General features: G+C 39.0%; 2 pseudogenes; both read right to left on the bottom strand.

Annotated features, from left to right (window-relative positions):
* Positions 1-15580, bottom strand: part of LOC119234467 (cytochrome P450 2C19-like) — a 21232-nt pseudogene extending 5652 nt beyond the window's left edge.
* Positions 15581-25341: 9761 nt separating this feature from the next.
* On the bottom strand, positions 25342-49545 carry LOC119234216 (cytochrome P450 2C42-like; annotated as a pseudogene).
* Between the last annotated feature and the right edge of the window lie 22544 nt (positions 49546-72089).

The raw sequence follows: 72089 nt of genomic DNA, 5'->3' as shown, positions 1-72089 counted from the left end.
AAGTCACCATCACTGATCAAAATGCTATTTGTGTTTTAGAAACTGTATTTGGTAACTGTTTCCTGAGTTAGTCTGTCCAGATTTCAAGGACAAATTCTCATTTTTCATTGGCTATAGTCATTTCAGCAGGTTCCTCACAGGATAATATAATGCAAGTTTCTATCCATAATGCATACTGCAACGTATTAAATGTAAAACATAAAAGTCTTTGTAAAAGACAGAAAAGCACGGGTCCGCAAAATTCATTTTGGCAAATATCACTTTACTGGAAACAGACTTCTGAATTCAAAACCTTCATGCACATCTTAAGACTGAGTAGTAGAGCATAGGCGGAGCAACATGGCGGCAAGGAGACGCTGCAAGTAAAATCTCCCATTAAAAAAAAAAAGTTAATAGGGAGGATTAGCACAGGTCTCAGTGAGAACTGGGACACGGAAGATAAATGGATGACTCCAGCAAACTACCCAAAGAAGAAAGTTGCCATAAAAGAGGACTAGAAGGGAGGAAAGCGCAGAACCCTGCTCCCCTCCCCACCCACAGAGTCGGCACTCTCCGACCAACAGAGATGAGGAAAAAAACAGACTAAAACGACCAACAAGAACAAACTACGCATCAAGAGGGACTGGGAGTGGAAAGGAACTATTTCAGCCACCACACCCCGTGAACTGGAGCTGTGGAGAACCCTGCAGGATTTGCCGCAGCGGTGAGCGAACCGCTCCGGGCGCCATTAGAGAACAAAGAGACTCTGGAGACGTGCACACAGCCGCGGGCCAGCAGGTAAGCTTGCGCGGAAAAGCGGTGTGCCTGAAAAGCAAACGCGGATCGGGATCGCGGCTGCCCAGGTCCCTGCGCCTGCGACCTAGGCTTGTGGGAGATGTGCGGGGGCCCTCACTGAGGTGAAAGTCCCTCACTGAGTAATCAGGAAACAGGCACCCGGACACGGGAGCGGGGTGCAAAAGGCGCCATTCTGGATGCCAATGAACTGGGCTACAGCCCATGTCCTGGAACTGAGGGCTTTGGAACGGAGACCCAGGGCACGAAATTTGGGGCGGGGTCCTCTATGTCGGTGGAGCACAAGGCAGACACTGCACCCCAAAGCCGTTGAGGTTTTCCCTACCATTCCAACTCTGTTCCCTGTCCCAAGGGGTGAAAAAGGCAGCTCCCCAACAATAATAGGAGAGATCTCTGGCGCCACCTAGTGACCAGAAAAAAAGTCACTAACACCTTTCTTCAGAAAAGACTGCTTGAAAGCAGCAGAAGGCTCCTGGAGGAGCCCGTGGCCAGCTGAGAAGTTAGCCCACCCTAGGCTCCTTCAGATCAGCAGTCTGAGCCCACAGGGGTGTGGGCACCCACGGCCGGGGCAGACCGGGCGCGCTAAAGATTGTGCCTGAGACCGGACGCACAGGGAGTGCGTCCCGCATCGCCACTTTAGAACAGGGACTTTCTTCAGTAAAGACTGCCTGCAGAAGGCTCCCACCACATTGGTCATACCTGTGACCTCTGGGTGCTTCAGCAGCAGGAGGAGAGCATATCTCAGGGTGGTGCTCGTAGTCTCTGTCCCAGCTCCAAGCAGATCAAACGCAGTAACTGCCAAGGATTCTAGAGTGAATTCCGAGTCTTGATTGTGTTTTTCCTAGTAATGATGAAATGACTTGACAAATTATTTTGCCAGAATTATAGTTAGTCCAAAAATACTCAGACTGTTACGAATTTTTCACCAAAAGTAAACTGCATGTTCAGTTCTAGAAAAATTCCCATATGGTATTCAAAACACTGGAGGTCAGAAGACTCAAGTATCATTTTCTACTGCCTCACATGTAAGGCAAGCAAGGTGTATCAAACTCTTCACTGGCTTCTTTACAGAAATTACACTATGCTAAATTCATAATGAAATACAAGGGAACCAGAACATCCAAAACAACACTGAAATTGGTATCTAGAAACAAGATCAATGTATTCCACTTAATTAGCTGTTTAATTTTATGACTTCCATAATACTTAGTGTACTGGCACATACAATGTAGGTACAAAATAGCTTGGAAGGCTTAGCCACTGACCATTGAAACATCCCTAATAAATACAGAACAATTCCATGAACCATAATATACACAAGCAATTAAGTAGAAAAATAACTGTCATTAATTTTTACCTTTCCATTTTGATAAGGAAACAATCAATAAAGTCCCGAGGATTACTAATATCAAGAGAGGCTTTGTGTTCCAATGTTTTCTCCAAAACATAACTTTTTATATATGCAACGTTTTTAAATATGTTTTTATGACTCCCAGGAAAGAAGTCAAGGAGAATAGGGAACATATTACAGATCTAGAAGAGAAAATTAGAGTTTACTCAATAAAAAAAATTACTGAAAACTTATATGACATAGACAAGTGTTGGGTAGAGACTACATTATAAATACTCATAAAATGTGGTCTCTATCTTGAGGAAAATTTTTATCTTACACATGTATAATTTTATAGACAGCTAAGAGTGTTGGAGAGAGACATTTCTGATCAGGGTATCATTTTCCATTCTCAAACATCACACTTATACTACATGCTAATTTTATATAAATTCCCTTTTTGCTTATGTCAATACTGGAAATATGGATGGCATAAATTACTATGACTAAGACAATAGAGATGAAGGAAGGTTGGGGAACCTTATATAAAACTCAGCATAGTCACTCTCAGATATCTCTATATATGTTTAGTAGCCTCAAACACAGAATCAGTACTTGAGAACAGGGAGAGTACTGAAGATACCAGGAAACACACCTCAACATTTTATGTGTAATGAAACTGCACAATTGTAGTGAAGTGACATTTTCTAGACATATCATTATGTATCAGGCAGACAGCAAAACACATTGGAACAGCACAGGGGAAATTGTGAGATTTGTTATGGGCTATGTATCAAAAAATCAATCAATTCATCATCCGCAAAACAAGTACCTTCACAGTTAGGATCCCATTTGATGCATCAAACACCCCAACCCTAATATGTGTTCCTTGCAGCTTCTACTGTCTCGACTATTCGTCCTCCTTGAAAGAGATACTCTTTTTCTTCCTAAATTTGCCTATTTCTGCCAACAATGTGAATTAGACTTCTTGAGAGTTAACAGGATGACAGAGTTCTGGGGGATGGAAGTCTTTCAACAAGGACCTGGGGTCTATTTCATTCTTTGGACATGGTTTGAGGAAGTTACCAAAGAACATGGAATCTGGGTTTTGAAGTGTAGTAGAAACACACGAAATAGTTTCAATAGGACTGGATCCAGGTCTGTGTTCTGAGAATATGATTTCTTCTGTATCTTTAATTGTCTAGGCCATCGTTCCCAGATGACCACTCTCTGAGGCTGAATCTATCTTGGCAGGACTGTGGTGCTCACGCATTCACTTCACAGCTTGGTACATGAGGAGATTTGGACTTCTTAGACAAAAGAACATACACAATTCCTCTGAAAAAAGGATCAGGACCTCACCTGCGTCCATGGAGAGCTCAAAATCAATATATTTTCATTGAATCTTTCCATTATGTTTAAAAGCATTGGATCTTTATAATCAAAATGATTCTGGAAAATTATTGAGCAGATTATATTGCAGGGTGCACAGGTCAAGATAAAAGTGGGATCACAGGGTGAAGCTAAAAAATCAGAAACAATTTGAAAACACTATTAAGCAAAATACATACACACACACACATATATACAGATAGGAAAACACTTTGTTTTAGATAACAGGAAAAAATATTTAAGGAAGTTCATTGCCTTATATATAAATTCCTTTAATTGCAAGAGACATGATTTATAAAAGGAACATATCAGTGAATGTAGACATGTGCAGGCTCTGTGGAAAACCGCATGGAGATTTCTCCAAATATTGAATAGTAGATCTAGCATATGATCCAGCAATCTCTTTCCTAAGTATCACCAAAGAATACAAAAACACTAATTTGAAGGGGTATATGCACTCTACGTTTACTGTAGCACGATTTACAATAGTCACGTTTGGATATAACCTAAGTATCTATCACCAGATCATGGAAATGAAAATGGGATATGTATACACGAGGGAATACTACTCACTAGTATTCCGGTCTGAAATCTTGCCACGTGAAACAACATAGGTGGAAAGGAGAGGATTATGCTAAAAAAAGAAGTCACAATAAAAGATCCCTGGATGATTTCATACATATGAGAATATAAAGAAACAAAGCAAAGGAACAGACCCAAACAAACCCTTGAAATCTAATTGCAGAACTGAGGCTACCAGAAAGTAAGGTAAAAGATGGGAGGAAACTACGAAATAAGCCAAAAGAAAAAGAAAAATACCAGATGGTCTCGCTCATAGCAGGAATCTAAAAACTTAAATAAGGGACCAGGAAAATGAATAACTATAAGAAAGTGAAAATCAGAATCAACAAAAAGCTATGAAACAGAGACACTTTTGGGGGGGTGGGGGGCGGGAGGGGAGGGATTGGGATCAGAATGGGGGGGTTGCAATTGTATGGGGAATACAAAAATAAATTTTATTATGAAAAAAAAAGAAAAAAAAAGAAAAGCTAAAAAAGAAAAAAAAAAGGATGGGAGGAAAGGAGGAAGGAGCTCATGGTGAAGGATTAAGGGAGCTTGGGTGGGAAGCATGGTGTGGCAACATATGATGGCAGCACTGTGAAGCTATAGCCCTAAAACATACACAGTGTTTTAAATCATGGTCTCCATAGTAATGATCATAAAAATTGAAATCAACCTATCACTTTTTCATTAACCTGGGACATATGGTTCAACCTAGCTACTTAAATAGTGGTTATTTTTGAATATTCTATTTACTTCCATTGTCTTTGTTCATACACTTTCCAATCAGGTTGACTTAATAATAGGCAAAAAGAAAGAAAATAACAAAAAAAAATATTTTTAAGATTTATTTTATTTCTTTATGCATACAAGAGCAGAGGTGTAGCCCAGAGGTGTGGAGAGTAAGAGGGTCTACCAGAGACAGAGTGGGGAGCAGAACTAGCAGACTGACTGGAATACACTGCTAAGGGGAGCAGTGGGCACGACAGGAGAGGTCGTGCCATGTGGGTAATTCCCTGACTGGGAATGGCTTCAGTGTAGTGCTGACACTTAACCCCTTGAGCCACCAGTGAGGCCTTAAAACCATTTTTATATAACTGTTAATAAAGTTATCAGTGCTGAGCCTCACTTGTACACAAAGTCTACAGAGAGTTAAGCTTCCATACAGATAGAGGGAATAGTTAAGGACTTGAAAGCTTTTTGTTTAATAAATAAATACATGAAATACACAATATCAGCAGAGGGCAAAGAAAAGAGAGGGAAAGATTTACCCAAAGTTTACCCAAAGATGGGTAAACTCATGTACTTGAAAGAATAAATACAAAAGAGTCGGACACATCAATTTGACCTACAAGAAACTAAACAAGTGAATAGAAATTATAAAACACTGGACCTCCCTGGTGGCGCAAGCAGTTGAGCACCGCAATATGAAGCTGTCCACACTCTGCAGTGCTGGTTCAATCCTGGCCAGAATCCCACATGACGAAGCAGACCTCTCCTGTCCTGCCTGCTACTGCCCTCAGGAGTGTATTTCGACAGTCTTCCTGTTCTGTTCCCCACTCTGTCCCGGTGAATCCTCTCACCCTCCCACGCATATGGCCTGTACCCAGACTCTTGTATAAAAAATAAATAAATCTTTAAAAAAAAAAAGGAAGAAATTATAGGACACTTTGTTCAAAGCAGAAATCAAAAGAGAAATTTGCATTTCCAATATAAATCCCAGAAACTGAAACCAAAAATGAAAATTGTTAGTTTTCATTTTTTCACATCACTGGAAATAAACTACCGTCCCTAGAAATCAAATATCCATCATTTCTACTCACCAGCAACAATTATTTATTTGGGAAAAGTTATGCTACATAAACTTGTAAGATTATGTCCAGTAAGAAGAAAAACAGTAGTATTTTCATTTATTTTTTAAATTTTTCCGGATCTAGGTTAGGTCAATTCTATACTCAGTAAAGAAATTATACAGGGAAAACGGGTTTATTTCCTTGGTAAGAGATCTGCAAACCCCATTGTGGCAACTTAATCACCACTGAAAGATTGTTTAAGGTAAAGGTCTAAAATTCACCCCTGTAGATGTCATTACGAAAGATTTGAATCAATGTGTTGCATAACAGTGACATCAAGAAATTGGCAGAATAGAAAGTGCCAGCCATTATTCTCGCATGAAAACACTGATTTAGCAATGATAGAGAGTCTGAAAATCTCCTAGCACATTTTGTGAAGCCAGCTAGAGTTGCAGTACTACAGGGGAGCACAAATTTCAAGCACCCATTACAACGAAACCCATAGCTTCACTAACTGTGAAGGTGTACACAGTGTCAACACAGAAACTTCATCTATAAATAAAGAAAATTCAGACTCTCCTGGAAAATCTAACTAGGAATACTTGGTAGGACTTTGCCTTACAAAAAGGCAATCCATAAAGACAGGGAAATTATACATTTACTTAAATGTTGGATCCCCACAAAATTAAAAAAAAAAAAACAACGCAAGAATTCAGGAAACATCTCTCAGAACAGGTCTGAAAGAAATATCAGAAAGTGATCCCTTAGAGAGATAGTAGCAATTACCTGCATAAGGAATTTTGAAAAGTGAGAAAGTATTTCCTAACGAAATGAAATGAGAAACCATAATTGCTGAGATTAGCAAAAGGACATGCCTACCTGATTAAAATCTATCAACAGACGGCATTATTACTGGCCAAAACTACAGACCTGGTCTGCGGCAGTGACTGTCATATGGGTGTGAGTTCTGTCCATTTTAAACACATCGAGTGAAGAGGGGGGCGGAGCAACATGGCGGCGAGGAGACGCTGCGAGTAAGATCTCCCATTAAAAAAAGTGAATAGGGAGGAAAAGCAGCAGGTCCCAGTGAGAACTGGGACACGGAAGATAAACGGGTGACTCCAGCAAACTGCCCAAAGAAGAAAGTGGCCATAAAAGAGGACCAGAAGGGAGGGAAGCGCAGAACCCTGCTCCCCTCCCCCGCCCACAGAGGCGGCACTCTCCGACCGGCAGAGAGGAGGAAACAACAAACCAAAACGGCCAACAAGAAAAACGGACGCAGCAAGCGGGACTGTGAGTGGAAAGGAACTATTTCAGCCACCACACCCCGTGAACGGGAGCTGTGGAGAACCCTGCAGGATTCGCCGCGGCGGTGAGCGAACGGCTCCGGGCGCCATTAGAGAAGAACAAAGACCCCGGGAGACGCGCACACAGCCCTGGCTGCCGGTAAGCTTGCGCGGATAGCGGCGCGCTCGGCGCGCTTGAAAAGCAAGTGCAGACCAGGATCGCGGCTGCCCAGGTCCCCGCGCCTGCGACCTAGGCTTGGGAGACGACCTAGGCTTGCCGGGAGACGCGCGGAGGTCCTCACTGAGGTGAAGGTCCCTCCCTGAGTGAGCAGGAACCAGGCGCCAGGCACGGGAGCTGTGCAAAAGGCGCCCTTCCCGCGCCACTGAACTGGGCTACAGCCCGCGTCCTGGAACTGAGGGCTTTGGAACTGAGACCCGGGGCACGAAATTAGGGGCGTGGGTTCACCACGACGGTGGGGCACAAGGCAGACACAGCACCCCAAAGCTGTTGAGGTGTACCCTACCATCCCCGCTTTGCTCCCTGTCCCACGGCCTGGAAAATCAGCTCCCCAAGGGCTCTAGGAGAGATCTCTGGCGCCACCTAGCGACTTGTAGACAGCACAGGCTCCTGAAGGAACTAGTGGCCAGCTGGGGAGTTAGCCCACACCCGGCCCCTTCCGAACAAGTAGTCTGAGCCCACAGGGAGAGCGAGCACCCACAGCCAGGGCAGACCAGGCACGCAGAAGAGTGTGCCTGACACCGGACGCGCAGGGAGTGTGTCCCACATCACCATTTTAGAACAGGGACATTTCTTCAGTAAAGACTACCTGAAGAAGGCTTCCTCAGGAGCCAGAGGTGAGCGGGGGAAGTTCGCCCACGCCAGACCCCCTCTGGCCTGCAGTCCAAGCCCAGAGGGGGAGCAGGAACCCACCGCCGGGGCAGACCAGGCGCACAGGGGAGTGTGTCCCCACATCGACATTTTAGGACAGGGACCTTTCTCCAATAAAGACTGCTTGAAACTGACAGATGACTCCAGGAGGAACCAGAGGGGAGAAGAGAAGCCCACCCAAGATGCCGGCCAGTCCCAACAACACAGTGTGCCAACGCATACGGCAAATTAGAAAACAGACAGTAGGGAGGAGAAGAACCACACGCAACCTAGCAACTCTCCAGAGAAAAAGCACACCACAAAAAGAAAACCAGCCCCCAGATGGCAACGACAGTAACTTGGAAGAACTTCTGAGCCTTCCAGAAAGAGAATTTAAAATTGCCGTGATTAAAAAACTGACAGAAGTCATAAAGGAAAACAATGATAAGGGAAAAATAATCAACGATCAGAAGAATGAAATTGAGTCCCTAAAGAGGGAAGTAAAAGAAATGCAGGAGATCAAAGAATTAGTGGAAGAACTAAAGAATTCTGGGAAAAGCAATGAAAGCAGAATTGATGAAATGGAAGAACGAATAAGTACTCTTGAAGACACAGAAATAAAAAGAACCAAAACAGAAAAGGAAAGAGAAGTACGAAGGAAAAAGAATGAAGAAAGACTTCGGGAACTATCTGACTCCATGAGGAAAGGAAATATAAGAGTTATAGGAATACCAGAAGGAGAGGAGAGAGAAGTAGGAACAGAGAAAATATTCAAAGAGATAATTGAAGAGAACTTCCCAAATGTGAAGAAGGAGCTGAAAATTGATATACAAGAAGCAAGAAGAACACCAAACTTCCACGACGAAAGAAAAAATACAGCAAGACACATAATAGTAAAGCTCCCAAGAATCCAGGACAAGGAAAAAATAATGAAGCTGGCAAGAGGGAAGAAACAGATAACATTCAAAGGAAAGCCAATCAGGCTGACATCAGACTTCTCCGAAGAAACACTACGGGCAAGGAGAGAGTGGAGGGACATAGTCAACAGACTCCAAGAAAACAGATGCCAACCAAGAATACTCTATCCCGCAAAGCTCTCCTTCCTCTTTGAAGAAAGAATATGGACCTTCCCAGACAAACAGAAACTCCGGAATTTCATTGCAAATAAACCCCCACTCCAAAAAATACTACAAGGAGTCCTAAAGCCAGAACCTCAGAGGGACGAATAACAATGAAAGAAGGCCAAAAAAAAAAAGTTATTAAAAGAATAAATAAATAAAATCAAAGGAAAGACAAACACAATGGCAAATACAGATGTTAACATATCAATATTAACTCTAAATGTAAATGGACTAAACTCTTCAATAAAAAGACACAGAGTTGCAGCCTGGATTAAGAAACAAAACCCAACCTTTTGCTGTCTCCAGGAAACACATTTAGCTACAAAAGATAAAAATAGGCTCAAAGTCAAAGGATGGAAAACAATCCTACAAGCAAATGGGCCAAAAAGAAAGCAGGAACAGCTATACTTATATCAGATAAAACAGATTTCAAACTCAAAAAGATAAAAAGAGACCCCAATGGTCACTATATTATGATCAAGGGGACAATACTTCAAGAAGAAATAACACTCATTAACATATACTCACCAAACGAAGGAGCACCAAAATATATCAGACAACTGTTGTCTTCTCTGAAAACAGACATCAGAGAAAACACATACGTAGTGGGAGACTTCAACACACCACTATCAACAATGGATAGATCAACAAGACAAAAAATAAGTAAAGAAACCAAAGCTCTAAATAAGGACCTAGAGCAATTGGGCTTAACAGACATCTATAGAACACTAAACCCCAAAAAAACGGAGTACACATTTTTCTCAAGCGCACACGGATCATTCTCCAGGATCGATCACATACTGGGGCACAAGACAAACATCAACAGATACACCAAGATTGAAATCATACCAACCATCTTTTCTGACCATGAAGGCATCAAACTAGAACTAAACCATAAAAAGAAGGCAAGGAACTTTCCTACCTCATGGAGATTAAAAACCACAGTACTGGAAGACCACTGGACTAATGAGGAGATCAAAGAAGAAATTAAAAAAATTTTTGAATTGAACGACAAGGAGGACACCAATATCCTAAATGTATGGGATGCAGCAAAAGCAATAATAAGAGGAAAATATATAGCAATAGAAGCTCACATCAAGAAACAAGAAAGAACTCAAAGAAACAACCTAATCTCGAAGCTCAAAGATCTAGAAAAAGAACAACAAAAAACCCAAAACCAGTAGAAGAAAAGAAATAATAAAAACCAAAGCAGAAATAAATGAAATTGAAACTAAAAAAACAATCCAAAAGATCAATGAAACCAAGAGCTGGTTCTTTGAAAAAATCAATAAAATAGACAACCCCTAGCCAGGCTCACAAAGGAAAAAAGGGAGAAAGCACAAATAAACAGGATCATCAATGAAAGAGGAGAAATCACAACGGACACAGCAGAAATCAAAAGAATAATCAGTAACTACTATGAACAGTTATATGGAAACAAGTTTAACAATCTAGAGGAGATGGACAAATTCCTACAACTCTACAATCACCCAAAGCTAGATAAAGAAGAAATAGAACACCTAAACAGACCAATTACAATTAGCGAAATTGAAATGGTAATCAAAAACCTCCCCAAAAACAAAAGCCCAGGACCTGATGGATTTACAAATGAATTCTACCAAACATTCAGAGAGGAATTAGTGCCTATCCTTCACAAACTCTTCCAAAAAATTGAGAAGGAAGGGACAATACCAAACACGTTCTATGAAGCCAACATTACACTAATACCAAAACCGAACAAGGACAACACAAAAAAGGAAAACTACAGGCCAATCTCCCTAATGAACACTGATGCAAAAATCCTCAATAAAATTTTAGCCATCAGAATCCAACAATGTATCCATAAGATAATTCACCACGACCAAGTAGGATTCATTCCAGGGGCACAAGGATGGTTTAACATCCGAAAATCAATCAACGTTATCCAACACATCAACAAAAAGAAATATAAAAACCATATGATAATATCAATAGATGCTGAGAAAGCTTTCGACAAAGTGCAACACCCATTCATGATAAAATCCCTTGAAATTCTTGGGATACAAGGAACATACCTCAACATCATAAAGGCCATCTATGACAAGCCAACAGCCAGCATCATTCTCAATGGTGAAAAGCTGAAAGCAATTCCATTAAGATCTGGAACAAGACAAGGATGTCCACTCTCACCACTGCTTTTCAATATAATACTGGAAGTCCTAGCCAGGGCAATAAGACAAGAGAAAGACATCCAAGGAATCCAAATCGGAAAAGAAGAAGTCAAACTATCACTATTTGCAGACGATATGATATTATACATAGAGAACCCCAAAAACTCCACAGAAAAGCTAATTCAACTCATCAATCAATTCAGTAAAGTGGCAGGATACAAAATCAACATGCAAAAGTCAGTAGCCTTCCTATACACAAACAATAAATCTGAAGAAGAAGAAATCAAAAAAACCATCCCTTTTGTTATTGAAACAAAAAAATCAAATATTTGGGAATAAATCTAACAAAAGAGATAAAGGACCTATACAAAGAAAACTATAAAACACTGTTAAAAGAAATAGAAGAAGACACAAAGAAATGGAGAGACATCCCCTGCTCGTGGATTGGAAGAATAAACATTATTAAAATGGCCATCCTTCCAAAAGCAATATACAGATTCAATGCTATTCCAATCAAAATTTCAATGTCATTCTTCAAAGAAATAGAACAATTATTGATGAAATTCATATGGAATCACAAAAAACCCCGAATAGCCAAAGCTCTCCTGAAAAAAAAAGAAGGGAATGGAGGCATTACACTCCCAGACTTCAAACTATACTACAAAGCCATAATCATCAAAACTGCATGGTATTGGAACAAGAACAGACATACAGACCAATGGAATCGAATAGAAAATCCAGAAATAAATCCACAGATTTATGGTCAACTAATCTTTGACAAAGGAGCAAAGACTATGCATTGGAGCAAAGAAAGTTTGTTCAATAAATGGTGCTGGGAAAACTGGGTCGCTACATGCAAAAGAATGAAGCTTGACCACTACCTCACACCATACACAAAAATCAACTCAAAATGGATTAAAGAACTAGACATAAGACCTGAAACCATAAAATATATAGAAGGAAATATAGGCGAAACACTACGTGATCTGCACATCAAAGACATCTTTACAGACACATCACCCAAAGCAGTGATAGTGAAGGCAAAGATAAACAGCTGGGACTACATCAAATTAAAGAGCTTCTGCACAGCAAAAGAGACAATAACAAAAACAAAGAGAAACCCCACCAACTGGGAGAACATTTTTGCACCCAACACTAATGATAAAGGACTGATCACAAAAATCTGCAAAGAGCTGATGAGACTCAGCAACAACAAAGAAAATAATCCAGTCAAAAAATGGGCAGAAGAGCTAAAAAGAAACTTCTCTGAAGAGGAAATGCAAATGGCCAACAGGCATATGAAAAAATGTTCAACATCACTTGCCATCAGGGAAATGCAAATCAAAACTACCATGAGATACCATCTTACACCAGTGAGAATGGTACATATTAAAAAAACTAGCAACAACAAATGCTGGCGAGTGTGTGGAGAAAAAGGAACTCTTCTGCACTGTTGGTGGGAGTGCAAACTGGTCCAACCACTGTGGAGAGCTGTGTGGAGATTTCTGGACCTACTAAACATAGAGCTTCCATATGATCCAGCAATTCCACTCCTAGGTATTTACCCAAAGGACACAGAAACATCAATTCCAAAGAACACCTGCACCCCTATGTTTATAGCAGCACTGTTTACAATAGCTAAGCTTTGGAAACAACCCAAATGCCCAAAAATAGATGACTGGATCAAGAAGATGTGGTACATATATACCATGGAATATTACTCAGCATTCAAAAAAGATAAACACATGCAATTTGCAGCAACATGGATGGCGCTGGAAGGGATCATGCTCAGCGAAATAAGCCAAAAAGAAAAAGAAAAATACCGGATGGTCTCACTCATAGCAGGAATCTAGAAAACTTAAATAAGGGACCAGGAAAATGAATAACTATAAGAAAGTGAAAATCAAAATCAACAAAAAACTATGAACCAGAGACACTTTTAGGGGGGCGGGGGCGGGAGGGGAGGGATTGGGGTCAGAATGGGGGGGCTGCAATTGTATGGGGAATATAACAAAATTTATAAAAAAAAAAAAATAAAAAAATAAAAAAAAATAAACACATCGAGTGAAGTGAAAACACATGTCACTTGCTTCCAGAGGTCACTCCCACTACATACTTGGCTGGCAGCCCTGGTGAAATGTGCTGCAGTATGAAACACCGCTCTCTCACACATTCAGAATGACTCAAAATATTCCTCGTGATTTCTCATTTAAAAACAAATAGACTTCAGGAGAAAAACAGATGAAAGGACCTTTGATACCTACATTGTACACACAATCATGAATGAACACATACACACACTCACACACACGCACACACAGCATACATACACAAATGCTCCTGACTATGTGCTTCAAACTCCCTGTCTCCACACAAGGGTTAACAACCACCACCCCTAATGGAAGATTTGGGCCACCCTGATGTGTCCCCTAGGATGACACTAGAGAATACAGTGTGTTAAGGTCACAGCGACTGAGCAGAGAATCACCCACCATTGGTTTTTCTCAACTCCTCCACGAGGTAGCGGGCTTCCTCTTGAACTCGGTCCTCAATGCTCCTCTTCCCCATCCCAAAATTCCGCAGGGTCATGAGGCAGAAGCGGCGCATCTCCTTCCATTTCTTTCCGTTGCTGAAAACAACTCCTAACAGAGGGCAAATATAAACTGGGGTGGGGTCCTAGGGAAGAAGAAAGCTGACACTTGACAGTTAAGGGGATGGACAAAGAATATTTAGGAGATCTTCAAGCCCCATTTTCTGTCCTCCCCACCACAATAATCATAGTGCACGTGTCACACCCACACATACCTTCTCCTTTAATAATTCTTTCCATGGCTGGGAAATCGCCTCTTTGAGCAAAGTCCTCTCCCATATCTATCAATGCTTCCTTCACTGCTTCATATCCGTGCAACACCACAGTGCGCTTCATGCCCAAATACAGAGTGAACACAGGGCCATAGGCTTTGGAGAGCTGGGAAGGCACGTGCATATAGCAAATGAAGTCATTACTTGGTAATGTATTGTGCCTAATTTGGAATACTACTTTCATATTGGGTAGATTGCCCCACAAAGCCTGAGTATTTTTTGAATTTAAGACATCAATATGGGTGATTATTAGAGTTGCCATTTCTGGATGGCTTGCGATGTGCCAGGAATGGCCTAAATAAGTATTTGACACATTGTTTACTATTACCCTCACATTTGAACCTTCACCAAGTTTATTTGCCCTGCTTACAAATAAGGAAACTAACATCAGACAATTTCAATGTATTTCTAGTATCCGTTGACCACTACACAGAAGATTCAAATTTGAGCTTCTTCATGGTTCTCTGATCCTTGACAAATAACTTCAGATTCCATCTATAGACCAAAACCGAGCTCGTTGCTTCAGGATCACCTACAGAGTCCTCCTGAGGAAGCTGTGATACAGTAGCCCTATGATGAATCCTAAAAATTTGTATTTTAAAGGATTAATTCAGTTAATTCTAATACCCAGTCCAGCTTGTGATCTGCTGGTATTAGTAAAAAAGTGTGGGCACTATAGAGGCACTGTCAGGGCCAAGGCATCTGAAGGAAGGATAATTTCTTCCAACTCGAAATAGTCATTAAGATCAGACACCAGCTGTGTAGACCCAAGTGAATGATGTTCCCACACTTTGGTCCCGCCTGGTTACTTCTTTTCGTCTTTTGGTAGACTCCTGCTCTCTTGATACAGACAGAATGTGTTTCTTCAGAGATGTTAAATTTAGTAACAATCTCAACAAAACACACAGCCATGTAGTAGATGACTTCTGGAATAACATCTGTAATCACAAAACACTTCTTCTAACATTCACCATCCACCAAAATCAGAGCAAATGGCAGCAGAACAAAGAACACTTCTCCCTTCTGTCACTTTATATTTTCAATTCTACCATCCAAGACCTGTTTGTCTACTCACTAAATGCAGAGAAATATCAAAACGACTGGGAGCATTTGAATTTCAAAACCTTCTTGGATAGCATGCCACCATGCTAATATTTTATTATTAGAATTGATGGGCAAACAAGAAGTTTTTTTTAATTGCATTTAAGTTACTTATCATTTGCACGCCACAGAGGAACATAAAACATACTCACGTTGCTTAGAGATTTGCTGATATCCTTAACATCTAACTGGAGGATATTTCCAATAATGGGAAGTGGCAAGGGGCCGGGTGGGAGCTTCCCTCTCTCAGAAGTCTGTTTCCAGAGAGCAAGGAGGAGCAAACAGGAGAGACAGAGCACTAGGGCCACACTCAGGTCCATTGTAGCTTTCTCTCTTATCAGAAAACTGAGGGTGAATTCTAAAGCTTTTATAACAACACCCCTTGTTATTTCAACTTACGCTGCTTTGCGATACAAGGAGGCCAATCAGCTACATCTACTCATATTTTCTCTAAGTGGCCTTTGGTCCACTGATAAAGATAAAAAAAATTGTTCTTTCATGTTGTTTTCTTTCTCTCCAGTCATCACTCTGGACCTTTAGTTCAACTATATTGGACTAAGGACTGTATTGATAACTTAAAAAAGAAAGAAAGAAAGAAAAACCAGTTCCAATGTGCAGCCAGGGTTCAAAACCACTGTTGAAAATAATTTGATACCAGAATGACTCAAATCTCTGGACTCAAGGCAATCTCAAACTGGGAATATTTTAATTTGAGGAGAATCTGGTGTTCTACAACTTTATATTGAAAATAACTAAGTTCAAGCTATATTAACATAGGCTATTTTCCTGTGGAAACTGAAGGGCCCTTAAATATTTTGAAATACTGTATTTCTATTACAGCTACCTATATAGAAAATAGTTAACTTAAACTTCAATGACCAAGCACACAACTACTAAAGTAAAGTAAGTCAGAGGGAGAAAGACAAATACCAGATGGTGTCACTTACAAGTGGAATACAGAGAAACCAACCAAAGCTTTGGCTAAAGATTCAAACTTAAGAATTAACCCTTGAAAGCTCCCTAGAGAACTGAGGCATTCTGGGATTGATGGGATGGGGAAGTGCTGAGGACACAACGGGAGGGAGAACAATGATTTATGGGGTGGAGGATGAGTACTTTGGTGGTGGGAGCACTGTGGTAACAGCTCTATGAGGGGAAGCCCATATTTTCAAAATACTAGAACAATGTAAACTAAAGTGATCTCAATAAAAAATTTGAAAGTAAAATAAAATAATTAGCTAAATAGTTTCCCATGTCTTTTACCATGTTATCCTTTCTCACTGCCCAAACTCTGAAAACACTATAAAAGCGGTATTATTTGAAAGGGGAGAAAGGTGTCTCTGGGTAAATAGGATGTCTGTACAGTGTCCTATCACATAGCTCAAAATGATTAAACCGGGATTCAAAATGAGATGTGAGGTTCATTGAATGCTCTCATACACCAGCTGCATCAAGAACAGTTTTACCAAAACTAATCTCCCAAAATCATTACTCTTCATATAATACTCCCTTCTGCGCCCCTATCCCCCATTCTGGGCACAAAATTAACAGGCTTACTTGTCACTTGATTCCAAGAATAAAAGGGGTCACAGATTCTCAAGTCAGTTAAAATTGGGACAAAGGATTCTCCCCTCTGTATCACTATGGTGAAACTTGCTCACTATAAGAAATTGGAAGAACCAAGTGCAGAGAATTTAGGGGTAAGGCTTAAAAAAAGAATGACTTCCCTGATCTGCCAGTTGCTTTCTCCCAGCACAGCTGCTTTTTTTTTTTTTTTTTTTTTTTTTTTAAATATTAAATTTTATTTTTATATTCCCCCATACAATTGCAAACGCCCCATTCTGACCCCAATCCTTCCCCTCCCGCCCCCCACCCCCCAAAAAGTGTCTCTGGTTCATAGTTTTTTTGTTGATTTTGATTTTCACTTAGCTGCTTTTTCAATGGGCTTTTGAATCTGTATTGTGGGAAAAAAAAGAATGAAGTATGCAGATCAAGGTAAGGAGACTAGAGAGAGAGTAAAAGGTATGCATCCAGTGGAGGACTAGAGTCAGGGACTTCACTAAACAGACCCACAGCACAAACCACATATGCAGACCTTAATAAGAAATGGTACTTAGAGACCAATGGAACTGAATAGAAAACCCAGAAATAAACCCACAGATTTATGGTCAAATAATCTTTGACAAAGGAGCAAAGAAGATGCACTGGAGCAAAGAAAGTTTGTTCAATAAATGGTGTTGGGAAAACTGGGTCGCTACATGCAAAAGAATGAAGCTTGACTACTACCTCACACCATACACAAAAACCAACTAAAATGGATTAAAGAACTAGACATAAGACCTGAAACCATAAAATATATAGAAGGAAATATAGGCAAAACACTACGTGATATGCACCTCAAAGACATCTTTACAGACACATCACCCAAAGCAGTGATAGTGAAGGCAAAGATAAACAGCTGGGACTACATCAAATTAAAGAGCTTCTGCACAGCAAAAGTGACAATAACCAAAACAAAGAGAAACCCCACCAACTGGGAGAACACTTTTGTACACAACACTAATGATAAAGGACTGATCACAAAAATCTACAAAGAGCTGATGAGACTCAACAAAAACAACGAAAATAATCCAGTCAAAAAAATGGACAGAAGAGCTAAAAAGTAACTTCTCCGAAGACTAAATACAAATGGCATATGAAAAATTGTTCAACATCACTTGCAATCAGAGAAATGCAAATCAAAACTACCATGAGATACCATCTCACACCAGTGAGAATGGCACATATTAAAAAAACTAGCAACAACAAATGTTGGCGAGGATGTGGATAAAAAGGAACTCTCCTGCACTACTGGTGGGAGTGCAAACTGGTCCAACCATTATGGAAAGCTGTGTGGATATTCCTCAACCTACTAAAGAGAGAGCTTCCAATGATCCAGTAATTCCACTCCTAGTTATTTACCCAACAGACACAGAAACATCAATTCCAAAGAGCACCTGTACCCCTATGTTTATAGCACCCACTATTTACAATAGCTAAGCTTTGGAAACAACCCGAACACCCAAAAATAGATGACTGGATCAAGAAGATGTGGTACATATACACAATGGAATATTGCTCAGCAATCAAAAAAGATAAACACATGCAATTTGCAGCAACATGGATGGCGCTGGAAGGGAACATGCTCAGCGAAATAAGCCAGAAAGAAAAAGAAAAATACTGGATGGTCACACTCATAGCAGGAATCTAGAAATCCTAAATAAGGGACCAGGAAAAAGAATAAATATAAGAGGGCCTCCCGGGTTGCGCAGCAGTTGAGCGCTGTGTTGCGCAGCCTCTGCAGCACCAGTTCGATCCCCGGCTGCTCCCCGGCCACCGGAGGAGGGTCCCACATGGCACGCAGACCTCTCCTGCTGCCCGCTGCTCCCCTCAGCAGTGTACTTCAGTCCTTCTGCCTGCTCTGCTCTGCGCTCTGGCTCTGGTGAATTCTCTCACCCTCCCGTGTTTCTGACTGTACCCAGTGCTTGTATAAATAAATAAATAAATCTTTAAAAAAATTTGATTTAAAAAAAAAAGAATAACTATAAGAAAGAAAATATCAAAATCAATAAACAACTATGAACCAGACACTATGGGGGGCACAGGCGGGGAAAGCCGGGATTGGGGTCAAAATAAGGGGGTTGCCATTATATGGGGAATATAAAAATAAAATTAAAAAAAAGAAAAAAATCTAAATCAACAAAGAATTATGAACCAGAGACATACTATAGGGGGCGGGGGAGGGAAAGAAGGATTGGGGTCAAAATAAGGGGGTTGCAATTGTATGGGGAATATAAAAATAAAATTAAAAACAAACAAACAAAAAATAAATAAATAAAACATTTGAGTGAAAAAATAAGTAAATAAATAAGTAAATAAATAAATAAAGATAAAAAAGACATGGTACTTAGTGGTCACAAGACTAAATATCAGTGGAATATCTATGATACATTATTAGGTCAGTAATGACAATGCTTTAGAAACATAAGTTCTATAAGGATATGGTCATGTTTGTTCAGTCTTTTCTTTTTTTTTTTTTTAGCATTTATTTATTTATTTATTCATTCATTCATTCATTCAAGCACTGGGTACAGTCAGAAGCGCAGGAGGATGAGAGAATTCACCAGAGCCAGAAGGCAGCGCAGAGCAGGCAGAAGGACCGAAGTACACTGCTGAGGGGAGCAGCGGGCGGCAAGAGAGGTCTGCGTGCCATGCGGGACCCTCCTCCAGTGGCCGGGGAGCAGCTAAGTATCAAACCGGCACTGCAGAGGCTGCGGGCAGCTTCGCAACCCAGCGCTCAACCGCTGCGCCACCGGGGAGGCCCGTGTTCAAACTTGATTAGTACAGTTTTTAAGCTCCATTGGTAAGAAAAATGAGGTTGTTTTCCAAGACCAAATTAAAAAATTCTATTGCTCATGAATTTTCATGCCCATCTTTTCTCTTTTGATTCTCTCATTACCGTCCTTGAGATAAACTTAGTCCCATGTTAGGGATGAGAAAACTTGGCCTGAAAACTTCAAAACTTGTACCAGGCATGGTACCTACAGGTAGTGGTCTGAGACTAGAACCCACATCTCTTGTCATGCACAATCCCCTCCAAGCAAACATGCAGTTCATCAGATCATCATATTTACTTAATGTGTGCTATGAATCAATATTGCATGATTCATCCTCATGGTGACCTTCCAGTTGTATTAGTTTAGTTAATAATTACATTATTAACTAAAATGGGGGTCAGAGAAGTTTATCCATAAAACCCTGCAAATTGAGTAAGTCCAAGACTCAATGTAACCTTGCCCAGAACAAAGAAAAGCAGCAATTTGATGGCTTCTTCACATAGTTCTATAGTCTAAAAGAACCTCACCTACTTATTTTGTATAAAAGAAATTCACATTCTTCGAACATCTATTTTATCCTTTGAGAATTAAACATCCCTCTTCTATGAGAGTCACACATATTTTAAAGATACAAAGCAACTAACCTTTATTTTTTTAAATGAGCAGTTGTGACTCAGTAAGATAGAGAATCACCATTGCATTAGTACAAGACCTTTTCTTCTATAGGATATAATAAAAATATAAACAGAAATAAAATTGAAAAATAATCCAAAAGATCAATGAAACCTAAAGTTGGTTCTTCAAAAAATAAAATAGACAAACCTCTACCAGGATAATGAAGAAAAATGAGAGAAAACACAAAAAATAGCATAATAATTGAAAGCAAGAAGGTAGAACAGACTCAGTAGAAATCAAAGGAATGATCAGAGGTTAATGTGAACAGTTACATGCAGACAAGTTCAACAATCTAGAAGAGATGGACAAATTCCTAGAATAATATAATCATCCAAAGCTAGATAAAGAAGAAATAGAACACCAAAACATAGCAATTACAAGCAGTGAAATTGAAACAGTACAAACCCTCCCCCAAAACAAAAGCCCAGGACCAGATTTGCTTCACAAATGAATTTTACATAATATTCAGAAATGAACGTTCTGAATGTGCCTATTCTACACACACTCTTTCTTTAAATTGAGAAAGGAGTATCACCAAATATGTTTCATGAAGTCAACATTACACTAACACAAAAACAACACACAAAAAAGAAAACTACAGGCCAATCTTCCTAATGAACACTTAGACAAAAATTCTCAAACCCATCCTTGCCAACAGAATCCAACAATGCATCAAAAGGATGATACACCATGACCAAGTGGGATTTATTCCAGGGACACATGCATGGTACAAAATCCACAAATCAATTAATGTAATCGAACACAACAACAAAAAGAAAAAGAAAAACCACATGATCGTTATCAATACATTCTGAGAAAGCATTTGACAAAGTTCAACATCCATTTAGAAGTAAAGCCCTCGAAAGATACAAGGAACATAGCTTAACATGACAAAAGCTATCTATGGCAAAGTCATAGCCAATATGATTCTCCATGGTGAAAAGCTAATAGCCTTTTCATGAAGATCAGGAACAATGGGCCTCCACTGGTAGAACAGCGGTTAAGTGCTGGGTTGTGAAGCTGCCTGCAGCCTCCACAGCACCAGTTCGATCCCCGGCCTCGGGGCAAGGGTCCCATATGGCGCACAGACCCCTCCTGCCGCCAGCTGCTCCCCTCAGCAGTGTACTTAATCAGTCTGCCTATTCTGCTCTCCACTCTGGCTCTGGTGAATTCTCTCACCCTCCCACGCTTCTGACAGTACCCAGTGCTTGTATAAATAAATAAATCTTTAAAAAAAAATCAGAAACAAGACAAAGGTGTCCACTCTCACCACTGCTGTTCAATATAACACTGGACATACTTGTCAGAGAAATAAGACAAAAGTAAGACACAAGGAATTCAAATGGGGAAAGAAGAAGTAAAATTATCACTATATGCAGACAATATGATAATGAAGAATTCTAAAAACTCCACAGAAAAACTAATTAAAATAATAAACCACTTTAGTAAAGTATCAGGAAACAAAATCAACACACAAAAATCAGAAGCTGTCCTATATGCAAACAATCCATTTGAACAAAAAGAAATAAAGAAACCATCCAATTTAAAATTGAAACAAAAAATATCAAATACCTGGGAATAAACTTAATGAAGGAGGTGAAGGACCTATACAAAGAAAATTATAAGGGCCTCCCCGGTGGCGCAGCAGTTGAGCGCTGGGTTGCGAAGCTGCCCGCGCCTCTGCGGCGCCGGTTAGATCCCCGGCTGCTCCCTGGCCACCGGAGGAGGGTCCCACATGGCACGCAGACCTCTCCTGCCGCCCGCTGCTCCCCTCAGCAGTGTACTTCGGTCCTTCTGCCTGCTCTGCTCCCCACCCTGGCTCTGGTGAATTCTCTCACCCTCCCGTGCTTCTGACTGTACCCAGTGCATGTATAAACAAACAAATAAATAAATAAAACATGCTTCTATAAAAAAAAAATCAGCTTTACAAAGAAAATTAAAAAACATTGTTAAAAGAAATAGAAGAAGACACAAAGAAATGCAAAGACATCCCTGCTCATGACTAGAAGAAGTAACATTACTAAAATGGCCATCCTACTGAAAGCAATCTATAGAGTCAATGCAATGTTGATAAAAATCTCAGAACAAATATTGATGAAATTCATATGGAACCACAAACTTCAAACTATACTACAAAGCCATAATAATTCAAGCAGTATGATACTGGAACAAAAACAGACTCACAGACCAATGGAAGAGAATAGAAAATGCAGAAATAAAGCCACACATATATGGACAACGAATCTTTGGGAGAGGAGCAAGGACTATGCACTGGAACAAGGACAGTTTGTTCAATAAATGGTGCTGGGAAAACTGGAGAACCACATGCAAAAATTTGAAACTAGACCACTACCTCTTATCATACACAAAAATCAACCCAAAATGGTAAAAAAATTGAACATAAGACCTGAAACCACAAAATATAGAGAAAAAAATATAGGTAAAACACTACATGAATATATCTCAGTAACATCTTTAAAGACTTATCCCCCAAAGCAAAGAAAGTGAAGAAAAAGATGAACAGTTGGGAGTACATCAAACTAAAAAGCTCTGTACAACAAAAGAGACATTAACCAAAACAAAGTAACAGCCTACTCTTTGGGAGAAAATTTTGCACAAAATACAACTGAAAAGGGACTGATCACAAAGATCTACAAAAAACTCACATGACTCACCAAAAACAAAGTAAACAATCCAGTCAAAAAATGGGCAGAAGAGCCAAAAGGACACTTTCCCAAAGAGGAAATGCAAATGGCCAAGTATATGAAAAAAGTGTTCAACATCCCTTATAATAAGCAAAATACAGATCAAAAAAACAATGAGATACCGCCTTACACCAGTAAGAATGGTACATATTGGTCCTCCCCTGGTGGCACAGTGGTTGAGCCCTGGGCTGCGAGGCTGCCCGCAGCCTCTGCAGAGCCAGTTCGTTCCCCAGCAGCCAGCGAGGGTTCCACAAAAAAAAAAAAAAAAAAGAAAAAAAAGAATGGTACATATTAAAAAAACAGGAAACAATAAATGTTGGTGAGGATGTGGGAAAAAGGACCTTTCCTACACTGCTGGTGGTAATATTAACTGGTCCACCACTATGGAAAGCTGTGTGGAGGTTTAAAATGGAGCTATCATATGACCCAGCAATTCCACTCTTAGAAATCTACCCAAACAACACAAAAATATTAATTCAAAAGGATACCTCCACACCTATGTTTATTGCACCACTACCTATAATAGGAAAGATATGGATACCATCCAAATGCCCAAAAATAGATGACTGGATCACAAGGAAATGGTATACATGCAAGATGGAATACTATTCAGCAACGAAAAACCATAAACTCATGCCATTCGCAGCAACATGGATGGAGCTAGAAGGGATTATATTCAGTGAAATAATCAGAAGCAAAAAGAAAAATATAGGATGCTTTCACATATAGGAGGAATATAGGGGAACCAAAAATGGATCAGGGAAAAAAATAATACCAATAAATTTAAAAAATAATATATCAGGCAATAATAAATCAGACATTCTTCAGGGGAGGGGAAGGCAGAGGGAATAAAACAGAGAAGGGCAGGCACAAGGGACTATGGTGATGTTGCATGGGTGAATATGGGGACTACAATGAGAGAAGAAAGCAAACATTGTACAGACGAACAATGATGTAAACTATATAAAAATAAATTATATATATAAAAATGTATTTACTCAAAAAAAATCTATTCTTCTAATCTCAGATTTCCCTCCCAGTTCAGTGATATCTCATATCAAATAGCCATCCATCCCTATCCTACGAACAAGAGGGCATTAAGCTTTCTGGTGTCACAGAGTAATGTAAACCTCACCTTGGCTAGACTTGTGATTTAAGGATTTTCTTTTTTTAATAGGTTTTTGAGTTTTTTTTAAGTTTTAGGGTCAAAGCAAAACTAAATATTAAGTACATGTTGCCATATGTCCCCTCCCCACCCACATGCAGTCTCTCCGACCATTAGGAACCTCACCTTCTGTTGTGTTCCATTTCTTACAACTGATGTAACAACACTGACCTTATATATAAAGTGCATAGATAACATCAGTATTCCCTCAAGTGCTGCACATTCTATGGATTATTTTTTTAAGATTTACTTTTTAAAACCTAAATAAGGGACCAGGAAAAAGAATAATTGTAAGAAAGAAAAAATCAAAATGAACAAACAACTATGAACCAGAGATACACTATGGTGGCAGGGGTGGGGGTGGGGAAGGAGCAATTGGGGTCAAAAAGGGGGTTGCAATTGTATACAATTGTATTTTATAAAAATAAAATTAAAAAGATTTATTTTTTATTTATAAAATAGCTGGGGTACAGGACAGAGACATGGGAGGGTGAGAGATAAAAATAGGAGGACATGTATTTAACATAGTATCACAAGAATACTTTCACCGTCCTAAAAATCGGTGCTGCATTACTCATCTCTTCTATCCCACCCCTGACAACAACTGATCAGTGGTTGAGACAAAACTACAGCTAATATCATACTAAGCACCAACAACCAAGTAACGAACCATCAAGGCACAGAAAAATCCCAATACCCTGAACAAGCGCCCCAGATCTTTACCTAGAATCACCATCCTCTGAATCAACACAGCTCTGGATTCTAGAACGACGGATTACTTTTGCCTCTTCTAGAATGCAATAGAAATAGACACTTTTGAATCGCTGATGTCATATTTTTCTTCACATGAAGCTGCTCCTGAATACAACTTCTCTCACTTGCAAATCCAAACCCCAAGTAATTCTAGGTCACACGCTGGTCTGCCCTCAAGCCTTTTGTCCTTGTCTGTGCAGGGCCTCCTTTTATAATATTTTCTTCCATTTGTTATCTGCATTACACACAAAGGAGGACAGCATGAGAAATGGTTCATCAGATTGTGAGTTTTATTTAGAACATATAGAGGAGAAATGTCTGTATTACATACACCAACCATCTCACTCTGTCACACTGATGACACAGAACTAACTGCTCAATACCAGATAAGTATTGGCATATGAGCTACCCAATACAACGTTACAGAGCAAGGAGAAGCTATACATATATTTGTACCATGGAACTTTGGAAATCCTACTTTGGAGATGGGATGTTCGTGCCTGGATCCTGACAGAATGGGGTGACAAGGAGAGGAGAGGTCGGCGACAACATTACCAGAAGGGGAAGGAAGAGAAAAGGAGATGACAGGGGCGTCAGGTGAATGGGACTTGTGGACATCACAGCAGAAGCCTGATGGTTTGTCCTTCCTCACAAAGGAATGAAGCAGATCTGGTAAGGAGGAGGCACAGAAACAAATCCATTGACAACTGCGGTGATGTCAATGTCCTTGGGGTCAATAACAGACTTCAAGGTAAACTTCTGTAAGATGGTGGTCAGGTATAAAAACAGCTCCATGCGGGCCAGGCCCTCTCCTGCACATGCCCGTTTTCCTGAAAATAACAAGCACACAGAGGAGATGATCCTTGAACACTGTGTTTCTGGCCTCAGAAAGAGAATATGCAATAACTATTTGACGAAAGCTGAGGTATGATGGAAGGCAGGATGATTGGATAGATAGATGGACAAAGGGCGGACAGGAGTGCAATCCATCTAAAGTTAATGAATAGGTATCCTCCTTTCAACAAATGTTTACTTATTATCAGTCCTGTGCCAAACACTTAAATATTCTCACATTACAATCACCTGTTGAACACCTCAATTTTCCATCAATATTTTTCTAGAAACACATACTTTGTTTTGTTTTCTGCTGCATGGATCTGGCGTTCATGATCTTCCTCATCTTCATAGTCTCCGTTCTCCACTCCAAGTAGACCTGCTCTTTAGCAATCTCCAATGCACCGTGAAATTTCAGGTTTTATATTACAGTGCTGTTCCTGTGGGCAAGATGCACTAATCTTATATTTTCAGATGCACTAATCTTATAATCTTATATTTTCAGATGCACTAACCTTATAATCTTATATTTTCTTGATCTAAATCAATTCTCAATTTGAAGAACTGGACTAATTCCCCAATTCTGCAGTAATATGGCTCAATAAAAAAACTGCATCATGAGGTGGGAAAGTGCATGGACACAGGGATGTCCTGCTAATGGTCAAGAGCACCTGCACCAGCCTTGGAGAGGTTTCTATGGAAGTTCCAAACAATCCTCACAAGGTATTTTGTCCTCTGATGCACAAAGAATACAAAAGATACACTACCTGCTGAAAAAGCCATGAAGTAGTCACTCTTCTTAAAGTTGCCACTCTCGTCCAGGAAGTGGCCAGGGTCAAACACCTCTGGGTTGGGGAATTCTTTGCTACTATGCAGCACAGAAGTCAGCGACGTCAATATGGTTGTGCCCTGGAAAAAATTATTTAAACTATGCCCACGAAAAGGTACAAATCAGTCAGTCAAATCTTACCATTTAAAAATGAGAAAACCTAACCACGAAGGAAAGGACATTCTAAGTCAGAGAGAACAAGTTATAAATAAGAACCAGCATAACACCAGTGGCCATGATGCTGCTAAGTGGCACCTGAAGTAGTGAGTACCCAGACCCTCAGTGCCAGACCTCTGAAGCAATCCTGCTCATCACATTTAGACCTGGGGGTATTTCCTTGCCAGTACCTTGATTTTATCATTTCAGTGTTTACTCATCTCATACATGGATTATGATTGCAAATGGAAATCTTTATCCAAGTTTGAAATGTTTGGAGTTGTAGACCTTTTGTAAATAGACAATCGAATTAAAAATAACTTATGTGATAATAAAGTAAGTACAGTAACAACTTGTTGCTTTTTTATCATGGCCCCAGAGAGCTGTTTGTATTAATTCAAAAATATGGCATAGGACCTCCCTAGTGGCACAAGGGGTTAAGATGCAATCTATGAAGCTATCTGCAGCCACTGCAGCACAATTTCGATCACCAGCCAGGGAGCTACCCACATGGTGCTGCAGACCTCTCCTGACTTGCCCGCTGCTCCCCTCTGCAGTGTCAATCTGCCTGTTCTGTTCCCCACTCTGTCTCTGGTGAATCCTCTCACCCCCAACATCTCTGGCCTGTACCCCAGTTTTGTATGAATAAATAAAACTTCAAAAAATATATGGCATTGATTTCATCACAGATTGATCCCAGCCACAAACACAGAAAGGATGACAAAATTAGAAATATAATCATTTTGAACAATTCTGTTAGGATCATTAATTTAATCGAGTGTGATCAAGGGATTCTAGTACTGGAGGAACGGTTAGACAGCACGATACTCACATATTCCTAAAGCACCACAACACAGATTTTGATTAATGAATGTAAAATCCACAACCTTTGCCAAGGAGAGATCTGATGAGTACCATGTTATCCTGAGGGGAACATAGCATGGCCATAATGGAATAAGTGACTTCAGGTGCCCTCAGCTGCCTCATTGGGTTTCAGTGGGCCATACAGAGCACTTATGTGCTTCTCTTGGTAAAATCATAATGGGAATCTAGTCTCTAGAAAACATAACTCTGAATTGAAAACCCAGAAATAAAGCCACACATATATGGTCAACTGATCTGTGACAAAGGAAAAGAGATTACGCAGTGCAAAAAGGAAAATCTTTTAAATAAATGGTGCTGGCAAAACTGGACCGCTAAATTCTAAAGAATGAAACTAGATTATTACCTCACAGCACACACAAAATTCAACTAAAAATGGGGCCTCCCTGAACATTTTTGCACACAACACTGATAAAGGACTTATCACCAAAATCTACAATGAGCTGATGAAACTCAACAAAAACAAAATAATCCAGTCAAAAAATGGGCAGAAGAACTAAAAAGAAACTTCTCTGAAGAGGAAATGCAAATGGCCAACAGGCATATGAAAAAATGTTCAACATCACTTGTAATCTGGGAAATGCAAATCAAAAATACCATGAGATACCATCTTACACCAGTGAGAATGGCACATATTAAAAAAACTAGCAACAACAAATGTTGGCGAGGATGTGGAGAAAAAGGAACTCTCCTGCACTGTTGGTGGGAGTGCAAACTGGTCCAGCCACTATGGAGAGCTGTGTGGAGATTACTTGACCTAGTAAACATAGAGCTTCCATATGATCCAGCTATTCCACTCCTAGGTATTTACCTAGAGGACACAGAAACATCGGTTCCAAAGAGCACCTGCACCCCTATGTTTATAGCAGCACACTTTACACTAGCTAACTTTGGAAACAACCCAAATGCCCCAAAATAGATGACTGGCTCAAGAAGATGTGGTACATATACACCATGGAATACTACTCAGCATTCAAAAAAGATAAACACATGCAATTTGCAGCAACATGGATGGAGCTGGAAGGGATCATGCTCAGCAAAATAAGCCAGAAAGAAAAAGAAAAATACTGGATGGTCTCACTCATAGCAGGAATCTAGAAAACTGAAATAAGGGAACAGGAAAATGAATAACTATAAGAAAGTGAAAATCAAAATCAACAAACAACTCTGAACCAGAGACACTCTATGAGGGGTGGGGGTCGGGGAAAGGAGGAATTGGGGTCAAAATAAGGGGGGCTGCAATTGTATGGGGAATATAAAAGTAAAATTAAAAAAAAATGATCCCACATTAAGACAATAAATAAATAAATAAATAAAAGATGGGACCTCCCTGGTGGCGTAGAGGTTAAAGTTTCAGGACTATCAATCTATTGCCAGCCACTGCAGTGTGAGCTTGATCCCCAGCCATGGAGCTAACCCACATGCTTCAGCAGAACTCTCCTGTCTCGGCCACTGCTCCCCTCAGCAGAGTATCTCAATAGATCTGCCTGCTCTCCTCCCTGATATGTCTCTACTGAATCTGCTTACTCACTGTCCTATGTCCCTGTTCTTACATGCATAAAAAAAGGTATAAAAAAAATCAACTCAAATTGGAGAAAAGTGTACCTCCATGGTGGGCTAGTGGTTCAGTCGCAGCGTTACCACCATGAAGGTCCACGGAGAGAGCCTGAGTTTGATCCCCAGCTAGGGAACTAACCCACATGGGGCAGCAGAAATCTCCTGTTTTACCCAGTGCTCCCCTTAGTAGATCTCCCTTTTCTGTTCGCCACTCTTTCTGGTGAATCCTCTCACCCTCCCCCCTGAACCTCTGGCCTACACCCCAGTTCTTCTACACATAATAAATATAATAAATAAAAATCTTACAATAAAGGAATAATTCTTTATAAAAAATGCTTTAATGTAAGACCTGAAACCAGAAAATATATGGAATAAAACACATAGGCACAATACTCCACAACATACATCTCAGAAACATCTTTCAGAACTCATCCCAGAAGCACAGAAGATGAAAGAAAAGATAAACAGCTGGGACTACTACAAATTAAAAACTTATGTACAGCAAAAGAGACAATATCAAAACAAAAAGACAATCCACAGATTGGTACAAAATATCTGTACTCCACACAATCGATAAAGGACTTAAATCAAAGATCTACAAAGAGCTTACAAAACTCAGGAAAAATAAACAACCCAGTTAAAAAATGTTGGCGCAAATGCAAGGAGAAAATGGAACACTCCTGCACTGCTGGTGGGGTGCAAAATGCTCCAACCACTATGGAAAGCTGTGTGGAGATTCCTCAGCCTGCTAAAGATGGCGCTTCCATATGATCAAGCAATTCCACTTCTAAGTATTTACCCAAAAGACACAGAATCATTCACTCAAAAGGGCACCTGCACCCCTATGTTTATTGCAGCACTATTTACAATAGCTAAGCTATGGCAACAACCCAAATGCCCAAAAATAGATAACTGGATCAAGAAGATGTGGTCCATATACATAATGGAATACAGCAATCAGAAAGATAAACTCATGCAATTTGCAGCAACATGGATGGTGCTGGAAGAGATCATGCTCAGTAAAATAAGTCAGAAAGAAAAAGAAAAATATGGGATGGTCTCACTCATAGCAGGAATTTAGAAAACCTAAATAAGAGACCAGGAAAAAGACTAATTATAATAATGAAAAAAATCAAAATCGATAAGCAACTATAAACCAGAGATATACTATATGGGGGGAGGAGGGTGATAGGAGGGATTATGGTCAAAATAAGGTGGGCAGGAACTGTATGGGGACTATAAACAAGATGAAAATGCATATTGCATACTGTGCAAAAATGAAAAAGATGTAAAAAATAGATAAAATAAATAAAATAAAAATTGAGAGGTTTCACATTAAAATAAATAAATAAAAATGGGCTTAGCAAATAAAAAGGCAATTCTCCAAAGAAGAAATGCAAATGGCCAAAAGATACATGAAAACATGCTCAACATTACTTATAATCAGGAAAATGCAAATCAAAACCACAATGAAATACCACCTCACACCAGTGACAAAGACCTATATTAAAAAAACTGGCAACAAAAATGCTGGCAAAGATGTGGAGAAACAGAAACCCTCTTACACTGTTGGCGCAAATGTAAACTGGTCCAATCACTATAGAAAACTGTGTGGAGGTTCCTCAAATGACTGAAAATCAATCTACCATATGACCCAGAGATTCCACTGCTAGGAATCTAACCAAAGGACGCAAAAACATTAAACATTAACTGAAAAGGAACCCTGCATTCCTATGTTTATTGCAGCATTATTTATAATAAGTATGATATGGAAACAACCTAAATGCCCCAAACAGATTCCTGGATTAACAAGATGTGGTCTGTATATACAATGGAATACTTTTCAGCAATCAAAAATGATAAACTCATGCCATTCACAGCAACATGGATGGCACAAGAAGGGATTATACTCAGTGAAATGAGTAAGAAGGAAAAAGAAAAATATCAGATGGTTTCAATTTACAGGAAGAATATAGGGAAACCAAACTAAGGGTCAGAAAAAAGAGAAAGGGAAAATTTGCAGGCAAACTATAGATCTAGGGATGCAGCAAGGGAGGGGGAGAGAGATGGCTCAGATAAGGGGAGGGGAGCGCACAAGGGACTGCAGTGATGGTTCATGGGTGGTGTGGTGGTGGGAGATTTATGGGGACTAGACCTGAGCTGAGAAATCAAATATAGTAAGAAAATGAATAATGTAGGAATATAAAAATAGACGGTACAGGGCCTGCCTGGTGGTGCAAGGGGTTAAGCACCACACTAAGAAGAAATCTGCAGCCTCTGTAGCACGAATTAGATCCCCGGCCAGCCAGGGAGCAACCCACATGGCGAAGCAGACCTCTCCTGCCTTGCCCACTGCTCCCCTCAGCAGTTTATTTCAATCAGTCTGCCTGTTCTGTTCCCTGCTCTGTTTCTGGTGAATCCTCTCACACACACCCTCCCTCCCCAAATCTCTGGCCTGTACCCCAGCTCATGTATGCATAAATAAATAAATCTTTTATAAAAATAGTGGCACAAAATAGAACAATGTAAGAAAATTTTTTAAAAAATTTTAAAAGCCAGCAAAATAATCCTGGCAGATTGAAGATAGTTACACTGTCTTATCAAAAAAAAAAAAAAAAAAAAAAAAAAAAAAAAAGACAGGGGAGAAGTGAGAGATAATCGGTGTCCCTGCTATCTTTCCAGATCAAGGTCAACATATTTGTGGACAACACCAAATTTACTATCAACATATCAGCAATGAAAAATGTTTTTTGAGTGCACTTTATTTTTTATTATGATAATAAACATAAAACATAAAACTTACCACCTTAGCCATCTGTAAGTGTACAGTTCAGTAGTGTAAAATATGTCATTTTTGTGAAACACATCTCCAGAATTCTTTCATCTTGTAAAACACATTCTATACCCATTAAATAAAAACACCTTTTCTCCCTCAAAAATAAAAAGATACAGCAAATACATTCTCATCAAATGTTGTTCAAACAACGGCTATTCATACAGAATCATGACCACTATTTCAACACTACTTTTACCAAAGTAAAAATTACTTGAACGGATCAGTACTAAACAAAGGTGCTAAAATGTGGATGGATTCCACGCTACAATGGCAGATTTCAACACTGGAGTCAGACGCTCCAACCACCATAAAATTTAAAATGGTTACAATCCGACCCACTAGAGAAAGTTTTTACCAACTTCTGTCTTAGACTATACCTTGGTCCATGGATCCAGGTTTGAGAGCAGAAATCATTATGTAATGGTAGAAGGCACATTCAGCTGCGCAGTATTGCATATTCTATGTCAGTGTATCCCAAACAGATGGGAATGATCATACCCAATGAGAGCAAATGGGAAAGATGGACAATCCTACTTACCCCCAGGCCCTATTATTATTGACCTTGAAATAGAAGAATGAGTTCAATTACTCTTTGACCCAACTATAAACACAGGAAGCATTTTCCTCATTATGTCCTTTGGTGAAAACAGTGAATGTGATCCTAATCCTTGAAACAAAGCTGCAATCATCAGGCAAGCCCCATGACCTCCTAGCAAAGCCATTAATTCTCTTTTCTCCAAAGATGAGCATTAGTCTTGCATCTTATTATATTCTTTCCCCAACAAAATACTAATTTTAATTTATATGATTTTTAAATTTTAATAGCAAATATCCTGGTTTCAAATTAAACAGTAGCTTGCAGAATACCAAGTGGGAGGCGTGAATAGACACAGAAATTACGTGTTAGAAAGCACTGGATGGAACAAAAACACACAGACAAATGGGAGAAAACTGAGAGTCCTGAAATACACCCCAACACATAGGGAGAATTAATCAAGACCAAGGAGCCAATAGTAAATGACAGAACAAGCAAAATTTCTCCAGTAAATAATCCTGGGAACACTGGACAGCCCTCTGCAAAATAATGAAAGTATACCACCATCTCAAGGAAGTCTCTTACAAGTGGAAATAGGAAAGTCCTGAACGAAATACAGCAACTCAAATCAAGCCATGTGTATACTTAAAAGAGGGATATCTACCAGGAAAAGTGAAGCTAATATGGAAAGCTATACCAATAGAGACAGAAATTGATATGATAAACTTGATATACATTCTGACAAAAAATGATAAAAAATAAGAGGATACAGTTCCTAATTTGATGAAGGGTTTCTTCTAAGATATACATAAGACCATCTTTCAAGAGTGAGATGATAATCTTCCACTCTCCTACATATCAGAAAAGAAATAAAGATAGCAGCATGATATATGCAGAAATTACAAAGTAGTCTAGAAACAAATTATTAGTAATGGCTCTAAAGTCAAAAGGTTCTTGGGCCTCCCTGGTGGCACAAGTGGTTAAGTGTCAGCACAATGAAGCAATCCGCAGCTACTGCAGCACGAGTTCTGCAGCATAAGTTTGATCCCTGGCCAGGGAGGTGACCCCCATGGCACAGCAGACCTCTCCTGTCTCACCGGCTGCTCCCCTTAGCAGTGTATTTCAGTCAATCTGCCTGTTCTGCTCCCCACTTTGTCTCTGGTGAATCTTCTCACCCCCTGCACCTCTGGCCTGTACCCTAGTTCTTGTATGCATAAATAAATAAATCTTTAAAAAAAAAAAAAAGGTTCTCGTGTAAGGTCATCAAAGTTTGAAAGTCATTTTACTTCAATATGACAGATAAAAGTAATGTAAAAGGCACTTAAAGATTATTGTGACAACAATAACTTTAAGTACTTAGGAAAAATCAAACACAAAATTTGCAAGCTAATGTACTAAAAAAAAAAGAGAATATTAAAGAAAAATTCAATATATCAAGATGTTAACTCTTTCTGAATTGATCTATATAATCCAGAACTCTCTTTTGGAATATTGACTCAGTGGTGCTAACATTATAAATAAACATTACTATTTATATTAGTAAGATTAGCCACTCATTTAAGAGACAGAACAAATGTGAAAGACTTACAGTGCCGGTGCCCAAAAAAATTTGTGGTCTCAAATGGAAACAACACCAAACTCATCAACTTGTCACATACATGATTTTTATATATTGCTCAGCTTGTCTGGAGGACTGCACCCATGCTGTGAAAAGAGGAACTTTTTGAGTAGAATCATGATGTCAGTAAAGGTACAACCAACCTACCTTGGGGATGAGATAGTTCCTGAATCTGGTGTCAAGGTTCACTGCATGGGGCAGGTTCCCAGGGAACAGGTCAGTGTATCTCTGGACCTCGTTCACCAAGGCTTCCATGTAGGGCATGTGGCTCTTGTCCTGAATGCTGGGGCTCCGGTGCCTGCCAATCACTCGTTCTATCTCCTCTTGCTCCTTAGCTGACAAAACACAAGTAAGACTGATGAGAAAAGAGAACACCTATTATATCAGTCCCCCGACATCATTATTAGCATCAATATGTACCAAGAGATATACCTAAAGAGGTAATTGCATCACATATATATATATATATATACACACACACACACACACACACAACTCTCACATAAACTAGGATTAATGTGTATCTATATGTACCTATTAATTAGTATACATGATATACAAAGAGAAATGATGAAATGTTCAAACAATATCACAGAATGTGTGAGGACAGGCATCTGAGCAGCTGAGATGCTATACCTCTGAATCACATACAGTGTATGTAACAATACCCTCAATTACAGAGAAATAATTATGTAGTTAGACCATTTTTTTATTTGTTTTGGGAGAAACAATCCAACATGACAATTGAAGTTAATGAGTTTATATCCACCGCATTTTCCATATTAATAGCTATTTCTTTAACTAGTTACCTATAACATTTACATATGGTACAGTCATACAGGCTAGCTTATTAATTCTCATTTAAAAAATATAATTATACATCTTTATTTTTCTGTCATTTAAAAAAGTGACTTTTTTCCTTTTTAATTCCCCTACCACCATTGCACATGTCGCCTTGTCCCTTTCCCTGCCCCATCCTTCAGAGCCCTCAGAATGTTTATCAATGTCACTGATTTTTGAGTATTTCATGCTGTCAAATTGTCTGGTTTGTAAATGCCCAGTATTTGTTTTTATCACTTTGACTTTCTTTGCTGCATTAAATCCTTTAAGGTTTCTCTCTATTTGTTACAATGGCCGCATTTCAGAAAGGCATAGAAAATTTACTTAAAGAAGTAATCTCAAAAAAACCATCTCAACCTGTGAAATGAACCAGACACTGTAATCCAAGAGGCCAAAGAACTACAAACAAAATAATACCAGTCTTACATCCACAAGACACATAATAATAACCTGTTGAGAACCAATGACAAAGACAAAATATTAAAAACTTGAAGAGAAAGAGGGTAACATAGGAGGTTAGCAGTCATTGGATGTCAGCAGTAACATTCCAAGCATTAAAGGACTGAAAAGAGGGCCTCCCTGGTGGCTGATTTCAATCCCTGGTGTTAGGCCCATTCCTCCCCTCCACAGTGTGTTTCAGTAGATCCGCCTGCTCTGTTCCCCACTCTGTCTCTGGAGTATCTTCTCACTCCCTGCACCTCTGGTGTACTCCCGAGTTCGTCTACACAAAAATAAATAAATAAAATCTTTTTAAAAAAGTGCTTAAATAGAGATTGCCAGCCGAAATCTTTTACTCAGCAAGATTAAAAGCATGATAGAAGGAAGAGATAGGAGTGTCATTGAAAAGCAAAAACTAAAAGAATTCATCAACACCAAGCCACAAATGAAGGAAAGCCTAAAGCCATTATTATACAGCAATAGAACAATGAATACTGAGGCAAGAGACACATAATCACTTCACTGGAGGAGGAAAAGGAAAGGAACAACGTGGTCCACCAGAACAAGCCACAGTTCCAGCCATCCAGTGGGTTACACAAATAGCCAGTCATATACTCTCCTCAGTAGAACATTCAAAAAAAAAAATAATAATAGGAGTAACACATAAAGACAGAGAAGTGGAACTTAAAAAAAATACAACAGGAATCCCTCAAAAATAAGAATGACAAGATAAGCCAGAACAAAAACCAAGCACAACAAAATGGCACTTAAGTCTCAATAATCAGCTTAAATGTAAATGGCCTGAACAACCCTAGGCAAAAGGTGAGCTGAATGGGTCACTTCAAAACAAAGACCAACCTTCTGCTTTTACAGGAAATTCATCTTAATAACACAGACAAGAAAAGACTTCAGAGTTAAAGACTAGAAGGCAATTATACAAGAAAGTGGTCGCAGACTAACTCAGGAGCAGCTATACCTACACCCAATAAAATACTTCCATTAAGGCAGTAAGAGATAGAGATAGTCACTATATTGTGATGAAAGGTCTAATACAACAAGGAGAGAACACTCTTAATACTCAAGGCCATGGGGCCTCCATGGTGGTGCACAGATATATAAGATTGATTTATTTATTTATTTATTTATTTATTTTTACATATATAAGATTGAAATTATGACCTGCAACAATAAAATACACAGAAAAAAAAAAAACACTGGTGGTGTGGTCCATCCTATCAATACTAAAGATACTTTTGGTGACTATCTATGGCAAGGGAATTAAAAACGACAATAAACAATTGGGATTACCTCATCAAAGAGCTCCAAAGAATATATAACATGATTAAATAGACACCATTCTAAACAGGAGAAAATATTCACATAATATATAACTGATAAGGAATTTACACTCAAGATATATAACTTCAAAAATAAATTTATACAATTCAACAATAAAAAACAAATAATCCAATTATAAATGGGCAGCAGATAAGAATACAATTCACCCAAGAGGTTACCCAGAGGCCAAAACATGATGAAAAAAGGTTCATCATCAAGCCTAAAAGAGATGCATATTAAAACTATTCAATACAGTAAGATAGCAAGTCACAGTTGTGAGAATGGCTCATGGTAAAAAGGTCCCCACAAACATATATTGGTGAGAACCGGGTAAAAAGGAATGCTGTACACCAATAGTATACTATTATTGGTAGGAATGTGAACTGTTGCAATCATTATGGAAAGCAATATAGAATTACCTTAAAAATCTAAAAAGGAAATAATGCATAACTCAGCAATTCCACTCTTGGGTACATATACACAGAATATGACACCATCGAGAAAAAATCCTACATGTTCCACAATGTTCACAGCACATTACTTAAAATAGCAAGAACATGAAAGCAGCCTAAATGTCCACAGACAATTCAATCAAATACACAACACAAAGCATCACATAGTCATAAGGATCATTATTTTGAAAGTTGCATGTTATAAACTGTTTTAAAGTTGGAAATAGATATATACAAAAACACATATGCACATAAACATGTCTTAAATTTGATTTGTAAAATAAATGTCTATGAGTTCATAGCTCAAAAAAAGGAAAATAATTATGTCAAGAAATTACAGACACTGCAGGAAAAAAGGAATCAAACATCAAAATAACACACGAGTTGAAAAATGAATTATATTGAATCTACATGAATGTGTTCTAGTGCTTTTCTATATTGTATGCATGTGTTCAACTTATAATAGGACTATTCATCCTACCATGTGCCAAATGCTACCAATTTTCTAGCAGTTTCTTCTGAAATTTATGCTCCATTTCTAAACAGGGACCTCTGTTTCTATTTCTCAACCTGTTTTTAGAAAATATCTGATTTTCTGGAATGGGAGGTGAGAGTTTACATCTCCCTACCCATCTCATACGAAATACACACACACACACACACACACACACACCCCTTCTCTTGTTCTCTCCCTTTATTCCCTTTCCACTAATATGTTCACACCATTTTGACTGTTAGAATATTCATTGTAACACCATTCTGACCATACAAACAATTCTTCCTATAAGATGACTATAATTATGTTTGATTTATGGTATATTTTTTAACTTAGCTATGTCTCCTTAGTTCAATTCAATATTTCCTGTATCTCAATTTTTCAACCCATGGGTATTCCAAATACCCATGTTTCAAACTCCTAATAATTTCCCTAATATTAAAAAATCTCATGAAATTGATCTTTTGCTTTTGCTATCGCTCTCTCACAACTATTTATCCACTTAATCCATTTATATATATATATATATATATATATAGGGTTTTTTTTTCTAGGCCTGGTATCTAGCAACCTATTTGATACTTATTTCTTTCAAAAGACATCCTGATTCCTGGAGCCAATTTTCCCTCTGACATGACTTCAGAAATTAGGATGAGAAAAGGAAAAAAGGAAGAACAGTTTTGTCAAATATACATTTCTGCAAATGTCCTCTTTTAATTCATGCAAAATTTGATAGTTACTTTTAAGCCTTATCCTTCAGATATGACCCAATTATGTCACACGTAAATCAAAATCACTTATTTTTTCTCCCTGGTGGCGAAGGGGTTAAGCACTGCACTATGAAGCAATCTGCAGCCACTGCAGCACGAGTTTGATACCAGTCCCCCAGGGAGATACCCACATGGTGCAGCAGACCTCTCCTATCGCGCCTGCTGCTCCCCTTAGCAGTGTATTTCACTCAGACTGCCTGTTCTGCTCCATAAACTGTCTCTGGTGAACCCTCTCACCCCCTGCATCTCTGGCCTGTACGCCAGCTCTTGTATGCATAAAATAATAAATAAATCTTAAAAAAAGATTTATTTTATGTATGCATAGAAAAACTGGGGTGTAGGCCAGAGGAGCAGGGGGTGACAGGATCTAAAAGAGACAGATTGGGGAGCAGAACAGGCATCTGTTGAAATACACTGCTGAGGGGAGCAGTGGGTGTGACAGGCCATGTGGGTTAGCTCCCTGGCCGGGGATGGAACTCATGTCACCATAGTTGCCTGTAGCTCGACAGCACTGAGACGTTAACCCCTGTGCCATCAGGTAGGCTCTATGCACATCATTCCTTTCCTATTTCTACCAGCATCCCTGATAAGCAGTCCCAGGCGGATTCATACTGACTCCCAGTATAAACACTGCCACAAACAAGCTCTCATGAAATGAAGTCACTGCATTTTCCTATTGTCCACGGTGTCTTCACTCCTCCTACTCAAACTCCTGTATTATCTCTTCATTAAACTTGGAAACATTAAGCTGGTTATATATAAAATGAAGCTTCTCTAAGAGAAACAGGAGGGAAGGCAGCACTTGCAGTGTCCTTCAGCAACTTCCCTGAAAAGCACCCCCCGAGACCACACTGGTCAAACCTGTGACCTCTGGTGTTTCAGCAGCAGGAGGAGAGCATATCTCCAGGTGGTGCTCGTAGTCTCTGTCCCAGCTCCAAACAGATCAAGTACAGTAATTGCCAAGGTCCCTAAAGTTAACTTCACTTCTTGAATGTACTCCTCCTAGGAATGATTTGATGAAATTACTTAGCAAATTAATTTGCCAAAATTATAGTTAATCCAAAGTAAGTCATACTATTATAAATTTTACCCCAAAAATAAACAGTAAGGGCAAAAATAAACAGCAAGTTTTAGAAAAACTCCCATATGGTATATAAAACACTGGAAATGAGTGGATTCAACCATCATTTTCCACTGCTCACCCCTAAGGCAAGCAATAAATTAAAATCTTCACTGGCAGAAATTACAACTTTATTCTAAACATAACTTTGACAGAAATTACAACTTTATTCTAAACATAATAAAATTCAAGGAGCCAGCACAGTCAAAATAATACTGAAATATTGCAAAAAGAGGACTCAGTTTTCTTAATTTCAAAAAAAAACTTCTATAAAGGTAGCATTTAAGACTACCAGAGGATGTACTAATGATATAGGAATGTAGTACCTAATAAATACCTTTCATCAACACAAAAAGGGCCCTTACATTTTCAGTCAATTGATTATTGACAAGAGTGCCATGATGTCTCATGTGAGAAAAATAATCTTTTTGATAAATGGTATAGGATTTGTGCTTACAGAAATAAACCTCCAACACCATATCTGTGCCAATTTTGAAATTTTATTATCAGTTAACTTCTCTCTTCATTCTACCAGCTCTTTCCCACCACACACCTCTGTACCTCTGTATATCTCATTTACATATGTAAAATTCCCTACCCTGTCATTATTAAGTATATTAAGTATTATTATTAAGTATATTAAGATTTATCTCCAACCAGCAGACATGCAAGAAGTCCAGCCAGGCTGAGTCACTTCTTCCATTCTCTCATATATTGTATGCAAAGACCATGCCCATCTTCATATCATGGCATGAGATTTTGCACTTTCTAAATTGTTTGTAATTGTTTCCATTTCACATGAAGTGTCACTTTGTCATCCTCATGTAGATTATTAACAACCTAAAAAACAAAATCCATGCATTCTACTTATTTAGAAAATTAATTTTACCCCGTCCATAATGCTTAGTGTAGAGGCACATACACAGCAGGTACTAAAGAGTTTGGTGGCAATAACTGCCTGATCACTGAAACATTCCAGGTAAATACAGAACAATTCCATGAACCACAACATGAACAAGCAATCAAATAACCCAACTGTCATTAATATTTTACCTGTTCCATTTTGATAAGGAAACAATCAATAAAGTCCCGAGGATTATTAGCATCTAGAGATGATTTGTGTTCCATTGTTTTCTCCAAAATATAACTTTTTATACATGCAATATTTTTAAATAATTTGTTATCACTCCCTGGAAAATAGTCAAGAAATAAAGGGAAAATATTGCAGATCTAAAAGAGAAAATTAGAGTTTATTAAAAAACAAAATATTTCGTGAAGAATTATGCACGTGCCAAGCCTAGGTTAGAGATTACTATAAATATTTAATGATCTGTCTTAAGGGAAAATTTTTCTTTTATACATGCTTAATTTTATCTGCAGATAGACATATAGGAGAGAAAAATTTCTCTCCAGAGAATCAAATGATCATTTCCTATTCTCACACATCACGTTGATAGTGTAAGGGCATCTTTATATCAATTCTCTCATTGTTGACATCAACTCTGGAGATATAGGATGACATAAATTAGTATAATTCACAGACAACAGAGATTAAGGGAGGTTGGGCAACCTGTTATGAAGCAGAGTAGACTAGCTATTTCTGTATGTCTAGTTGCCTCAAATACAGAATCAGTACTTGAGGACTAGAAATCTGGGTTTTGGAGTATAGTAAAAGAAACACAAAATAGGGTGAATGGGATTGGACTCCAGTTCTGTATTCTGGGCATATGTTTTCCATGTATCTGTAATTGTCTAGGTCATCTTTCCCGCTCTCTGAGACTGAAGTCTAAGCAGGACTGTCCTGCTCATACATTCACTTCATAGCTTGGTGCATCCAGAGGTCTGAAATCTTAGAGAAAAGAACCTAAATGATTTCTCTGGAAAACAGATCTTGGCCTCACCTGCATCTATGGAGAGCTCAAAATCTTGATGTTTTCATTAAGTATTTCCATTATGTTTTAAAAAATTGGATCCTTATAATCAAAACGATTCTGGAAAATAATTGAGCAGATAATATTGCAGGGAGCACAAGCCAGAATAAAAGTGGGATCACAAGGTGAACCTAAAAACCAAAAACAATTAAAAACACAATTAAAAAAATATATGTACTAATATTTATAAATATATGTGAACATGTGAACACACATACATATATACACATATAAGAAACACTGTTTTGACGACCGTGGGGCACAAGACAGACACAGCACCCCAAAGCCGTTGAGGTTTACCCTACCATTCCCGCTCTGTTCCCTGTCCCACGGGGTGGAAAAATCAGCTCCCCAAGGGCTCTAGGAGAGATCTCTGGCGCCACCTAGCGACTTGAAACCAGCAGAGGCTCCTGGAGGAGCCAGTGGCCAGCTGGGGAGTTAGCCCACGCCGGGCCCCTTCCGACCAGTAGTCTGAGCCCACAGGGGGGGCGAGCACCCACAGCCGGGGCAGACCAGGCATGCAGAAGAGTGTGCCTGAGACCGGACGCAGAGGGAGTGTGTCCCACATCACCATTTTAGAACAGGGACATTTCTTCAGTAAAGACTACCTGCAAAAGGCTTCCTCAGGAGCCAGAGGTGAGCGGGGGAAGTTCGCCCACGCCAGACCCCCTCTGGCCTGCAGTCCAAGCCCAGAGGGGGAGCAGGAACCCACCGCCGGGGCAGACCAGGCGCACAGGGGAGTGTGTCCCCACATCGGCATTTTAGAACAGGGACCTTTCTCCAGTAAAGACTGCTTGAAACTGACAGATGGCTCCTGGAGGAACCAGAGGGGAGCAGAGAAGCTCACCCAAGATGCCGGCCAGTCCCAGCAACACAATATCCCAACGCATACGGCAAATTAGAAAACAGACAGTAGGGAGAAGAAGAACCACACGCAACCTAGCAACTCCCCAGGGAAAAAGCACACCACAAAAAGAAAACCAGCCCCCAGATTGCAATGACAGCAACTTGGAAGAACTTCCGAGCCTTCCAGAAAGAGAATTTAAAATTGCCGTGATTAAAAAACTGACAGAAGTCATAAAGGAAAACAATGATAAGGGGAAAATAATCAACGATCAGAAGAATGAAATTGAGTCCCTAAAGACGGAAGTAAAAGAAATGCAGGAGATCAAAGAATTAATGGAAGAACTAAAGAATTCTGGGAAAAGCAATGAAAACAGAATAGATGAAATGGAAGAACGAATAAGTACTCTTGAAGACACAGAAATAAAAAGAACCAAAACAGAAAAGGAAAGAGAAGTACGAAGGAAAAAGAACGAAGAAAGACTTTGGGAACTATCTGACTCCATGAGGAAAGGAAATATAAGAGTTATAGGAATACCAGAAGGAGAGGAGAGAGATGTAGGAACAGAGAAAATATTCAAAGAGATAATTGAAGAGAACTTCCCAAATGTGAAGAAGGAGCTGAAAATTGATATACAAGAAGCAAGAAGAACACCAAACTTCCACGACGAAAGGAAAAATACAGCAAGACACATAATAGCAAAGCTCCCAAGAATCCAGGACAAGGAAAAAATAATGAAGCTGGCAAGAGGGAAGAAACAGATAACATTCAAAGGAGGCCAATCAGGCTGACATCAGACTTCTCCGAAGAAACACTACGGGCAAGGAGAGAGTAGAGGGAAATAGTCAACAGACTCCAAGAAAACAGATGCCAACCAAGAATACTCTATCCCGCAAAGCTCTCCGTCCTCTATGAAGAAAGAATAAGGACCTTCCCAGAAAAACAGAAACTCAGGAAATTCATTACAACTAAACCCCCACTCCAAAAAATACTACAAGGAGTCCTAAAGCCAGAACCTCAGAGGGACGAATAACAATGAAAGAAGGCCAAAAAAAAAAAAAGTTATTAAAAGAATAAATAAATAAAATCAAAGGAAAGACAAACACAATGGCAAATACAGATGCTAGCATATCAATATTAACTCTAAATGTAAATGGACTGAACGCTTCAATAAAAAGACACAGAGTTGCAGCCTGGATTAAGAAACAAAACCCAAACTTTTGCTGTCTCCAGGAAACACATGTAGCTGCAAAAGATAAAAATAGACTCAAAGTTAAAGGTTGGAAAACAATCCTACAAGCAAATGGACCAAAAAAGAAAGCAGGAACAGCTATACTTATATCAGATAAAACAGATTTCAAACTCAAAAAAATAAAAAGAGACCCCAACGGTCACTACATTATGATCAAGGGGACAACACTTCAAGAAGAAATAATACTAATTAACATATACTCACCAAACGAAGGAGCACCAAAATATATCAGACAACTGTTCTCATCTCTGAAAACAGACATCAGAGAAAACACATACGTAGTGGGAGACTTCAACACACCACTATCAACAATTGATAGATCACAAGAAAAAAATAAGCAAAGAAACTAAAGCTCTAAATAAGGACCTAGAGCATTTGGGCTTAACGGACATCTATAGAACACTAAACCCCAAAAACACGGAGTACACATTTTTCTCAAGCGCACGCAGATCATTCTCCAGGATCGATCACATACTGGGGCACAACACAGACATCAACAGATACACCAAGATTGAAATCATACCAACCATCTTTTCTGACCATGAAGGCATCAAACTAGAAATAAACCATAAAAAGAAGGCAAGGAACTTTCCTACCTCATGGAGATTAAAAACCACACTACTGGTAGACCACTGGACTAACGAGGAGATCAAAGAAGAAATTAAAAAATTCTTTGAATTGAATGACAAGGAGGACACCAATATGCTAAATGTATGGGATGCAGCAAAAGCAGTAATAAGAGGAAAATATATAGCAATAGAAGCTCACATCAAGAAACAAGAAAGAACTCAAAGAAACAACCTAATCTCAAAGCTCAAAGATCTAGAAAAAACACCAAAAACCCCCAAACCAGCAGAAGAAAAGAAATAATAAAAACCAAAGCAGAAATAAATGAAATTGAAACTAAAAAAACAATCCAAAAGATCAAAGAAACCAAGAGCTGGTTCTTCAAAAAAATCAATAAAGTAGACAAAACCCTAGCCAGGCTCAAAAAGGAAAAAAGGGGGAAAGCACAAATAAATAGGATCATAAATGAAAGAGGAGAAATCACTACAGACACAGCAGAAATCAAAAGAATAATCAGTAACTACTATGAACAGTTATATGGAAACAAGTTCAACAATCCAAAGGAGATGGACAAATTCCTACAACCCTACAATCACCCAAAGCTAGATAAAGAAGAAATAGAACACCTAAACAGACCAATTAGAAGCAGCGAAATTGAAATGGTAATCAAAAACCTCCCCAAAAACAAAAGCCCAGGACCTGATGGATTTACAAATGAATTCTACCAAACATTCAGAGACGAATTAGTGCCTATCCTTCACAAAATCTTGCAAAAAATTGAGAAGGAAGGGACAATACAAAACACATTCTATGAAGCCAACATTACACTAATACCAAAACCGAACAAGGACAAAAAAGGAAAACTACAGGCCAATCTCCCTAATGAACACTGATGCAAAAATCCTCAATAAAACTTTAGCTATCAGAATCCAACAATGTATCCATAAGATAATTCACCACGACCAAGTAGGATTCATGCCAGGGACACAAGGATGGTTTAACATCCGAAAATCAATCAATGTTATCCAACACATCAACAAAACGAAATATAAAAACCATATGATAATATCAATAGATGTCGAGAAAGCTTTCGACAAAGTGCAACACCCATTCATGATAAAAGCCCTTGAAATTCTTGGGATACAAGGAACATACCATAACATCATAAAGGCCATATATGACAAGCCAACAGCCAATATCATTCTCAATGGTGAAAAGATGAAAGCAATTCCATTAAGATCTGGAACAAGACAAGGATGTCCACTCTCACCACTGCTTTTCAATATAATACTGGAAGGCCTAGCCAGAGCAATAAGACAAGAGAAAGTCATACAAGGAATCAAAATAGGAAAAGAAGAAGTCAAACTATCACTATTTGCAGATAATATGATAATATACATAGAGAACCCCAAAAAACTCCACAGAAAAACTAATTCAACTCATCAATCACTTCAGCAAAGTGGAGGATACAAAATCAACATGCAAAAGTCAGTAGCCTTCCTATACACAAACAATAAATCTGAAGAAGATGAAATTAAAAAAAACATCCCTTTTATTATCGAAACAAAAAAAATCAAATATGTGGGAATAAATTTAACAAAAGAGGTAAAGGACCTATACAAAGAAAACTATAAAACACTGTTAAAAGAAATCGAAGACACAAAGCAATGGAAAGACATCCCCTGCTCATAGAAAGAAAGAATAAACATTATTAAAATGGCCATCCTACCAAAAGCAATATACAGAATCAATGCTATTCCAATCAAAATTTCAATGGCATTCTTCAAAGAAATAGAACAATTATTGATGAAATTCATATGGAATCACCAAAAACCCCGAATAGCCAAAGCTCTCCTGAAAAAAAAAAGAATAGAATGAGGCATCACACTCCCAGACTTCAAACTATACTACAAAGCCATAATCATCAAAACTGCATGGTATTGGAACAAGAACAGACACACAGACCAATGGAATCGAATAGAAAATCCACAAATAAACCCACAGATTTATGGTCAACTAATCTTTGACAAAGGAGCAAAGACTATGCATTGGAGCAAAGAAAGTTTGTTCAATAAATGGTGCTGGGAAAACTGGGTCACTACATGCAAAAGAATGAAGCTTGACCACTACCTCACACCATACAAAAAATCAACTCAAAATGGATTAAAGAACTAGACATAAGACCTGAAATCATAAAATACATAGAAGGAAATATAGGCGAAACACTACGTGATATGCACCTCAAAGACATCTTTACAGACACATCACCCAAAGCAGTGATAGTGAAGGCAAAGATCAACAGCTGGGACTACATCAAATTAAAGAGCTTCTGCACAGCAAAAGAGACAATAACCAAAACAAAGAGAAACCCCACCAACTGGGAGAACATTTTTGCACACAACACTAATGATAAAGGACTGATCACAAAAATCTGCAAAGAGCTGATGAGACTCAACAACAACAAAGAAAATAATCCAGTCAAAAAATGGGCAGAAGAGCTAAAAAGAAACTTCTCTGAAGAGGAAATGCAAATGGCCAACAGGCATATGAAAAAATGTTCAACATCACTTGTAATCGGGGAAATGCAAATCAAAACTACCATGAGATACCATTTACACCAGTGAGAATGGCACATATTAAAAAAACTAGCAACAACAAATGTTGTCGTGGATGTGGAGAAAAAGGAACTCTTCTGCACTGCTGGTGGGAGTGCAAACTGGTCCAACCACTATGGAGAGCTGTGTGGAGATTTCTGGACCTACTAAACATAGAGCTTCCATATGATCCAGCAATTCCACTCCTAGGTATTTACCCAAAGGTCACAGAAACATCGGTTCCAAAGAACACCTGCACCCCTATGTTTATAGCAGCACTGTTTACAATAGCTAAGCTTTGGAAACAGCCCAAATGCCCAAAAATAGATGACTGGATCAAGAAGATGTGGTACATATATACCATGGAATATTACTCAGCTTCAAAAAAGATAAACACTGCAATTTGCAGCAACATGGATGGCGCTGGAAGGGATTATGCTCAGCGAAATAAGCCAGAAAGAAAAAGAAAAATACCGGATGGTCTCACTCATAGCTGAATCTAGAAAACTTAAATAAGCGACCAGGAAAATGAATAACTATAAGAAAGTGAAAATCAAAATCAACAAAAAACTATGAACCAGAGACACTTTTTGGGGGGTGGGGGGCAGGAGGGGAGGGATTGGGGTCAAATGGGGGGGTGGAATTGTATGGGAATATAAAATTAAAATTTATTATTTAAAAAAATAAATAAATCTTAAAAAAAAAAAAAGAAAAAAATTTTAGGACACTTTGTTTAAAGCAGAAATCAAAAGAGAAATTTGCATTTCCAATATAATTCCCAGGAAACTCAAACCAAAATGAAAATTATTAGTTTTCATTTTTTCACATCACTGGAAATAAAGTACCGTCCCTAGAAATCAAATATCTATCATTTCTACTCACCAGCAACAATTATTTATTTCGGAAAAGTTATGCTACATAAACTTGTAAGATTATGTTCAGTAGGAAGAAAAACAGTAGTATTTTCATTGATTTTTTAAATTTTTCCAGATCTAGGTTAGGTCAATTCGACACTCAGTAAAGAAATTATACAGGGAAAACGGGTTTATTTCCTTGGTAAGAGATCTGCAAACCCCATTGTGGCAACTTAATCACCACTGAAAGATTGTTTAAGGTAAAGGTCTAAAATTCACCCCTGTAGATGTCATTACGAAAGATTTGAATCAATGTATTGCATAACAGTGACATCAAGAAATTGGCAGAGGGCCTCCCTGGTGGTGCAGCGGTTGAGCGCTGGGTTGCGAAGCTGCCCCGCAGCCTCTGCGACGCCGGTTCGATCCCCGGCTGCTCCCTGGCCACCGGAGGAGGGTCCCACATGGCGCGCAGACCTCTCCTGCCGCCCACTGCTCCCCTCAGCAGTGTACTTCGGTCCTTCTGCCTGCTCTGCTCCCCACTCTGGTTCTGGTGAATTCTCTCGCCCTCCCGCGCTTCTGACTGTACCCAGTGCATGTATGAACAAAAACAAACAAACAAACAAACAAACAAATAAATAAATAAATAAACATGCCTCTATAAAAAAAAAAAAGTTAAAAAAAAAAATTGGGAGAATAGAAAGTGCCAGCCATTATTCTCGCATGAAAACACTGATTTAGCAATGATAGAGAGTCTGAAAATCTCCTAGCACATTTTTGTGAAGCCAGCTAAGGAGTTGCAGTACTACAGGGGAGCACAAATTTCAAGCACCCATTACAACGAAACCCATAGCCTCACTAACTTTGAAGGTGTACACAGTGTCAACACAGAAACTTCATGTATAAATAACGAAAATTCAGACTCTCCTGGAAAATCTAACTAGGAATACTTGGTAGGACTTTCCTTTACAATAAGGCAATCCATAAAGACAGGGAAATTATACATTTACTTAAATGTTGGATCCCCACAAAATTAAAAAAAAAAAAACACAAGAATTCAGGAAACAACTCTCAGAACCTGTCTGAAAGAAATATCAGAAAGTGATCCCTTAGAGAGATAGTAGCAATTACCTGCATAAGGAATTTTGAAAAGTGAGAAAGTATTTCCAAACGAAATGAAATGAGAAACCATAATTGCTGAGATTAGCAAAAGGACATGCCTACCTGATTAAAATCTATCAACAGACGGCATTATTACTGGCCAAAACTACAGACCTGGTCTGGGGCAGTGACTAACATAAGGGTGTGAGTTCTGTCCATGTTAAACACATCGAGTGAAGTGAAAACACATGTCACTTGCTTCCAGAGGTCACTCCCACTACATACTTGGCTGGCAGCCCTGGTGAAATGTGCTGCAGTATGAAACACCGCTCTCTCACACATTCAGAAAATGACTCAAAATATTCCTCGTGATTTCTCATTTAAAAACAAATAGACTTCAGGAGAAAAACAGATGAAAGGACCTTTGATACCTACACTGTACACACAATCATGAATGAACACATACACACACTCACGCACACACACACAGAGCATACATACACAAATGCTCCTGACTCTGCGCTTCAAACTCTCTGTCTCCACACAAGGGTTAACAACCACCTCCCCTAATGGAAGAGTTGGGCCACCATGATGTGTCCCCTAGGATGACACTAGAGAATACAGTGTGTTAAGGTCACAGCGACTGAATATAGAATCACCCACCATTGCTTTTTCTCAACTCCTCCACGAGGTAGCGGGCTTCCTCGTGGAACTTGAACTTGAACTCGGTCCTCAATGCTCCTCTTCCCCATCCGAGCTCCTTGCTTCAGGATCAACTACAGAGTCCTCCTGAGGAAGCTGTGATACAGTAGCCCTATGATGAATCCTAAAAATTTGTATTTTAAAGAATCAATTCATCTAATTCTAATACCCAGCCCAGCTTGTGATCTGCTGGTATTAGTAACAAGGAGTGGGCACTACAGAGGCATTGTCAGTGCCAAGGCATCTGAAGTAAGGATAATTTTTTCCACCCTGAAATAGTCATTAAGATCAGACACCAGCTGTGTAGACCCAAGTGAATGATGTTCCCACACTTTGGTCCTGCCTGGTTACTTCTTTTCGTCTTTTGGTAGACTCCTGCTCTTCCTGAGCCCAGAGTCCTCTCTTGATACAGGCAGAATGTGTTTCTTCACAGATGTTAAATTTAGTAACAATCTCAACAAAACACACAGCCATGTAGTAGATGACTTCTGGAATAAAATCTGTAATCACAAAACACTTCTTCTAACATTCACCATCCACCAAAATCAGAGCAAATGGCAGCAGAACAAAGAACACTCCTCCCTTCTGTCACTTTATATTTTCAGTTCTACCATCCAAGACCTGTTTGTCTACTCACTAAATGCAGAGAAATAGCAAAATGACTGGGAGCATTTGAATTTCAAAACCTTCTTGGATAGCATGCCACCATGCTAATATTTTATTATTAGAATTGATGGGCAAACAAGAAGTTTTTTTTAATTGCATTTAAGTTACTTATCATTTGCACGCCACAGAGGAACATAAAACATACTCACGTTGCTTAGAGATTTGCTGATATCCTTAACATCTAACTGGAGGATATTTCCAATAATGGGAAGGGGCAAGGGGCCGGGTGGGAGCTTCCCTCTCTCAGAAGTCTGTTTCCAGAGAGCAAGGAGGAGCAAACAGGAGAGACAGAGCACTAGGGCCACACTCAGGTCCATTGTAGCTTTCTAATCTTATCAGAAAACTGAGGGTGAATTCTAAAGCTTTTATAACAACACCCCTTGTTATTTCAACTTACGCTGCTTTGCAATAAAAGGAGGCCAATCAGCTACATCTACTCATATTTTCTCTAAGTGGCCTTTGGTCCACTGATAAAGATAAAAAAAAAAATTGTTCTTTCGTCTTGTTTTCTTTCTCTCCAGTCATCACTCTGGACCTTTAGTTCAACTATATTGGACTAAGGACTGTATTGATAACTTAAAAAAGAAAGAAAGAAAGAAAAACCAGTTCCAATGTGCAGCCAGGATTCAAAATCACTGTTGAAAATAATTTGATACCAAATGACTCAAATCTCTGGACTCAAGGCAATCACCAACTGGGAATATTTTAATTTGAGGAGAATCTGGTGTTCTACAACTTTATATTGAAAATAACTAAGTTCAAGCTATATTAACATAGGATATTTTCCTGTGGAAATTGAAGGGTCCTTAAATATTTTGAAATACTGTATTTCTATTACAGCTGCCTATATAGAAAATAGTTAACTTAAACTTCAATGACCAAGCATACAACTACTAAAGTAAATTAAGTCAGAGGGAGAAAGATAAATACCAAATGGTGTCACTTACAAGTGGAATACAGAGAATCCAACCAAAGCTTTGGTTAAAGATTCAAACTTAAGAACTAATCCTTGAAATCTCCCTAGAGAACTGAGGCATTCTGGGATTGAGGGGATGGGGAAGTGGTGAGGACACAGCGGGAGGGAGCACAATGATTTATGGTGGTGGAGGATGAGTACTTTGGTGGTGGGAGCACTGTGGTGACAGCTCTAGGAGGGGGAGCCCATATTTTCAAAATACTAGAACAACGTAAACTAAAGTGACCTAAAAAAAATTGAAAATAAAACAAAATAATTAGCTAAATAAATTTCCAAGTCTTTTACCATGCTCTCATTTCTCACTGCCCAAACTCTGAAAAACACTATAAAAGAGAAATTATTTGAAAGGGGAGAATGCTGTTCCTGGGGGAAAAGGTTGTCTGTGCAGTGTCCTATCACACAGCTCAAATTGGTTAAACCAGGATTCAAAATGAGATGTGAGTTCATTGAATGCTCTCACACACCAGCTACATCAAGAACAATTTTAGCAAAACTAATCCCAAAATCATTACTCTTCATATAATACTCCCTTCTGCCCCCCTATCCCCCATTCTGGGCACAAAATTAACAGGCTTACTTGTCACTTGATTCCAAGAATAAAGGGGTCATAGATTCTCAAGATATTTAAAATTGGGAAAAAGATGCTCCCCTCTGTATCACTATGGTGAAACTTGCTCACTATAAGAAATTGGAAGAGCCAAGTGCAGAGAATTTAGGGGTAAGAATTAAAAAAAGAATGACTTCCCTGATCTGCCAGTTGCTTTCTCCCAGCACAGCTGCTTTTTCAATGGGCTTTTGAATCTGTATTGTGGGAAAAAAAAGAATGAAGTATGCAGATCAAGGTAAGGAGACTAGAGAGAGAGAGTAAGAGGTATGCATCCAGTGGAGGACTAGAGTCAGGGACTTCACTAAACAGACCCACAGCACAAACCACATATGCAAACCTTAATAAGAAATGGTACTTAGAGACCAATGGAATTGAATAGAAAACCCAGAAATAAACACACAATTTATGGTCAAATAATCTTTGATAAAGGAGCAAAGAATATGCACTGGAGCAAAGAAAGTTTGTTCAATAAATGGTGCTGGGAAAATTGGGTCGCTACATGCAAAAGAATGAAATTTGACTACTACCTCACACCATGCACAAAAACCAATTCAAAATGGATTAAAGAAATAGACATAAAACCGGAAAATGTAAAATATATAGAAGGAACTACAGGCGAAACACTACATGACATGCACCTCAAAGACATCTTTACAGACACATCACCCAAAGCAGTGATAGTGAAGGCAAAGATCAACAGCTGGGACTACATCAAATTAAAGAGCTTCTGCACAGAAAAGAGACAATAACCAAAACAAAGAGAAACCCCACCAACTGGGAGAACATTTTTGTACACAACACTAATAAAAAGGACTGATCACAAAAATCTACAAACAGCTGATGAGACTCAACAAAACAAAGAAAATAATCCAGTCAAAAAATGGGCAGAAGAGCTAAAAAGTAACTTCTCCGAAGACTAAATACAAATGGCATATGAAAAATCGTTCAACATCACTTGCAATCAGAGAAATGCAAATCAAAACTACAATGAGATACCATCTCACACCAGTGAGAATGGCAGATATTAAAAAAACTAGCAACAACAAATGTTGGCGAGGATGTGGGTAAAAAGGAACTCTTCTGCACTACTGGTGGGAGTGCAAACTGGTCCAACCATTATGGAACGCTGTGTGGATATTCCTCAGCCTACTAAAGAGAGAGCTTCCAATGATCCAGTAATTCTACTCCTAGTTATTTACCCAACAGACACAGAAACATCAATTCCAAAGAGCATATGAACCCCTATGTTTATAGCACCCACTATTTACAAAAGCGAAGCTTTGGAAACAACCCAAACACCCAAAAATAGATGACTGGATCAAGAAGATGTGGTACATATACACAATGGAATATTGCTCAGCAATCAAAAAAGATAAACACATGCAATTTGCAGCAACATGGATGGCGCTGGAAGGGATCATGCTCAGCGAAATAAGCCAGAAAGAAAGAGAAAAATACCGGATGGTCTCACTCATAGCAGGAATCTAGAAATCCTAAATAAGGGACCAGGAAAAAGAATAACTGTAAGAAAGAAAAAATCAAAATCAATAAACAACTATGAACCAGACACTATGGGGAGGGCGGGGGGGAAAGCTGGGATTGGGGTAAAAATAAGGGGGTTGCAATTATATGGGGAATATAAAAATAAAATTTAAAAAAAGAAAAAAATCTAAATCAACAAAGAATTATGAACCAGAGACATACTATAGGGGGTGGGGGAGGGAAAGAGGGATTGGGGTCAAAATAAGGAGGTTGCAATTGTATGGGGAATATAAAAATAAAATTAAAAACAAACAAACAAAAAAATAAATGAAATATTTGAGTGAAAAAATAAGTAAATAAATAAGTAAATAAATAAATAAAGATAAAAAAGACATGGTACTTAGTGGTCACAAGACTAAATATCAGTGGAATATCTATGATACATTATTAGGTCAGTAATGACAATGCGTTAGAAACATAAGTTTTATAAGGATATGGTCATGTTTGTTCAGTCTCTTTTTTTTAACATTTATTTGTTTATTTATTCATTCATTCATTTATTCAAGCACTGGGTACAGTCAGAAGGGTGAGAGGCGCGGGAGGGTGAGAGAATTCACCAGAGCCAGAGCAGGGAGCAGAGCAGGCAGAAGGACCGAAGTACACTGCTGAGGGGAGCAGCGGGCGGCAGGAGAGGTCTGTGCGCCCTGTGGGACCCTCCTCCGGAGGCCGGGAGCAGCCAGGGATCGAACCGGCGCTGCAGAGGCTGCAGGCAGCTTCGCAACCCAGCACTCAACCGCTGCAGGACCGGGGAGGCCCATGTTCAAACTTGATTACAGGTTTTAAACTCCATTGGTAAGAAAAATAAGTTTTTTTTTTCCAAGACCAAATTAAAAAATTCTATTGCTCATGAATTTTCATACCCATCTTTTCTCTATTGATTCTCTCATTACCATGCTTGAGATAAACTTAGTCCCATTTTAGGGATGAGGAAACTTGGCCTGAAAACTACAAAACTTGTACCAGGCATGGTACCTACAGGTGGTGGTCTGAGACAAGAAACCACATCTCTTTTTTTTTTTAATTTAAATTTTATTTGTATATTCCCCATACAATTACAAACCCCTTTTTTTGACCCCAAGCCCTTCTTTCCCTGCCCCCTAACCCCCATAGAGTATCTCCGGTTCATAGTTGTTTGTTGATTTTGATTTTTTCTTTCTTATAGTTAATCTTTTTCCTGCTCCCTTATTTAAGTTTTCTAGATTCCTGCTAAGAGTGAGACCATCCGTTATTTTTATTTTTCTTTCTGGCTTATTTTGCTTAGCATGATCCCTTCCAGCTCCATCCATGTTGCTGCAAATTGCATATGTTTATCTTTTTTGAATGCTGAGTAATATTCCATGGTGTATATGTACCACATCTGCTTGAGCCAGTCATCTATTTTTGGGCATTTGGGTTGTTTCCAAAACTTAGCTATTGTAAATAATGCTGCTATAAACATAGGGGTGCAGGTGCTCTTTGGAAAGAATGTTTCCGTGTCCTTTGGGTAAATACCTAGGAGTGGAATTGCTGGATCATACGGAATCTCTATATTTAGTAGGTCAAGAAATCTCCACACAGCTCTCCATAGTGGAGAACCCATATTGCTTGTCATGCACAATCCCCTCCAAGCAAACATGCAGTTCATCAGGTCACCATATTTACTGAATGTGTGCTATGAATCAACATTGCATGATTCATCCTCATGGTGACCTTCCAGTTGTATTAATTTAGTTAATAATTACATTATTAACTAAAACGGGGGTCAGAGAACTTTACCCATAAAACCCTGCAAATTGCGTAAGTCCAAGACTCAATGTAACCTTTCGCAGAACAAAGAAAAGCAGCAATTTGATGGCTTCTTCACATAGTCCTATAGTCTAAAAGAACCTCACAGGAATAATCGGAGATTAATGTGATCAGTTATATGCAGACAAGTTCAACAATCTAGAAGAGATGGACAAATTTCTAGAATAATATAATCATCCAAAGATAGATAAAGAAGAAATAGAACACCTAACAGAACAATTACAAGTAGCAAAATTGAAATGGTAATCAAAAACCTCCCCAAAAACAAAACCCAGGACCTGATGGATTTACAAATGAATTCTACCAAACATTCAGAGACGGTTTAGTGCCTATCCTTCACAAAATCTTGCAAAAAATTGAGAAGGAAGGGACAATACCAAACACGTTCAATGTAACCAACATTACACTAATACCAAAATTGAACAGGGACAAAACAAAAAAGGAAAACTGAAGGCCAATCTCCCTAATGAACACTCATGCAAAAATCCTCAATAAAATTTTAGCTATCAGAATCCAACAATGTATCCATAAGATAATTCACCACGACCAAGTAGGATTCATGCCAGGGACACAAGGATGGTTCAACATCCGAAAATCAATCAACGTTATCCAACACATCAACAAAAAGAAATATAAAAACCAAATGATAATATCAATAGATGTCAAGAAAGCTTTCGACAGAGTGCAACACCCATTCATGTTAAAAGCCCTTGAAATTCATGGGATACAAGGAATATACCATAACATCATAAAGGCCATATATGACAAGCCAACAGCCAGTATCATTCTCAATGGTGAAAAGTTCAAAGCATTTCCATTAAGATCTGGAACAAGACAAGGATGCCCACTCTCACCACTGCTTTTTAATATAATACTGGAAGTCCTAGCCAGAGCAATAAGACAAGAGAAAGACATACAAGGAATCCAAATAGGAAAAGAAGAAGTCAAACTATCACTATTTGCAGATGATATGATAATATACATAGAGAAACCCAAAACTGCACAGAAAAACTAATTCAACTCATCAATCCATTCAGTGAAGTGGCAGGATACAAAATCAACATGCAAAAGTCAGTAGCCTTCCTATACACAAACAATAAATCTGAAGAAGAAGAAATCAAAAAAACCATCCCTTCTATTATCGAAACAAAAAAATCAAATACTTGGGAATAAATCTAACAAAAGGGGTAAAAGACTTATACAAAGAAAACTATAAAACACTGTTAAAAGAAATAGAAGAAGACACAAAAAAATGGAAAGCCATCCCATGCTCATGGATCGGAAGAATAAACATTATTAAAATGGCCATCCTACCAAAAGCAATATACAGATTCAATGCTAATTCAATAAAAATTTCAATGTCATTCTTCAAAGAAATAGAACAATTATTGATGAAATTCATATGGAATCACCTAAAACCCCAAATAGCCAAAGCTCTCCTGAAAAAAAAAAGAAGGGAATGGAGGCATCACATGCCCAGACTTCAAACTATACTACAAAAACATAATCATCAAAACAGCATGGTATTGGAACAAGAACAGACACACAGACCAATGGAATCGAATAGAAAATCCAGAAATAAACCTACAGATTTATGGTCAACTAATCTTTGACAAAGGAGCAAAGACTATGCATTGGAGCAAAGGAAGTTTGTTCAATAAATGGTGCTGGGAAAACTGGGTGCCATATGCAGAAGAATGAAGCTTGACCACTACCTCACACCATACACAAAAATCAACTCCAAATGGATTAAAGAACTAGACATAAGACCTGAAACCCTAAAATACACAGAAGGAAATATAGGTGAAATACTACATGATATGCACCTCAAAGACATCTTTACAGACACATCACCCAAAGCAGTGATAGTGAAGGCAAAGATAAACAGCTGGGACTACATCAAATTAAAGAGCTTCTACACAGCAAAAGAGACAATAACCAAAACAAAGAGAAACCCCACCGACTGGGAGAACGTTTTTGCACACAACACTGATGATAAAGGACTGATGACAACAATCTGCAAAGAGCTGATGAGACGCAACAAAAACAAAGAAAATAATCCTGTCAAAAAATGGGCAGAAGAGCTAAAAGAAACTTCTCTGAAGAAGAAATGCAAATGGCCAAGGCATATGAAAAAATGTTCAACATCACCTGTAATCAGGGAAATGCAAATCAAAACTACCATGAGATACCATCTTACACCAGTGAGAATGGCACATATTAAAAAAACTAGCAACAACAAATGTTGGTGAGGTTGTGGAGAAAAAGGATCTCTTCTGCACTGTTGGTGGGAGTGCAAACTGGTCCAACCACTATGGAGAGCTGTGTGGAGATTTCTGGACCTACCAAGCATAGAGCTTCCATAGGATCCAGCAATTCCACTCCTAGGTATTTACCCAAAGGACACAGAAACATCGGTTCCAAAGAGCACCTGCACCCCTATGTTTATAGCAGCACTGTTTACAATAGGTAAGCTTTGGAAACAACCCAAATGCCCAAAAATAGATGACTGGCTCAAGAAGATGTGGTACATATACCATGGAATATTACTCAGCATTCAAAAAAGATAAACACATGCAATTTGCAGCAACATGGATGGCGCTGGAAGGGATCATGCACAGCGAAATAAGCCAGAAAAATAAAGAAAAATACCGGATGGTCTCACTCATAGCTGAATCTAGAAAACTTAAATAAGGGACCAGGAAAAAGAATAACTATAAGAAAGTGAAAATCAAAATCAACAAAAAACAGTGAACCAGAGACACTCTGCAGGGCGGGGGGGCGGGAAGGGAGGGCTTGGGGTCAAAATAAGGGGGTTGCAATTGTATGGGGAATATAAAAATAAAATTATTTAAACAAAAATAATAATAATAATAAATAAATAAATAAAATTTTAAAATACAGATTAAAATAATAATAAACAAACAAACAAATAAATAAATAAATAAAATAATAAAAGTGGAATACAGAGAAACCAACCAAAGCTTTGGTTAAAGATTCAAACTTAAGAATTAAACCTTGGAAGCTCACTAGATAACTGAGGCATTCGGAGGTTGAGGGGATGGGGAAGTGGTGAGGATGGGGATGTAGAAACTGGAGGGAGCGCATTGATTTATGGTGGTGGAGGATGAGTACTTTGGTGGTGGGACCACTGTGGTAACAGCTCTAGGAGAGGGATCCCATATTTTCAAAATACTAGAACAATGTAAACTAAAGTGACCTAAAAAAATTTGAAAATAAAACAAAATAATTAGCTAAATAAATTTCCAAGTCGATTACCATGCTCTCATTTCTCACTGCCCAAACTCTGAAAAACACTATAAAAGAGAAATTATTTGAAAGGGGAGAAAGCTGTATCCAGGGGAAAAGCTTGTCTGTGTAGTGTCCTATCACACAGCTCACACAGCTCAAATTGGTTAAACCAGGATTCAAAAAGAGATGTGAGGTTCATTGAATGCTCTCACAAACCAGCTGCGTCAAGAAAAGTTTTAGCCAAACTAGTCTCCCCAAATCATTACTCGTCATATAATACACCCTTCTGCTCCCCTATCCCCCATTCTGGGCACAAAATTAACAGGCTTACTTGTCACTTGATTCCGAGAATAAAGGGGTCAAGTAAGTTAAAATTGGAACAAAGGATTCTCCCCTCTGTGTCACTATGGTGAAACTTGCTCAGTAATAAGCAATTGGAAGAGCCAAGTGCAGAAAATTTAGGGGTAAGGCTTAAAAAAAGAATGACTTCCCTGATCTGCCACATGCTTTCTCCAAGCACAGCTGCTTTTTCAATGGGTTTTTGAATCTGTGTTGTGGAAAATAAAGAATGAAGTATGCAGATCAAGGAAAGGAGACTAGAGAGAGAGTAAGAGGTATCCATCCAGTGAAGGACTAGAGTCAGGAACTTCACTAAACAGACTCACAGCACAAACCACATAGGCAGACCTTAATAAGAAATGGTACTTGGTGGTCAAAAGACTCTAAATACCAGTGGAATATCTATGATACATTACTAGGTCACTAATGACAATGCTTTACAAACCTAAGTTCTATAAGGATATGCTCATATTTGTTCAAACTTGATTAGTGCAGTTTTTAAGCTCCATTGGTAAGAAAAATGTTTTTTTCAAGACCAAATTAAAATATTTTATTGCTCATGAATTTTCATACCCATCTTATGTCTTTTCATTCTCTCATTACCTTGCTTGAGATAAAATTAGTCCCATTTTAGGGATGAGGAAACTTGGCCTGAGAACTTCAAAACTTGGACCAGGGCACAGGATCTACAGGTGGTAGTCTGAGACTAGAACCCACATCTCTTTTTTTTTTTTAGCTTAAATTTTATTTTTTTATTCCCCATACAATTACAACCCCCTTATTTTGACCCCAATCCCTCCTTGCCCTGCCCACTAACCCCCATAGAGTGTCTCTGGCTCATAGTTGTTTGCTGATTTTGATATTTTCTTTTTTATAGTTATTCTTTTTCCTGGTCCCTTATTTAAGTTTTCTAGATTCCTGCTATGAGTGAGACCATCCAGTAGTTCTCTTTATCTTTCTGGCTTATTTTGCTGAGCATGATCCCTTCCAGCGCCATCCATGTTGCTGCAAATTGCATGTGTTTATCTTTTTTGAATGCTGAGTAATATTCCATGGTGTATATGTACCACATCTTCTTGATCCAGTCATCTATTTTTGAGCATTTGGGTTGTTTCCAAAACTTAGCTATTGTAAATAGTGCTGCTATAAACATAGGGGTGCAGGTGCTCTTTGGAACTGATGTTTCTGTGTCCTTTGGGTAAATACCTAGGAGTGGAATTGCTGGATCATATGGAAGCTCTAGGTTTAGTAGGTCAAGAAATCTCCACACAGCTCTCCATAATGGAGAACCCATATCGCTTGTCATGCACAATCCCCTCCAAGCAAACATGCAGTTCATCAGGTCACCATATTTACTGAATGTGTGCTATGAATCAACATTGCATGATTCATCCTCATGGTGACCTTCCAGTTGTATTAATTTAGTTAATAATTACATTATTAACTAAAACGGGGGTCAGAGAACTTTACCCATAAAACCCTGCAAATTGCGTAAGTCCAAGACTCAATGTAACCTTTCGCAGAACAAAGAAAAGCAGCAATTTGATGGCTTCTTCACATAGTCCTATAGTCTAAAAGAACCTCACAGGAATAATCGGAGATTAATGTGATCAGTTATATGCAGACAAGTTCAACAATCTAGAAGAGATGGACAAATTCCTAGAATAATATAATCATCCAAAGCTAGATAAAGAAGAAATAGATCACCAAAACATAGCAATTACAAGCAGTGAAATTGAAACAGTACAAACCCTCCCCAAAAACAAAAGACCAGGACCAAATCTGCTTCACAAATTAATTTTACAAAACATTCAGTAATAAACATTCTGAATGTGCCTATTCTACACACACTCTTTCATTAAATTGCGAAAGGAGTATCACCAAATATGTTTGAGGAACTCAACATAACACTAACACAAAAACCGAACAAAGACAACATGCGAAAAATAAAACTACAGGCCAATCTTCCTTATGAACACTTAGTCAAAAATTCTCAAACCCACCCTTGCCAACAGAATCCAGGAATGCATCAAAAGGATGATACACCATGACCAAGTGGGATTTATTCCAGGGGCACATGCATGGTACAAAATCCACCAATCAATTAATGTAATCCAACATATCAACAAAAAGAAAAAGAAAAACCATATGATCGTTATCAGTAGATGCTGAGAAAGCATTTGACAAAGTTCAACATCCATTTATAAGTAAAGCCCTGGAAATTCTTGGAACAGAAGAAACATAGCTTAACATAACAAAAGCTATATATGACAAAGTCACATCCAATATGATTCTCAATGGTGAAAAGCTAGTAGCCTTTTCTTGAAGAATAGGAACAAGACAAAGGTGTCCACTCACACCACTGCTGTTCAATATAACGCTGGAAGTACTAGCAGAGCAGTAAGACAAGAGAAAGACACATAAGGAATTCAAGCGGGGAAAGAAGAAGTAAAATTATCACTATATGCAGACAATGTGATAATGAAGAATTCTAAAAACCCCACAGAAAAACTAATTAAAATAACAAACCAGTTTAGTAAAGTACCAGGATACAAAATCAACATGCAAAAATCAGTAGCTGTCCTATATGCAAACAATCCATTTGAACAAAAAGAAATAAAGAAACCATTCAATCTACAATTGAAACAAGAAATAACAAATACTTGGGAATAAACTTAAGGAAGGAAGTGAAGGACCTATACAAAGAAAATTATAAAACATTGTTAAAAGAAATAGAAGAAGAAACAAAGAAATGGAAAGACACCCCTGCTCATGACTGGAAGAAGTAACATTACTAAAATGGCCATCCTACTGAAAGCAATCTACAGAGTCATCGCAATGCTGATAAAAATCTCAGAACAAACATTGATGAAATTCATATGGAACCACAAACTTCAAACTATACTACAAAGCCATAATAATTCAAACAGTATGATACTGGAACAAAAACAGACTCACAGACCAATGGAGTCAAATAGAAAATGCAGAAATAAAGCCACACATATATGGACAACTAATCTTTGGGAGAGGAGCAAAGACTATGCAATGGAACAAGGACAGTTCGTTCAATAAATGGTGCTGGGAAAAATGGAGCACTACATGCAAAAATTTGAAACTAGACCACTACTTCATACCATGCACAAAAATCAACCCAAATAAGACCTGAAACCATAAAATATAGAGAAGAAAATATAGGTAAAACACTACATGAATACATCTCAGTAACATCTTTAAAGACTTATCCCCAAAAACAAAGAAAGTGAAGAAAAAGATGAACAATTGGGAGTACATCAAACTAAAAAGCTCTGTACAACAAAAGAGACATTAACCAAAACAAAGAAACAACCTACTGTTTGGAAAAAATTTTGCACACTATACAGCTGAAAAGGGACTGATCACAAAGATCTACAAAGAACTCACAGGACTCACCAAAAACAAAGTAAACAATCCAGTCAAAAAAATGGGCAGAAGAGCAAAAAGGACACTTTCCCAAAGAGGAAATGCAAATGGCCAAGTATGTGAAAAAAGTGTTCAACATCCCTTATATTAAGCAAAATACAGATCAAAAGAACAATGAGATACCGCATTACACCAGTAAGAATGGTACATATTAAAAGAAAAGGAAACAGTAAATGTTGGTGAGGATGTGGGAAAAAATGACCTCTCCTACACTGCTAGTGGTAATATAAACTTGTCCACCATTAGGGAAAGCTGTGTGGAGGTTCATCAAACTATTATAAATGGAGCTACCATATGACCCAGCAATTCCACTCTTAGAAGTCTACCAAAACAACACAAAAATATTAATTCAAAAGAATATCTGCACACCTATGTTTACTGCACTACTGTCTATAATAGGAAAGATATGGAAATATTCCAAATGCCCAAAAATAGATGACTGGATCACAAGGACGTGGTATACATACATGATGGAATACTATTCAGTAATAAAAAACCATAAACTCATGCCATTCGCAGCAACATGGATGGAGCTAGAAGATATTATATTCAGTGAAATAAATCAGAAGGAAAAAGTAAAATATAGCACGGTTTTGCATATAGGAGGAATATAGGGGAACCAAATAATGGATCAGGGGAAAAAACAATAGCAATAAATTTAAAAAATTAATAGGCAATGATAAATCAGACAATCTGCAGGGGAGGGGAAGGCAGAGGGAATTAATCAGAGGAGGGCAGGCACACAGGACTATAGTGCTGTTGCGTGGGTGAATACGGGGACTACAATGAGAGGAGAAAGCAAACATTGTACAGATGAAGAATGATGTAAACTATACATAAATAAATTATATATAGAGAAAAACAAAGACTCCCAGGAGACCTACAAACAGCCCAAGGCCAGCTGGTAAGCTTGTGCTGAAAAGCATACAAGCTTGTACTTGAAAAGCATACATGGATTGTGGCTGCCCAGGTCCCCGAGCCTGGTACCTAGGCTTGTGGGGAGAGGCACGGGAACCCTCACTAAGGTGAATGTCCCTCACTGAGTAATCAGAAGCCAGGCACCAGGACATGGGAGCGGGGTGCAAAAGGTGCCATTTCTGCGGACACTGAACTGGGCTACAGCCCACTTTGGAACTGAGGGCTTTGGAACTGAGACCAAGGGCACGAAATTCAGGACGTGGGATCCCCTCAACGGTGGGGCACAGGGCAGACACAGCACCCCCACACCATTGAGGCTCTCTATGCCAGTCCCATTCTGTTACCCCAACCCACAGGGTTAAAAAATAAAACAGTTCCCGAAGGACACTAGGAAAGATCTCTGGCGCTACCTAGCGACCAGAAGAAAATCACCAACACTCTATAGTTGGAAACCAGGGATCCCAAAAACACCCTCAGGTGCTGAGAGAGGGTGGGCCACACAAAAGGGAGGTAAGGGGGGAAACAAGGCGTGGAGCAAAACCCAATCCTGGAACTGAGAGCTAGGCACAGGATCCAGGGCGTGGGACGTACCATAACAGCGGGCACTGCACAGGATGACAGCCAGTGTTTGGATCTGATAGCCCTGGAACTGAGACCTAGAGTGCAGAATTCAGGGCGTAGGATCCATACAGCTGCGGGCACAACACTGGGTGAACATGGGCAGATGCAGCACCCGGCTTGAATAGAGCCCCTATGTTGAGGTGCTCCCCTCTGCCCCGCCTCCCCTACTCAGAGAACCACTGGGAAAAAGCACAGATAAGCAAGTACAGGTCTCTGGCGCCACCTACGACCAGAACTAAATTCACCAAATAGCTGACTCCCTCTTGGAACTGAGTAAATACAGAGGGAGGGAACTGTAAGGGACAGAGCCCAGCAACACAGCGTCAACACCCTGATGGAGTTTTGGCCTACCAGTGCCAGTCTCAGTCTGGAAAACAGTTTCTGACACCCCTAAAGGAGCACTCCAAAGAGATGCCCACCAACACCAGTGGCACAACGTCCTGTCCCAACGCATAGAACTAATTAGAAAGCAAACAACAGGGAGAATATAACTAACCAAGCAAGCCAGCAGGAGGACACAACACAAAAAGAAATATAGTCACCAGAGCTCAACAATGACATGGAAGAACTTCTCAGCCTATCAGATAGAGAATTCATAATCATCCTGATTAAAAGCAGAAAGAAAACGAAAAAGAAAAAAATGATTTGAGACAAACAATCACTGAACTGAAGAATGAAATTGATACCTTAAGAAAGGAAAGAAAAGAAACACAGGAGATAAAAAGATAACTAGAGGAGATAAAGAACTCTGGGGAAAGCAATGAAAAACAGAATCAATGAAATGGAAGAATGGATCAGTACCATCAAAGATACAGAAATAAAAAGAACCAAAAGAGAAAAGGAGAGAGAAGTGCAAATGAAGCAGTATGAGGAGACTCTTAGACAATTATCAGACTCCATAAAGAGAGAAATGTAAGAGTTATAGGCATTCCAGAAGGTGAGGAGAAAGACAAAGGAACTGAGAAATTATTCAAGGAGATAACTGAAGAAAACTTCCCAAGCACGAAAAATGACATGAATATAGATATACAAGAAGTGATAAGAACCCCCAATTACCATAATGAAAAGAAAACTACAGCAAGACACCTAATGGTAAAGCTTGCAAGAGTCCAAGAAAAGGAAAAAATAATGAAACTGGCAAGGGGGAAGAAACAGATAACTTATAAGGGAAAACCAATCAGGTTAACTTCTGACTTCTCCGAAGAAACATTACGGGCAAGAAGAGAATGGAGTAACATATTCAGCCAACATCAAGACAGCAAATGCCAACCAAGAATACTTTACCCTGCAAAGAAAAAATATGGACCTTCTCAGACAAACAGAAACTCCAGAAATTCATTACAACAAAACTCCCACTCCAAAAAAATTCTACAAGAAGTCTAATGCCAAAACCAACAGAGGAATGAACAAGAAGAACAGAATAAAGCAAGGAATAAAATCACAAGAAGACAAACAAAATGGCAAACACAGATGCCAACATATCAGTATTAACTCTAAATGTACATGGATTAAACTCATCAGTAAAAAGACACAGAGTAGCAGGCTGGATTAAAAAACAAAATCCAACCTTCTGCTATCTCCAGGAAACACATTTAACCACAAAAGATAAACACAGACTGAAAGTAGAAGGTTGGAAAATAATCCTACAAGCAAATGGACCAAAAAAGAAGGCAGGAACAGCCATACTTATATCAGATGAAATAGACTTCAGATTAAAAAAAGTAAAAAGAAACATAGATGGACACTACATTATAATCAAGAGGACAATACATCAGGAAGATATAACACTCATCAATATATACTCACCAAATAAAGGGGCATCAAAATATATTAGACAATTATTATCAGCTCTGCAAACAGATATTAAAGAAAATATATATATAGTGGGAGACTTGAACACCCCACCCTCACCAATGGACAGATCAACGAGACAAAAAATAAACAAAGACACTAGAGCCCTAAATAAAGACATGGAACTCATGGACTTAACAGACATCTATAGGACCCTGCACCCAAAAAAAATCCAGGTACACATTTTTCTCAAGTGTGTATGGATCATTCTCTAGAATCGATCACATACTGGGCCACAAGACAAATATCAACAGATACATGAAAATCAAAATCATTCGAATTATCTTCTCTGATCATAAAGGCATCAACCTAGAAATAAATCATGAACAGAAAACAAGGAACCCTTCCACTTCATGGAGATTGAAATCCACACTACTGGAAGACCACTGGACTAATGAGGAGATCAAAGAAGAAATTAAAAAATACTTTGAGTTGAATGACAAGGTGGCCACCACTTTCCAGAATGTATGGGATGCAGCAAAAGCAGTAATAAGAGGAAAATATATAGCAATATAAGCTCACATCAAGCTCAAACAAGAAAAAACTCAAAGAAACAACCTAATCTCACATCTCAAAGAAATAGGAAAAGAACAACAACAACAACAACAAAAAAAAAAACCCTACAGCCAGAAGAAGAAAGGAAATAATAAAAATCAAAGCAGATATAAATGAATTAGAAATTAAAATAACAATCCAAAGATCAATGAAACCATAGTTGGTTCTTTGAAAAAAAAATAAACAAAATAGACAAACCTTTAGCAAGGCTCATAAAGAAAAAAGGGGAGAAAACACATTTAAATAGGATTATAAATAAAAGAGGAGAAATCACAACAGATTCAGTAGAAATCAAAAGAATAATCAGAGATTACTGTGAACACTTACACGCAAACAAATTCAACAACCTACAAGAGATGGACAAATTCCTAGAATGGTATCATCACCCACAGCAGGACAAAGAAGAAATAGAACAACTAAACAAACCAATTACAAGCAGCGAAATTGAAGCAGTACTCAAAGCACTCCCCAAAAGCAAAAGCCCAGGCCCAGAAGGCTTCACAAATGAATTCTACCAATCGTTCAGCAGTGAATTAGTGCCTAACTTACACAAACTCTTTCAAAAAGTTGAAAAAGAAGGAATATTACCAAATATGTTCTACGAAGCCAACATTACACTGATACCAAAACCCAACAAAGACAGCACAAAAAAAGAAAATTACAGGCCAATCTCCCTAATGAACACTGATGCAAAAATCCTCAACAAAATCCTTGCCAACAGAATCCAACAATGCATCCATAAGATAATTCACCACAACCAAGTAGGATTTATTCCGGGGACACAAGGATGGTTCAACATCAGAAAATCAATCAATGTAATCCACACATCAACAAAAAGCAATATAAAAACCATATGATAATGTCCATAGATGCTGAGAATGCATTTGACAAAGTACAACACCCATTTATGATAAAGGCCCTTGAAATTCTCGGGATACAAGGAACACACCTCAACATCATCAAGGCCATATACAACAAGACCACAGCCAGTATCATTCTCAATGGTGAAAAGCTGAAAGCATTCCCATTAAGACAAGAGAAAGACATACAAGGATCCAAATAGACAAGGAAGAAGTCAAACTATCACTATTTGGGGGGCGGAGCAACATGGCGGCAAGGAGACGCTGCGAGTAAGATCTCCCATTAAAAAAAGTTAATAGGGAGGAAAAGCGGCAGGTCCCAGTGAGAACCGGGACACGGAAGATAAACGGGTGACTCCAGCAAACTGCCCGAAGAAGAAAGTTGCCATAAAAGAGGACCAGAAGGGAGGAAAGCGCAGAACCCTGCTCCCCTCCCCCGCCCACAGAGGCGGCACTCTCCGGACCGGCAGAGAGGAGGGAAACAACAAACCAAAACGGCCAACAAGAACAACGGACGCAGCAAGCGGGACTGTGAGTGGAAAGGAACTATTGCAGCCACCACACGCTGTGAACGGGAGCTGTGGAGAACCCTGCAGTATCCGCCACGGAGGTGAGCTCCAGGCGCCATTAAAGAGAGCCCCGCCCCCCAGGAGGAGAGCAGCACCAGCACACAGCCCCGGGCTGCCCGGTAAGCTTGCGCGGAAAGCTGCGCGCTGAAAAAGCAGACGCGGATCCGGATCGGATCGCAGCTGCCCAGGTCCCCGCGCCTGCGACCTAGGCTTGCGGGGAGACGCGCGGAGGCCCTCCCTGAGTGAGCAGGAACAAGGCGCCCAGGCAGGGGAGCGGGATTCAAAAGGTGCCATTCCCGCGCCACTGATCTGGGCTACAGCCCATGTCCTGGAACTGAGGGCTTTGGAACTGAGACCCGGGGCACGAAATTAGGGGCGTGGGTTCCCCACGACGGTGGGGCACAAGGCAGACACAGCACCCCAAAGCCGTTGAGGTGTACCCTACCATCCCCGCTCTGCTCCCTGTCCCACGAGGTGGAAAATCATGTCCCCAAGGGCTCTAGGAGAGATCTCTGGCGCCACCTAGCGACTTGAAGCCAGCAGAGGCTCCTGAAGGAGCTAGTGGCCAGCTGGGGAGTTAGCCCACACCGGGCCCCTTCCGAACAAGTAGTCTGAGCCCACAGGGAGAGCGAGCACCCACAGCCGGGGCAGACCAGGCACGCAGAAGAGTGTGCCTGAGACCAGACGCACAGGGAGTGTGTCCCACATCACCATTTTTGAACAGGGACATTTCTTCAGTAAAGACTACCTGCAGAAGGCTTCCTCAGGAGCCAGAGGTGAGCGGGGAAGTTCGCCCACGCCAGACCCCCTCTGGCCTGCAGTCCAAGCCCAGAGGGGAGCAGGAACCCACCGCCGGGGCAGACCAGGCGCACAGGGGAGTGTGTCCCCACATCGGCATTTTAGAACAGGGACATTTCTCCAGTAAAGACTGCTTGAACTGACAGATGACTCCTGGAGGAACCAGAGGGGAACAGAGAAGCCCACCCAAGATGCCGGCCAGTCCCAACAACACAGTGTGCCAACGCATACGGCAAATTAGAAAACAGACAGTAGGGAGGAGAAGAACCACACGCAACCTAGCAACTCTCCAGAGAAAAAGCACACCACAAAAAGAAAACCAGCCCCCAGATTGCAACGACAATAACTTGGAAGAATTTCTGAGCCTTCCAGAAAGAGAATTTAAAATTGCCGTGATTAAAAAACTGACAGAAGTCATAAAGGAAAACAATGATAAGGGAAAAATAATCAACGATCAGAAGAATGCAATTGAGTCCCTAGAGAGGGAAAACAATGGTCAGAAGAAAGAAATTGAGTCCCTAAAGAGGGAAGTAAAAGAAATGCAGGAGATCAAAGAATTAATGGAAGAACTAAAGAATTCTGGGAAAAGCAATGAAAGCAGAATAGATGAAATGGAAGAAAGAATAAGTAATCTTGAAGACACAGAAATAAAAAGAACCAAAACAGAAAAGGAAAGAGAAGTACGAAGGAAAAAGAACGAAGAAAGACTTCGGGAACTATCTGACTCCATGAGGAAGGGAAATATAAGAGTTATAGGAATACCAGAAGGAGAGGAGAGAGAAGTAGGAACAGAGAAAATATTCAAAGAGATAATTGAAGAGAACTTCCCAAATGTGAAGAAGGAGCTGAAATTGATATACAAGAAGCAAGAAGAACACCAAACTTCCATGACGAAAGGAAAAATACAGCAAGACACATAATAGTAAAGCTCCCAAGAATCCAGGACAAGAAAAAATAATGAAGCTGGCAAGAGGGAAGAAACAGATAACATTCAAAGGAAAACCAATCAGGCTGACATCAGACTTCTCAGAAGAAACACTACGGGCAAGGAGAGAGTGGAGGGACATAGTCAACAGACTCCAAGAAAACAGATGCCAACCAAGAATACTCTATCCCGCAAAGCTCTCCTTCCTCTTTGAAGAAAGAATGTGGACCTTCCCAGACAAACAGAAACTCCGGAATTTCATTGCAACTAAACCCCCACTCCAAAAAATACTACAAGGAGTCCTAAAGCCAGAACCTCAGAGGGACGAATAACAATGAAAGAAGGCCAAAAAAAAAAGTTATTAAAAGAATAAATAAATAAAATCAAAGGAAAGACAAACACAATGGCAAATACAGATGTTAACATATCAATATTAACTCTAAATGTAAATGGACTAAACTCTTCAATAAAAATACACAGAGTTGCAGCCTGGATTAAGAAACAAAACCCAACCTTTTGCTGTCTCCAGGAAACACATTTAGCTACAAAAGATAAAAATAGGCTCAAAGTTAAAGGATGGAAAACAATCCTACAAGCAAATGGACCAAAAAAGAAAGCAGGAACAGCTATACTTATATCAGATAAAACAGATTTCAAACTCAAAAAGGTAAAAAGAGACCCCAATGGTCACTACATTATGATGAAGGGGACAATACTTCAAGAAGAAATAACACTCATTAACATATACTCACCAAACGAAGGAGCACCAAAATATATCAGACAACTGTAGTCCTCTCTGAAAACAGACATCAGAGAAAACATATACGTAGTGGGAGACTTCAACACACCACTATCAACAATGGATAGATCAACAAGACAAAAAATAAGTAAAGAAACCAAAGCTCTAAATAAGGACCTAGAGCAATTGGGCTTAACAGACATCTATAGAACACTAAACCCCAAAAAAACGGAGTACACATTTTTCTCAAGCGCACACGGATCATTCTCCAGGATCGATCACATACTGGGGCACAAGACAAACATCAACAGATACACCAAGATTGAAATCATATCAACCATCTTTTCTGACCATGAAGGCATCAAACTAGAAATAAACCATAAAAAGAAGGCAAGGAACTTTCATACCTCTGGAGATTAAAAACCACACTACTGGAAGACCACTGGACTAATGAGGAGATCAAAGAAGAAATTAAAAAATTCTTTGAATGAACGACAAGGAGGACACCAATATCCTAAATGTATGGGATGCAGCAAAAGCAGTAATAAGAGGAAAATATATAGCAATAGAAGCTCACATCAAGAAACAAGAAAGAACGCAAAGAAACAACCTAATCTCGAAGCTCAAAGATCTAGAAAAAGAACAACAAAAAAAACCCAAAACCAGTAGAAGAAAAGAAATAATAAAAACCAAAGCAGAAATAAATGAAATTGAAACTAAAAAAACAATCCAAAAGATCAATGAAACCAACAGCTGGTTCTTTGAAAAAATCAATAAAATAGACAAACCCCTAGCCAGGCTCACAAAGGAAAAAAGGGAGAAAGCACAAATAAACAGGATCATCAATGAAAGAGGAGAAATCACAACGGACACAGCAGAAATCAAAAGAATAATCAGTAACTACTATGAACAGTTATATGGAAACAAGTTTAACAATCTAGAGGAGATGGACAAATTCCTACAACTCTACAATCACCCAAAGCTAGATAAAGAAGAAATAGAACACCTAAACAGACCAATTACAATTAGCGAAATTGAAATGGTAATCAAAAACCTCCCCAAAAACAAAAGCCCAGGACCTGATGGATTTACAAATGAATTCTACCAAACATTCAGAGAGGAATTAGTGCCTATCCTTCACAAACTCTTCCAAAAAATTGAGAAGGAAGGGACAATACAAAACACGTTTTATGAAGCCAACATTACACTAATACCAAAACCAAACAAGGACAACACAAAAAAGGAAAACTACAGGCCAATCTCCCTAATGAACACTGATGCAAAAATCCTCAATAAACTTAAGAAAGTGAAAATCAAAATCAACAAAAAACTATGAACCAGAGACACTTTTAGGGGGGCGGGGGTGGGAGGGGAGGGATTGGGGTCAGAATGGGGGGGCTGCAATTGTATGGGGAATATAACAATAAAATTTATTAAAAAAAAAAAAAAAAAAAAAAAATCCTCAATAAAATTTTAGCTATCAGAATCCAACAATGTATCCATAAGATAATTCACCACGACCAAGTAGGATTCATTCCAGGGACACAAGGAAGGTTTAACATCCGAAAATCAATCAACATTATCCAACACATCAACAAAAAGAAATATAAAAACCATATGATAATATCAATAGATGCTGAGAAAGCTTTCGACAAAGTGCAACACCCATTCATGATAAAAGCCCTTGAAATTCTTGGGATAAAAGGAACATACCTCAACATCATAAAGGCCATCTATGACAAGCCAACAGCCAGTATCATTCTCAATGGTGAAAAGCTGAAAGCAATTCCATTAAGATCTGGAACAAGACAAGGATGTCCACTCTCACCACTGCTTTTCAATATAATACTGGAAGTCCTAGCCAGGGCAATAAGACAAGAGAAAGACATCCAAGAAATCCAAATAGGAAAAGAAGAAGTCAAACTATCACTATTTGCAGACGATATGATATTATACATAGAGAACCCCAAAAACTCCACAGAAAAGCTAATTCAACTCATCAATCAGTTCAGTAAAGTGGCAGGATACAAAATCAACACGCAAAAGTCAGTAGCCTTCCTATACACAAACAATAAATCTGAAGAAGAAGAAGAAATCAAAAAAACCATCCCTTTTGTTATTGAAACAAAAAAAATCAAATATTTGGGAATAAAT

Source organism: Talpa occidentalis, unplaced genomic scaffold (assembly GCF_014898055.3).
Source record: "Talpa occidentalis isolate TD23 unplaced genomic scaffold, MPIMG_talOcc4v2.1 talOcc4.8, whole genome shotgun sequence".
In the NCBI taxonomy this organism is placed as follows: domain Eukaryota; kingdom Metazoa; phylum Chordata; class Mammalia; order Eulipotyphla; family Talpidae; genus Talpa; species Talpa occidentalis.
This window is presented reverse-complemented; position numbering and strand designations above follow the sequence as displayed.